The sequence below is a fragment of the Lactuca virosa genome, chromosome 9 (assembly GCF_052849685.1).
Source record: "Lactuca virosa cultivar CGN04683 chromosome 9, Lactuca_virosa_CGN04683_v6, whole genome shotgun sequence".
Taxonomy (NCBI): Eukaryota; Viridiplantae; Streptophyta; class Magnoliopsida; order Asterales; family Asteraceae; genus Lactuca; species Lactuca virosa.
In genome coordinates this window covers 89,963,857-90,035,945 of record NC_136434.1, presented here as the reverse complement: position 1 = coordinate 90,035,945, position 72,089 = coordinate 89,963,857, and the positions used below count along the sequence as shown (strand labels likewise).

General features: G+C 35.3%; 2 protein-coding genes across 4 annotated transcripts; one reads left to right on the top strand and one right to left on the bottom strand.

Moving 5' to 3' along the window:
* The first annotated feature begins 58,830 nt into the window (after window positions 1-58,830).
* On the top strand, window positions 58,831-62,863 carry PHT4;2 (phosphate transporter 4;2). The gene is made up of 8 exons (XM_079072362.1): window positions 58,831-59,414; window positions 60,915-61,141; window positions 61,233-61,584; window positions 61,662-61,706; window positions 61,826-61,972; window positions 62,078-62,215; window positions 62,306-62,339; window positions 62,433-62,863. Exons 1-8 carry the CDS (start codon window positions 58,977-58,979, stop codon window positions 62,600-62,602), a joined length of 1,551 nt encoding a protein of 516 aa, XP_078928488.1. The 5' UTR covers window positions 58,831-58,976; the 3' UTR covers window positions 62,603-62,863.
* A 2,512-nt stretch (window positions 62,864-65,375) lies between these two features.
* Window positions 65,376-70,334, bottom strand: CAC3 (acetyl Co-enzyme a carboxylase carboxyltransferase alpha subunit). 3 transcript variants are annotated; one of them, XM_079070318.1, is made up of 12 exons: window positions 70,082-70,334; window positions 69,174-69,517; window positions 69,013-69,087; window positions 68,802-68,909; window positions 68,530-68,690; window positions 68,310-68,424; window positions 67,931-68,085; window positions 67,425-67,476; window positions 67,265-67,333; window positions 67,105-67,182; window positions 65,953-67,015; window positions 65,376-65,754 (listed from the first exon to the last, which is right to left on the bottom strand). In XM_079070318.1, exons 2-11 carry the CDS (start codon window positions 69,513-69,515, stop codon window positions 65,954-65,956), a joined length of 2,217 nt encoding a protein of 738 aa, XP_078926444.1. In that variant the 5' UTR covers window positions 69,516-69,517; window positions 70,082-70,334; the 3' UTR covers window positions 65,376-65,754; window position 65,953. The 3 variants fall into 3 exon arrangements, with proteins under 3 accessions (XP_078926444.1, XP_078926445.1, XP_078926443.1); XM_079070319.1 differs by having other exon boundaries at window positions 65,376-65,674; window positions 70,082-70,333; XM_079070317.1 differs by having other exon boundaries at window positions 65,376-65,717; window positions 70,082-70,332.
* Window positions 70,335-72,089: the final 1,755 nt, after the last annotated feature.

The window sequence follows — 72,089 nt, the reverse complement described above, 5'->3', positions numbered from 1 at the left end:
TGTGAGACTTCGTTTCCATGGAATTGATCTCCATTGGAATACTCTGTAATGTCTGTTGACAAGTCTTTGTGACTTTGTGCATAGTCATTACAAGAGGATCAATGCATATAAGTTTAGAATCTAACAGATTTCGTTAAATGGTAGGAATTTGGAATTCTTACATTTACGATAAAGATTTGGGATTGTGAAATGAGCATCATTGGAATCATGTTCAATTGATCTATTTCACAAAGTAAAGATCATAGATAAACATAGTGTGCATACTTAGTGTATGACATGACTAGTGTTTAGAAAACATAGTTTACATGCTTGGAGCATGGGACAACTATTGTTTTAATTCAAGTATAAAGTTGATTATTTGAAACATTATACAATGAATAATGAGTAATCAATATGGTGTTTAAATAAAAGGTGTTTTATTTACTCTCAAAGGTGCTTGGGACCATAGAGTGATTAGTATTATTCTTGTGTTTCACTTTGCATGTTTTGACTTCCAGAATAGCTAGGTTATTCTTCCCGAATGACTAAGTTATTCAAACCATCCACAATCGATAATACGTTGGAAGTAGGTATTAAGGCAAGACTGTCATGAATCGGGTTTGTAGATGTCCAAGGTAGTGGACATAGAAAAAGTTGCTGCAACATTCATGAGTGCTCCTGGAATGAGATTCGAGTATTGGATTAAACCCATGCTCATTTGACTCACTTCATGGATTTTATCACGAGTGATCATGAGACGATAATATCTTATATTCTTCAAACCTAGAGATATGACTTGTTGCCTATGAGTTGGTTATACATTGATTGCACGTAAACGCATTTGCTAACTCGATGTTATAAAACGTGCCTTTGTGTATGATTCAACAACTAGTAGAACAAGCATATGAGTCGAAGTTTATCCATTCCTTTTACCCTTGGAGGGATAAAAGCGATATCTGTGGGCCCCTCGATGATTTGGTGATGACAAACGTAAGTGCTCGGCCGGGCCTGGACTGATTTGATTTGTTCAATTAGTCAGTCGTCATAAATCGGAAATCGGGAAACAACAAATGGACAGAGAGAATGATTATAATCCATATCTCACCGAGAGGGTCTTGTTTTACCCAAAATATGCCTCATCGGAGCAGGTGCAGATGTCTCGATACATGAGTATGATCAAGACTGGTATCAGGGAGTTCGTATCGAACAATCGATACAAGAACTTAGCAGAGATGCAAGAGCATGTCAGGAGAATATAAATTGATTTGTAAACTTAGCGAAAGGAAAATAAGTAGACTCCCACTTTATCTCAGCCAACAGCCAAGAGATTCACACACGAAGAATCAAGGTATGGGGGACAGAGGGTTCCTCGGTGCTACAAGTGTGGGAAGTACCATGAGCGAGCTTTTTGTGATTTTATATGCTACAAGTGCGGCAAGAAGGGACATTATAGCAGGGACTATAATCAGCGAGAAAAGGGAATTTGTATATGTTTTCACTGCAACCAGATGGGCCACATCTAGGCCGAATGGCCACTTCTGAACTCAACAGTCACAACACATGCTCCAGCACCTATGAATCTGAGGATAACAGATGGAAAACAAGGAAAAGATGAAGCTCCAAGGGCCAAGGGGCAAGACTTTCAACTCATGGCAGAGGAAGCCAAGGAGACGCCAGATACCGTAGTTATTTGTTCTTCTTATCAAGGAAAATCTCCGACATGAATGTGCTCGCATCAAAGGAAATTAATAGTGCTTTCGGACTATCACTAAAGTCCTCTATTATATGTAATAATATGAAGATGCTATTTTAATAAAGATAGGATGTTAAATTAATGTTTTTAGTAGCAAGATATTAAATTCCTCTAATAATATTTAGTTATACATGTGCATAGTTTGTTCCTACACAACATTGTGCTTGTCACAATCTATCATGTTTTGGTCGTGCTATGTGAAAATCACTTCCGTTGAGTACAAGTAGTAGTACTACGTTAGGAGTATTAAAGGCCATTGGATATGAAAAACATGAGTATCTTCAAAGTCAAAAGAAGCTAAAAATTGCATAGACATAGCCAGCTTGGGCTTTGATCAGTGCCAAGTAGCAACATATAATGGGTCGAAGCCAATTTGGGGAGAACTGATTCATAATACGAAAGTTCAAAGAGAAGTTCGACTATCGGTCTGTACGTTGAGATCCGGAAGGGTGCAACATAGGTAGATAGAAGTTGTTCGTTTCAGTGTATTTATTCGGGGTAAAAGAAGAAGGAAGTCTTCTGCAAGAATAACCATAGGTTATAAGTTTCTCGATATGAATCTCACAGAATAGTTAGATCTTCATCCCAAGTGTTAGGTAGAATCCAGGAAGTTGACCAAATCCCAAGCGTTAGGTAGAATCCTACATAGTGTTTAATTAAGGTGTCTAAGCATTAGGTAGAATCCAGGAAGCCAACATAATTTATTATATTATTATATGATTAATAAGCTAATTGGAAATTATGGGAAAATGATTTGTTAAGAAATTATGTGATTAATATATTAACTGGAAATAAACAGCTGATTTGTTAATTTATATGATTAATAAATTAATATGAAATCAATTCGAATTAATTATTTATTAATCAAAATTAATCTGAAATTAATTCGGCATTAATTGAAATTAATTAAAGGTGCAAGGGGTGAATTGTAATTGTTCAATAGTTGAACACAATATGCAATTCAAGAAGCATCCATGTCATGGACGGTTTTGTAGAGTTCCTTAGGGTTTCTAGAAGCCTCCTGGTTACATAAAGGAAAGGATTTAAATTAGGATTAAATCTATTATTTAATTAATTCAAATCTTGCTTTACTTGCAATTTACCTCAACTATAAATAGCACCCCTTGGCTTGTAATTTTCGTTCTCCACATTACCTAAAGGCATATGAACGAAATCCCCTTCATATATTCTCTCCCCTCCTCATTCTAGGGTTTCTGGTTTTGGGTGTGAGCCATTAGAGGCATCATCCTTTTGGTGCTTGCTTTCAAGGGAACTTCAAGATGATTTAATTTGATTATTTGCTATAATAATAAAAAGGTATGTGTTAGGAAGTAAATCGGATAACCAGCAAAACCAAAAGCACACAAGACACAATATTTACATGGTTCGGTCAAGGTGACCTACGTCCACGGGCAGGAGGGGAGTATTCTTTATTTCAGAGCTCTCAACACAGAGGTTACAACTACAATTACACAGAGATTCGCCTATCACTCTAGAATTCAAGATACAAAATGACCTAGCATGCATCCCTATTTATACTTGAGGGATCAGACCTAAAACCCTAATGGGCCAAGCCCATTGGCCCATAGGCCCATGAAGGGTGTCAACCAATCATAATCCGCCATGCAGCATCTTCTGGAAAATTCATGAGCATTGTCATCTTCTAGGCATACTTGGATCAACATGGCATAGCAAATGAATCAATATGGCACATCATGTACCAATATGGTCCGTGATGGCACAATAGTTTCTTCATGGCGCAACAGCAACCCTAGTTGGCGCAACAAGGATCTAAATGGAACAAGAGTATCAAGTATGGCGCACAACATCAATCTTGGAGCAACAGCATCACCATGAGCAACAGGCACATGCATGGCTCAACAAGGCCATGCATAGCTCAACAGGAAAACAAGATGGCGCAAGAGGAGAACAAGATGGCGCAAGAGCATCCCTCTTGACCCATCTCCTCATCATGTGGCGTAACAAGGACCCCTTGTTGCTCCATATCCCTTCCAAGTGCTCCAAACTCCTTCCAGGTGCTCCAAACCCCCTTGTACACGATCCGTTCCTTTAGCACTTGATGAGTTCCTTTGTCTGATGATCTATTCCTCTCTCAGAAGATCCGTTCCTTTGACACATTCTCCATGAATCCCAAGTGCTCCATTGAGGTCCAAGTGCTCCAAATGCTTCATGAACATAATCCAAATGCTACAAATGCTCGAGTCACATTTAACAATATCCACATTGACTTGAGCATCCTCTTAACTCCACCTCGAACAAGAACTTCCTCTCCCTTCCTGCCATTCGTCCCCGAAGGGACCTACCTCCTGCGAACATCAACCAAGTCCAAGAAAAGCTTGAACTTCTCCGTGGGCAACGACTTCGTCAACATATCTTCTGGGTTGACCTTGGTATCAATCTTCAGTATTGAAAACTTGTCTCCTTCCAGAATATCCCGAATAAAATTCAGCCTGACATCAATGTGCTTCGTCTTCTCATGATACACAAGATTATTTGCAAGACTTAAAGCACTTTGACTGTCACAATACAAAACATGTTTCTCCACCTTCAGAGCAAGACTCTAAATAAGCCCTTGCAACCATATCTCCTCCTTTATTCCTTCCATCACGGACATGTACTCGGATTCAGTTGTAGACAAAGCAACGGTATCTTGTAAAGTTGACTTCCAACTGATGGCACATCTGAATAAAGTGAATATGTAGCACGTCCGCGACCTACGCTTCAACAAGTCACCACCATAATCAGATTCAGCATATCCCACCAAGTCACTCTTCGTATTTTCTCCGTACATCAGGAAAACATACGTCGTTCCCTTCAAGTATCGCAAGATCCACTTTATAGCTTGCCAATGAGTCTTCCCTAGATTACTCATAAACTTGCTAACCACACTAACTGCATGAGACAAATCAGGTCTGGTACAAACCATAGCATACATGAGACTTCCAACAACACTAGAGTATGGAACCGTACTCATGGACGTCCTTTCTTCATTAGTAATGGGTATAGTGCTTGGACCAAGTTTAAAATGAGCCGCCAAAGGAGTTCCAACTGGCTTGGACTAATCACAATTGAAGGATTGCAGAACTTTCTCAATGTACTTCTGTTGAGAAATACACAACCTCCCTGCTTTTCTATCCCTTTGTATCTCCATCCCTAGTATCTTCTTTGTTTCTTCCAAATCCTTCATATCAAATTCATTCTTCAGGGTTGCCTTCAAGTCATTTATTCCAGCCATTTCTTTGGCTGCGATGAGCATATCATCAACATAATCAACAGATATATGTAGGAATCTGGTGACAATTCCTTTGAGTAAACACAATTGTCAAACTGGTTCCAAGTGTATCCATTCGAGATCATGAATGAATCAAATCTCTTGTACCATTTTCATGGAGACTGCTTCAAACCATATAGGGATTTCTTCAGCAAACATACATGGTCCTTCTTAGCATCAAGGAACCCTTCTGGCTGGGACATATAAATCTTCTCTTCTAAATTTCCATGAAAAAATGCAGTTTTCACATCAAGCTGTTCAAGCTCCAGATCAAATGCACTCACCATGGCCAAAAGAACTCGAATTGTCTTGTGCTTCACGACCAGTGAGAACACCTCGTGATAATCAATTCCTTCTTTCTGAGAGAACCCTTTTGTCACCAACCTTGCCTTGAACCTAGCAGGTTCAACTCTTGGTATCCCTTCCTTCTTCTTAAAGATCCACTTGCATCCCACTGGATTTGCTCCATTTGGTAAAGGAACAAGATCCCATGTTTCATTATTTTCTAAAGATTGCATTTCTTCATTCATGGCCATCAACCAGTCATTTGCTTCTTCACTCGACACATCCTCTTTATACGATTGAGGCTCCTCGGTGTCAATGTCTTCTCCAGTTGCAAATGCAAAAGCAATGGAGTCAAGTTCAACTGAATTCACACATCCCACATATCTGTCAGGTTGTCGAATAACCCTCTTCGATCTTCTCTTTGCTATAGATTCAGACCCATCATCTTTCCCGACATCAGCACCACTGGACGAAGATCCCATTTGTTGCTCTTGGGTTTCATCTTGTCCAGGCTGTTCACTGTCGCCTTGCTCTTTGTCACTTATCACAACTCTGTCTGGAGTTTGAGATGCAAACTCCACCTTCTGGCTAGCACCCTGATCTTTGTTACCTGCTTGACTTGTTTCACCTCCTCCCTGGTTACCCATGGCAGATTCATCAAAGGTCACATCTCTTCTCATGATAAATTTAGGAGTTCTTCCTTCTTCTGTACACCACAGTCGATAACCTTTTACTCCTATCACATATCCTAGAAATATGCACTTCATTACCCTTGGCTCAAGTTTACCATCATTCACATGAGCATATGCGGTGCATTAAAATATACGTAAACCAGAATAGTCAGAGGGTTTCCCGGACCATACCTCTTGAGGAGTCTTTAAGTCGATTGCAGTTGATGGTGATCTGTTCACCAGCTAGCATGCAGTGTTAACTGCTTCCACCCAGAATTTCTTTGATAAGTTAGCAAATATCCGCATTCACCTTGCACACTACATGAGCGTTTGGTTCATACGTTCTGCCACTCCATTTTGTTGTGGTGTGTGCCGTACAGTGCGGTGACTTACTATACCTTCTCCCTTGCATAAATTATCAAATGGAGCATTGCAGAACTCCAACCCATTGTCAGTCCTCAGAGTCTTGACCTGTTTTCCAGTCCTTTTCTCAACCATGGTCTTCCACTCCTTGAACTTCCCAAACACCTCATCCTCCGTCTTCATAAAGTAAAACCAAACCTTCCTTGAATAGTCATCAATGAACGTCACGAAGTATGAGCATCCTCCTTGAGACTTCACTGGTGTAGGACCCCACAGATATGAGTGAACATACTCCAGGATTTCCTTGCTTGTGTGTTGACCGGTACCGAACTTCACTTTGCGATGCTTTCCCTTCACGCAAGCTTCACAAAACTTTATCTTTCCAGTAGCCTCTCCACCAAGCAGTCCTTGTTTACTTAGAACTAACATGCCCTTCTCACTCATGTGCCCCAACCTACGATGCCATAACTCTGTCTTGTCATCACCTTCATTCAAGGATTGGGAGATAGTCACCGCTCCCATTACCATACTGCCTTCTAGGATATAGATCCCTCCACGATTCATCTTCCGTTTCATTATAACCAGAGAGCCTTTGGTCACTTTGACCCAGTCGCCTTCACCAGCGTACGTCATCCCATTCTTAGCCAATGTGCCAAGAGAAATTAGATTCTTCCGAAGTTCTGGAACGTACCAGCAATCTAACTTCCTGACCATGCCATCATGCATCTTGATATACACTGTGCCACTACCTTTGATATTGCTCACCCAATCATCACCCATCTTGACTGTGCCATCCCACTCTTTGAAGGAGTCGAACCAGTCACGATTATACGTCATGTGATAGGATGCTCCAGAATCCAAGACCCAAGCATCAACAGAACTTGATGTACACACAGTCATGTTGGATAAGGTGTCTAAGTCCATAACTATTTCTGGTATGTACTTGACCCGACCCGGCATGGTCCATTTGGGTTGCATGGCATCATGCATTTGGATAGACTAAATGAGAGAAATAACACTTGTGGTTTATTAATATATTATAAGTTCTAATATATTAATAGTATTATTTAATTAGTATTGATCAAGAATTAATCTAGGATTAATTAAGTGATCAAAAGATGACTAATTAAATATATAAGTTGATCATGTAAATCATCCATAACTTGTATAGTGGGCTAAAAGACTCCATGGATAATCAAGTTGGGTTAAACCCATTGAATGCTCCATGGAGGCTCCATGGGAGTTACAAACCCATGGGTCATGGAAATGAAGAGTCATGCCACATTAGGGTTTACATGGTGTAACCCTAGATGTGACACACTATATAAGCAACATGTTCTCCACCAAAATCGGTAACACATAAGAAACAAGAGGGCTAGGCTGATTTTAGAAGTGTGTATTCTCTCTAAAGTCATTCCAAAAGCATTTGGTGTTGTGTGAAGCATTTGAGGCATCACACTTGGGGTGCTAAGCTCACAAGGTTTCAAGGATCATAAGCAACAACAAGGTAAGTTATTATATCTTTCATGCAAGTTAAAATTTGTTCCCCATGTATGCTAGATAGGAATATAACCTTGGAATTCAACTTTGCATGATAATTAGACAAATATAGATCCAAGGTTATTAGGGTTGCATGTACACTTAGGAAGTGTTAGAATGCTCAAAACCCATCAGTGGTATCAGAGCCTAGGTTTGTTTGTTGTTTTTTTTTGTGCAAACAGCTTGAAAAAAAATCGTTTTTCTGTTTTCTGCTCGTATGAAAGTTTGCACATTTGTTGCTGGAAATGGACTAGAAACATTACCCTAAACTGTTTTGATGTTTTAAAGCTTATTTTAGATGGTGTAATGTTTATGCTAATCCATTTACAATGGCAATTATTAAAATTACAAGTTTTTTTTAAGTGTAATTTTTGATTCTTGAAAGTGTTCATATTCATGTTCTTGAACTTATGAAGATTAGATGATCATAGGAATTGTTTGTAACCTTCATGGTAGTTTAATTCATGATCATAATGTGTTTTAATGGAGTCCATAACTTGTCCTCAAGTTATGGAAAACCAAAAGTCTCACTTTTATTAAAGCCATTAAAAGAACACAAGAGTTATAAAAATGAAGAGTCTTCATTTTTATTACTCAATTAATTCATAAGTTATAAGAAATGAAAAGTTTTGGAAGTTTACAAAACTTGCCCGCAAGTTTTGGAACATGTAAAGTCTTGATTAAAACTTTAGTTCCAACCCTTAGAATTTTAAAAGTTAAAATTCAACCCTTATACTTTATAATATTATAAGTTACTAATATATATATGTATAACGTCAAGTCGTCTTACCGCTAGTACGCCTCATTCACGAAGCCGGTCTATAAGGGGGGTATAAGGTTGTTGCCTATAAAATGGCAACTTAATGGGTGTCCACTCTCACCCACCGCTTCCTTGATCGGTGGAGGGTCGTTAGCCGAACGGGTAAGACAAGGACTTATAAATTCTCATTAAAAGTATGATGAATATTATAAAGTAACTAAATGCTTTTATTAAATTCCCAATCTTAGTTACTTTAGGAAAATATGAATATGGTGCTAATCCATGAAATTACACTTTACACTTTGTTTAAGTCGTTGGTGGAGCGTGTGTGGTTAACCGGCACACTAACTTGGACTTAACAAGGTAGGTAAAGGGTGACTTAAGGTTTACCATAGCATCGGTGGCGCGTGTGTCGTTTACCGGCACATCGATTGAGTGATAAACCTTGAGGGTACCAAGTGATTTGCATGGTTACTTCACACCTCGTTTTGTGATCCTCGGTATCACAGTCACAAAACTTGGAGGGCACACTCGAGATTGAAACATGCCTTTGAAAAGTTCATTGAATCTCAAAAGAATCTAGGAATTTCTAAGAACCAATTAAAAACCTAATATTTATATTTCGTTTTTCATGGTAGAAATTGGTGAATCGTCATTCACCTACCTTTCAAATATGTTATAGCTTGGATTACGGCATACCTCTTCTAAGTTATAATATATTGTGATTGGATCGTAGCCTTAATATTACATTTGGGTGTTTTATTAAGGACTCTCTTAATATCTAAACTAATCTTGTCCTCTTCTTTCAGATGTCTTCAAACAATGCTGCTTCTGGCTCTAATCCTAATGGCTCCTTTACCCTTATGAACTTGTGTGGGAAAGTCACTTTTGATGGATCCAACTTCAATGAATGGATCAGAAACATCAGGATGATTACCCGCTACGAGGACAAAGAATATGTCCTTGACAAGGAGCTTAAGGAGATTGATGAGACCACTGCAACTCCCCAGGAGATCGCTGACTTCCGGGCACATGAAAGGGATGCTACAAAAGTGGCATGCATCATGTTGGCCACCATGACAGCGGAACTCCAAAAGTCCTATGAGGACTTCTACCCTTTTGAAATGCACCAAGATCTGATGGAAAGATACCATCAAAGTGCACGAAAAGAGAGGTATGAAATCATATGCTCTATCATAACAACCATGATGAAGGACGGGGAATCCGTCACGAGCCACATGCAGAAAATGCAAAGGTATGTGGATCGGTTGCTGAAGCTTAATGTGAACTTCCCTGAGGAGCTTGCAATAGATATCATTTTGCACTCCTTACCATCGTGCTATGATCAATTCCGCATGACATATCACATGAATAAGGAAGAGGTCACACTCAGCAAACTTCGGGGACTCCTCAAGACCGCAGAAACAGGTCTTAAGGGTAAGTCGGTTGTTAACACTCCTACACCAAACTCCGCCCCGGTTTTGGCAATCGGGAAAGGTAGAGGGAAGAAGAGGAAGAGCTCTTTGAAGGGTACCAAGGCTAGGACCCTTGATGGCTCTTCTTCAAGTGGAACCAAGAAAGGTTTTGTCACTCCTTCTTTTGACCCTAAAGAGGCTGAATGCTTCTATTGCCATGAAAAGTCACATTGGAAGCGGAACTACCCAAAGTACCAGCAAGATGTGAAGGATGGGAAAGTTAAACCCAACCATGCAGGTATTTACACTATCTTATCTAATAACTCACCCCATTCTAACTCTTGGGTCCTTGATACCGATTGTGGTATTCATATCTGTTTTGATTTGCAGGGACTAAGAAGAAGTGAGAATGTGGAGCATGGAAGAATAAACTTAATCATGGGGAATAGGAAAGCTTTACCTGTCACCAAGATTAGAGTTTATACTTTATCGCTAAGTAGTGGGTTTAGTTTAGATTTGAATAAATGTTGTTATTCGCCAGAAATGGCAAGAAATATTATTTCCTTTCATGCATTGTATAAACAAGGTTTCACCTTTTCAATTGATAATGAAGTTGGTTCGATTAATGCTTTCTTTAATAATGTTCTTTATTTTAAAGCATTACCTTGTGATGGTGTGTATGAAACTGTATCTGTGGTTGATAACTTAGGAAATAATGTATTGTGTATTGATTCTGTTAATGATAATAACTTGGATAAAGCATCATTATGGCATTGTCGTCTTGGACGTATAAGCAAGAAACGCATAGGCCAACTCCAAAAGGATGGAGTATTGGAGTCATTTGACCTAAAGTCAGATGATAGTTGCGAATCATGCTTACTTGGAAAAATGACAAAGTCACCCTTCACAGGTTCTTGTAAGAGGGGTAAAGGTTTGTTGGATCTTATACACACGGATGTGTGTGGGCCCTTCAAACATGCCACAAGGGATGCTAATCGTTATTATTTGACTTTTACTGATGATTACAGTAGATATGGATATGTCTACTTAATCAAGCATAAGTCAGAGACTTTTGAGAGGTTTAAAGAGTTTAAACAGGAAGTCGAGAATCAATTGGGAAGGAACATTAAGATGCTTCGATCCGATCGAGGTGGTGAGTATCTTAGTTCAGAGTTCCTCGACTATCTTAGGGAATGTGGGATTGTCTCACAATTGACACCTCCCAGGACACCGCAGTTGAATGGTGTAGCTGAGAGGCGTAATCGAACCTTGTTGGATATGGTTCGTTCCATGATGAGTCGAGCTTCGCTACCAATCTCATTTTGGGGGTATGCCTTAGAGACTGCCGCCCATATCCTTAATCTAGTTCCCACAAAGAAAGTTGCCAAAACTCCTCATGAGATGTGGACTGGTAAAGTACCCAAACTAGACCACATTAAGATTTGGGGTTGCGAGGCTTTCGTGAGACGCGAGACTCATGATAAGCTCGAACCTCGAAGTGAGAGGTGTATTTTCATTGGCTACCCACATAAATCCTTTGGTTACCTCTTCTACAGACCTAGTGAGAATGTGGTCTTTGTAGCTAGGAGGGCTTTCTTTCGAGAGAGAGAGTTCATAAGCCAAGGAGACAGTGGGAGGCAAGTTGACCTTGAAGAAATTAAAGAGTCAAGTGGTGAAGGAACTTCAAACCCTAGCACTTAACTTGAGGAGGAAACTCCTGTTGAGCCAATTGACAAGTTTGTACCTCTGAGGCGTTCCACAAGGGTTAGGAATGCACCTGAGCATTACTATGGATTCCATATTACTGCGGAAGGTGATACACTTATCAGTGATGAGACACTGATAGGTCTGGATGAACCTAACAGTTACGCGGAAGCCATAGCAGGCCCTGAGTCAGCCAAGTGGAAAGAGGCAATGGACAGCGAGATACAGTCCATGTATGACAATCAAGTTTGGAACTTGGTTGAGAATGTACCAGGTCGTAAGACTATAGGGTGCAAATGGATCTTCAAGAAGAAGACCGACATGGATGGTAATGTACACACTTATAAGGCAGGACTGGTTGCAAAGGGTTTCTCACAAACTCCGGGAGTTGATTATGATGAGACCTTTTCTCCAGTGGCCAAGATTAAGTCTATTAGGGTTCTGTTAGCCATAGCCGCATTTCATGACTATGAAATATGGCAAATGGATGTCAAAACCGCTTTCCTTAATGGAAAGTTGGCTGAGGATGTTTACATGAGTCAGCCAGAGGGTTTTGTCAACATAGAGTACCCTAATAGAGTATGTAAGCTTGAGAAATCCATTTATGGGTTAAAGCAAGCACCTCGCAGATGGAATCTTTGCTTTGATGAGAAAGTCAAGGAATTTGGCTTTTCTAGGAGTGAAGATGAATCGTGTGTATATGTCAAGGCTAGTGGGAGTATAGTTAGCTTTTTGGTATTGTATATGGATGACATACTACTCATCCCAACTCTGCAGGAAGTTAAGTCCTGGCTTGGGAAGTGTTTCTCTATGAAGGACTTAGGAGAAGCTGCCTATATTCTAGGGATAAGGATCTTGAGAGACCGGAGTAAAAGACTAATTGGACTTAGTCAGAGTACCTACTTGGATAAGGTGCTGAAGAGATTCGGCATGCAGGACTCCAAGAAAGGAGAGTTACCCATCCAGAGTAACACCAGATTGAGTAAGACACAAAGCCCTAGTACTGAGGCTGAGATAGCAGAAATGAGTCGAATACCTTATGCTTCGGCTGTAGGATCGATCATGTATGCTATGACGTGTACTCGACCTGATGTAGCCTTTTCTTTGAGCATGGTTAGCAGGTATCAGGGGAACCCTGGCAAGGCACACTGGACTGCGGTAAAGAATATCCTCAAGTACCTACGGAGGACTAAGGACTGGGTCCTTACCCTCAGTGGGAGTGAAGACTTGAGAGTTGTAGGGTATAGTGATGCTAGCTTTCAGACTGATAGGGATAATTTCCGCTCTCAGTCAGGCTGGGTCTTTACCTTAAATGGAGGAGCAATTTCTTGGAAGAGTTCCAAGCAAGAGACAATGGCTGATTCAACTTGCGAATCAGAGTATATAGCAGCTAGCGAGGCAGCAAAGGAGGCGATATGGCTGAAGAACTTCATTGGAGACCTTGGAGTTGTACCAGCTATTAAAGAGCCAATGGAAATTTTCTGTGATAGTGAAAGTGAAGTTGCCTTAGCCAAGGAACCAAGGGATCACGGGAGATCCAGACACATCGACAGAAAATACCATTTCATCAGACATCGAATAGAAGAAGGACTCCTCGTGGCAAAGAGGGTATCATCGGATGAGAATCCAGCAGATCCCCTCACGAAGGGACTGACTCGGGTTAAGCATCTCCAGCATGCTCGGAGCATAGGGCTGAAGGATGATATTAGATTTAGTAGTTAGATAACCTTGAAATTTGTAAAGTGTAATTGACATTAGATGATGAATAAAAGGTGTTTTATTTATGAGTAAAGTGTTGCTATCTCTTGTCGATCGTTTACTATATTTCTTTTGCATGTTTTGACTTCCAGAATAATTATGTTTGGTATATCATATTAATCGAACCTCCACAGTCGGTCATATGTCGGAAGTAGGTATGAATCAAGACTGTCATGATTGGTTGCAGAGGTCTAAGTTGTTGGACATGGCTACAACACTCATGAGTGCTCATAAGTTCTGAGCATTGGACTCAACCCATGCTCACTGGAATCACTTCATGGAATTTATCTCGAGTGATCGTGAGACGGTAATATCATATAAGTCTTCAAACCTAGATATATGATTTGTTACTTATGAGTTGGTTATGCATTGATTGTACGAAAACGCATTGGTAACTCAATGTTATAAAACGTGCTCTTGTGTATAATTCAATGAGTAGTAGAACAAACATATGAGTCGAAGTTTATCTGTTCCTTCTTGGATTAGAAGCTGATATCTGGGCCCCTCGATGATTTTGTTTTGACCTATGTACCGGGCCCGGTCAGAACTAAGTTGATGTGTTCAATTGAGTTCTATGTCAAACAAATCGGAAATCGGGAAACAAACTGCTGGACACAAAGTAAGACATTGTTCCATGTATTTGTCCGGCTGATATCTAGAACAGAGGATTATATGATCACTTATCTGAAATGGCGTATCATCATCTTCTCAGTTCCGAGAAACCTTGAAAAGAGCTACGATTGCTGATCGGTTCCTGAAGTCATACTTGCAGTTATGGTTATTAGACTTATCCAAGTGGGAGACTGTTGGATAAGGTGTCTAAGTCCATAACTATTTCTGGTATGTACTTGACCCGACCCGGCATGGTCCATTTGGGTTGCATGGCATCATGCATTTGGATAGACTAAATGAGAGAAATAACACTTGTGGTTTATTAATATATTATAAGTTCTAATATATTAATAGTATTATTTAATTAGTATTGATCAAGAATTAATCTAGGATTAATTAAGTGATCAAAAGATGACTAATTAAATATATGGGTTGATCATGTAAATCATCCATAACTTGTATAGTGGGCTAAAAGGCTCCATGGATAATCAAGTTGGGTTAAACCCATTGAATGCTCCATGGAGGCTCCATGGGAGTTACAAACCCATGGGTCATGGAAATGAAGAGTCATGCCACATTAGGGTTTACATGGTGTAACCCTAGATGTGACACACTATATAAGCAACATGTTCTCCACCAAAATCGGTAACACATAAGAAACAAGAGGGCTAGGCCGATTTTAGAAGTGTGTATTCTCTCTAAAGTCATTCCAAAAGCATTTGGTGTTGTGTGAAGCATTTGAGGCATCACACTTGGGGTACTAGGCTCACAGGGTTTCAAGGATCATAAGCAACAACAAGGTAAGTTATTCTATCTTTCATGCAAGTTAAAATTTGTTCCCCATGTATGCTAGATAGGAATATAACCTTGGAATTCAACTTTGCATGATAATTAGACAAACATAGATCCAAGGTTATTAGGGTTGCATGTACACTTAGGAAGTGTTAGAATGCTCAAAACCCATCAAGTCAGTACATCACCATCGTCCCCTTCATCAGAACTTTCCTGAACCACAACAGCAATGTTATTTCTACTTGATTCACTTTTGGACTTCCCATTCCTCAGTTGTGGACAATTTCGCTTGAAGTGCCCCTTCTCCTTAAAGTTATAACATTTCATGTTTGATGAACCTTTAGACTTTGATTTTGAACGTGATCTCCCTTTGTTTCCCCCTTTCCTCTCTTTTGTCCTCCCTCTCCCTACAAACAAACTGGAATTAGACACCTCTTCTCCACCTAAAACTTTTCTTTTCAGTTACTTGGATATCAGAGAGTCCTTCACATCATTCACAGTGATTGTTGTCCTACCATAAAGCATGGTATCAACGAAATTCTCATATGAGTTAGGGAGCGAACATAAGAGAATGAGTGCCTAATCTTCATCTTCAATCTTCACATCAACACCCTGTAGATCCAAGATGATATGATTGAAGTTATCCAGATGATCTTTCACTTGGGTACTTTCAGACATTCTGAGAGTGTACAACATTTGCTTCTGATACAACCTGTTCGTGAGTGAGTTGTTCTGGTACTTGTCACAAAGTTTAGAAATAAAAAGATTAGAAATAATTGAATGAAAGTTATTAAAAAATTGTATTAAAATGTAAAAAAAAAAGGTTAAAAACTTGTAAGAAAAAACCTAAAACCTTTAGGAAATATTTGGTTTAAAAGCAATTGTATTAAAATTATATGAAAGTATAAAAAAAGTTAAAACAAAATTAAGCAAAGTTTAAAATATTGTATTAGAAAGACCTATAGAAAAAAAATATCATAAAAATGTTGTAAGAAATTTTAAAAAGTCTTAAGAAATTTGTAAAAAAAATTATTTACATTTAGACAATTTTCTTTTTTGTACAAATTTGATAATTTAACTTGTTAAATGTGTTCATATATTATCATTGTCACATGCAATAACAGCTGACAATGGTAATATGTGAACAAATTTAACAAGTTAAATTGTCAAATATATACAAAAAAAAAAGTTGCCTAAACGCATGGTTATAGAACTCGTTACGGTACCTGTTCGACCGACTACCGAGTAGCGAGTACTCGGGAGTACTCGAATTCGATAATTCATGTAGAAATATTTTCAGGGAAGTTATATATATCAAAATCATAAGTTAAAAACCATAAGTTGATTGAAATATATAACAAAGTTAGATACATGTGAATACAAAAAAATTGAAAACGCACAATGGTCTCATTTCGTGAATAATTTATGAAAATTTGAGATATATATATATATATATATATATATATATATATATATATATATATATATATATATGTAGTAATAATCAAATGTGTGTGTGTTAAATAATAATTCATTAAGTATATTATACATATTAATCACCGAGTTGGTCGAGTTTTACAACATTGCTCCCTTTAATAAGGGCCGATCGGGGAGTACTCGGATTCTGTAACTCGCCTCGGTAAAGGACCGAGTAGGGAGTACTTGGCCGAGTAATCGGCCAACACGATGAGTTTTACAACACTGTCTAAACGTGAACAATACGAAAAGGTAATTACCCAGTCAAGTAATTTTCCCTTAAATTAAATACATGGGCAGTGGTGGGTTTAGTTGGGAGAGAACTAAAATGGAGAAGATGATCGGTCGGATAAAAAAAGAAGATTATATGACTCGTTCAATGGAAAAAAGAGGAAAATGGTCTTAGAGTGCTTTGGGGTACGTTGGACGATTAATATAAATTAAAAATAAATAATAAAAGAGATTAATAAAATATTTTATAAGGGTAAAATCATAAAATAATAATTTAGACTAAGGGTTCGTTTGATGTAGGGTCTAATTGAGTCCAAATGCATGTTTGATAATGATTAAAAAATAAAGGACTCGGTCCAAGTTTTTAATCAGTTTCGGTCCTTTCTTTGCAATCGACGGACTGGGAACAAAAACGATGACTTCCCATTTTATCCTGTATTTTTTTGCACGCCTCCACTGAATAAATAGAGAAATCGAAGACAACTCTGAAGTCGTTCACTTCCACCGTTCACTTCCAGTCAATTTCTTCCCCCGACGAAGCAACCAGAGCAGCCTACTTCCGATGACGAGGTACCTGTTTCTTCCCATTTTGTTCCTGAGTTTTTTGGTATCGATTTTTTTTCAGTATAACACCATATTGGTATTTATTTTTTCTGATGTTTTGCAGATATATTTATGAGTGTTTGCTGAGATTTTCGATTGGCTAGTTATTGTTGTGATTTTATTCCTGTTTTGCTGAGATTTTCAATTGAGTTTTTGTTCCTGTTTTGTTTAATTTTTTGGCTGTTGTTGTGCTTTTTTTGTAGATGCTATGTGCTTTTATGTAATTTTGTTATAGAAGTAATGAAAATGGTGTAGACTCGAATTGTTGTTAAAATTACATTAAAGCTTTTTCTATGATTCTGTTTTGTTGTTAAATGGTTAAATGATAGATGTCTTTTTATGTGTATATGTGTATATATGTGCATATTTGTGTGTAGGGCTGTAAACGAACCAAACGAACACGAACAAGAGCTTGTTCATGTTCGTTCGTTAAAGTTAGCCGAACAACAAACGAACACGAACGGATAAACGAACGAGATTTTCTTGTTCATGTTCGTTCGTTTAACAAATTAGCTTGTTCATGTTCGTTCGTTTATGTTTATGAACATGCTAAATGAACAAACATAAACGAACAAAGATTAAAAAAAAAACACAATTGAACATATATGAACATAAACGAACATATAATATAAAATATAATAAATTTTTTTGAATATAAATGAATATAAATAAACTTAAACGAACGAACATAAACGAACGTAAACGAACATCATAAATGAATGTTCACAAACATAAATGAATGAACGAGACCATTGTTCATGTTCGTTCATTTAACTAAACGAACGATAATTTTTGTTCATCTTCGTTCATTTATTAAAGAGTAAATTACACGAATGGTCCCTATGGTTTAGGGTAATTTGCGCGTTTGGTCCCTAACTTATTTTTTTAACTCGGAAGGTCGCTACTGTTTGTTTTTGTTACGCGTTTGGTCCCTATCTTACCTAAAAAGACTATTTTGCCCTTCATTTTTTAATTTATTTAAATAAACATACCCCCAACCCCACCCTCCTCACCTTACCTTATCTATCCCACCATTTTTCTCTATTTAAATAATAGTCTTTTTAGGTAAGATAGGGACCAAATGCGTAACAAAAACAAACCGTAGGGACCAAGCGCGTAACAAAAACAAACAGTAGGGACCTTCCGAGTTAAAAAAATAAGTTAGGGACCAAACGCGCAAATTACCCCAAACCATAGGGATCATTCGTGTAATTTACTCTTTAACTTCCCGCCGAACAGTTCACGAATGGTTCGCCGAACATTCAGTTCGTTTACAGCCCTATTTGTGTGTATATTGATGTGATTTTACTCTACAATGTAACATGTTTATTATTCATTTTATCCAGCATAAGGGTAACATGAATATTTTTCATCATTCACCATACTCAGAAAAAAAATCAAACATCATAAACTCAGTCAGATGTAGAATCATTCAGAAACTGATTAAAAACTATCAAATGACCCCTAAATGTAAAACAAATTAAATCATATGGAGCAATGATGTAACAAACTATAACAGCCAAAAATGCCCATATGGACCATTTTTGTAATTTAGTGGGGGGGGGATACATCAACTTCATGGTCATACCTAGGGATTTACAGAAACATCATCATATTATTTCACACTTAACCCTTTGGTCTTATGGTTAGACTTTAATCACTTTATTGATATTACCATCTTCTGTTAAGATTCATATTAAATATTAATTTCTTCTGAATAAACTTTAATTTATTCTAATTATATATAACTATAAACTTTTACTTTTTTTTAATTTAATTGATTATATATTAAAACACCATAATCTTTTGTTTGGGCTCATGTGCATCTTAAATCTTAAAATGTACCTCTAAACTTGCATGTACTTTAGTCTCATATAAATTATTGTATTTTTTTTTCATATGTACTAACTTATTGTACGTATATAATATAATAACGTTTTGCTCAGATATTCGTTAAGTTGTTCATTAACCGGTAAGCTTTGTTTAAATGATGTTTATGGGGTATACATTTGAAATATATTAGGCTAGAAGATATATGAACATGTTAAAAGACTCTGGTCCACATCTGCGCCAAGAAGAGGGCGCACAGACATTTTTAGGTCTGCAGTCTTCAAAAAAACAAACAGTCTGCGAAGGCTAATGTCTGCGCGTGGTCTGCGCCACGCAGACAGAAGAGGACAGAAAGATCTGCGGATAAAAAACTAACACCACCTTAATATCATAGAATAGAATTATATTTAGTAAATTAGATTAACTGTTTTTTTACGCATGATAAATCTTTTCACATCAAAAACTTTTTTTTTTTTGGAACGGGCTGAAAAATATAAAGACTCACCTCAAAAACATTTATTAACTAGACCAGAATCAGTTGCATAAAAACCCAGGTCACAATTCAAAAATGGGGTTGGGTCTAACGAATTTTGGAGCAAGTATTGGGCCCAACGAATATTTGAGGCTTTGGACAAATTTTGTTAGTTATGTCACTTATGTGCTTACTTATTATCATGTTATGTATTTATTATTAGTATTAATACCAGAAAATATTTTAGGGTTTTTTTTGGATTAAATTTTAATTTGATTTTTTAAAAACCATCTTGCATTTTTTTTTTCATTTATTCTGATTTGACTCTTTTAGAAGGTTTACCGGTGATCTTCCATTTTCAGACAAATTTTTCTGTAAAAACCTGAACTTTTTTGTTCCGAAAAATCCTTAGATTTCTTTATATTTTTCTGAAAAAAACCCTAAAATTTTTTCCGTGAAAATTTGTCAAATATGAAGGTTCTTTCTGAAAAAAAAAAAGATAAATATATAAGGTGTTTTATACTATTAACCCTTGTTAATTATTATTATTATTATGGACAAATTTACCTCATTTAGGGACCATATATTGACAAATCTGTAGATTAAGATAACAAGATATAAAATTGCTGTTCAAGTAGTGTAATGACCATTGTCTTGGTATTATACTATTATTACCAGTATTTGATTATTTCATAAATTTTCGAGCCACAACCGTTCATTCCCTTTATGCTACAAGCCTAGCAATTTTTTAGTATGACAACATTTTAAATACCGCTAAACCTCGACAATGACCAATATACTTACAGAATTATTTTAATGTATAAAGGAATGGTACTCGTCTAACATGTTTCACACTCTAAATTTATCGTTAAACGTGGATGGTGTTTAGAATACACTTCAAGTCATCTCCAATGTCTTTGGTACATATGTAGATGATTCTGATTTTGCTAATATAATCAAATAACATTTTAACAATGTTATGGAAGCATTATATAACAATAATAAATATATATATATATAATACCCAAATCCCATATATATATATATATATATATATATATATATATATATATATATATATATATATATATATATATATATATATATATATATATATATAATACCCAAATCCCATAGCAAATTGGGTATAATTGAGGTTAGATAGATACAATCTTACAATCTTACTTTCGTCCAAAGTTGAAAGACTTCTTCCATAAAAGGCTTCTAGCAAGAGTAAATACCATGGCGCGAGGCGTGGTGTAGCCGTTACGAAAACGTCAATGGCGGATTTATTAAACGTAGCGCCCAAATAACGTGTCAAGGCGCGCTTTATCGCGATATGGCGTGAGTTTTTTTTCAAGGAGCGAATTTTTTTTGTATATATATATATATTTTTTGATTTCTTTATCGGACCTAAAATAATTGAGTTTTTGTTAACTTTTTATATTAAATACTAATATAAAACTTCTAAAAACTTGATATACTTGATAAAAGTCAATAATTATATGATTTATCTCTTTTAATATATATAAAATAGTCACGCCTTGAAAAACGTCATGGCTCGCAAAGGATTGTTATGGCTTAACTTTTACCTTGCCGCCAAGCCACGCCTCACGTTATTTAGAACCTTGGTAAATACGCGTCAAACATCAAACATGGTAGGAAACAAAATAGAGGGGATTAAAGAGTTGATATTGCGACATCCCCATTTTCACGGCCAGAAAAGACCGATTTTGTTTATGCTTTATAAAAATCAGAGTACCTCTTTTAATAAAAATGTTGTGGAATTTGTTCCTAGAAAAACATGATAAATACGTTATCAAAACATTTCCGAAGAAATGTATTTTTCTCCATTTTAAAACATTTGGGATGTCATCGTCAATACAGAAACATAAGCATAAACAGAACTTACATTTATTTACACTAGTGATCTACATCTCTATTAAATCTCTCAGTGTAAAGTAACTTCATATTGACACCTGTGATACAAATAAGCTTGAGTGGGTCAAGTTGGAAAACCTGGTGAGTACATAGGGTTTTCAACCCACAATAATATAATTATTATGTTAAACATCAAACAATCAACCCAATTACCCATCCCCATTATCTTCTTTACTCTTAAGAATCTACCCTAAGATTCAGCTATTCCTCGTTCATTCATTCCTCATTCCTAAGGAGTATCCTAAGGAATCGGCACTAAGTCTGCATAGTCGCCAGGGTTTATCTCGTTTATTGACAGTATCATTTTCATATCTGTCAATGGGTTTTTAGAGTACACCAGGTGAACACATCGTTCACAACACCTACAGGTTGCGAGCCTGCTAGTGTTCCACTAGACTATCTAGAATAGTCCATGGTTATCATCCATACTCTGCTAGATGACGGGGCCATCGCTTGGGTCATCGTTTGGCTCATCGTTTTGGCTCATCGTTTTGGCTCATCGCTTTGGCCCATCGTTTTGGCTCATCGCTTCGCACCATATTTTATCACTCATATATCATCGCTCATCATTCATCTCATCTTTCATCACTCATCATTTATCTCATCTTTCATCGTTCATCATTTATCTCACCTCTAATCTACCCATGTTTTACCCAACACATTTTGTAGATATAAAATACATATACAGTTTAGATCATTTAAAACATGTATAAAACGTTTCATCCAGCATAGACAACAAGTATTCAGACAGTACACACACATAGCACGTAATTTATATAAAATAATTCATATCTATGTGTAAGATGAAAGTAACTATGCACTCACCTGATAAGGTGGTGACTCGGTACTCGAACAGCGCTTCGTTACTCTTAAAACAATTTTCCTTTGACAAAACCTAGTATCATTACCACTAGAGTTTAGTCTAATATTTACCGAGACTAATTAATAGTCTAGCTATTATTACTATTATATAAGCGTTAAACAATACTCTTCACCACTATGTACAGACAGGGGCCAGACATGGAACACCGGAGGGCAGGATCATTTTGGCATATAGCACATCTGAATCCAGCAACCCAAGCGGCCCTCCAAACCAGATTCCCCGTACCGCGAGTGGTTAAAAAGATATTATAACGACACTTATATAGCCCATAATAATAGCCCAAATAATTATTATAAGGTCCTAATAACATTATTTTAAATAAAAGCTATATTAAATATAGTATAGGTGTAGCTCACTTACAGCGGGTTTTTATTAAAAATCGGTCTTCGCTGGAGCAGCGTTTCCGAGCCGAAAGCTTTTCTTCTCGGAGCCGTCGGGCGCTCCGGGGCTTCCTTCTCGTGCTAGGGAGGTTCCCTAGACTTGGGAGGGGTTTAGGGAGGCTAGAGAGAAGTTAGAGAGAGAAAGAAAGGCTTATGGTGTGAAGAAAATATGAAAAGTTCACCTTTTATTTATAGGGATTTTATAGTAAAGTAGCCCCTAAGTTTCGTCCGTATCTTCAGCGTACGAGCTCCGTTTTCTACGTTCTTTATATCCACACGTTGGTATTTACGAGTACTACAACTTTCATTTAGACCCCGTCGGCTAATTCTCCTTCTATCTCAGATTTACAAAAACTGTATCGTATTTATCGCGCACGAAGAGTAGCGACTAAGCTTCGTCCATATCTTTCGCATACGAGCTCCGTTTCTGATGGTATTTACATCCACGCGTTGGTATTTAAGATTACTACAACTTTCATTTAGACCCCGTTGGCTAATTCTCATTCTATCTCGGATTTACAAAACTGTATCGAATTCGCCGCGCTCGAAAAGTAGAGACTAAGCTTCGTCCATAACTTTCGAATACGAGCTTCGTTTTTGACGTTATTTATATCCACGCATAGGTAAAAATAAAATCTACAACTTTCCTTTTTACTCCGTCGGCTAATTCTCGACCGATCTTAAATTTAACAGTAGGAGGTGATTACACTGTTAAATGTCCGCGTAAAATTCATAACTTTTACATACGGACTCCGTTTTTGTCTGTCTTTTTGTCGTTGAGTTCCTATTAATGAGATCTCCAATTCTGATTTAGGTCGCGTTGGCCAAAAACCGCTCGATCTAAAATTCGAATTTCAGGTCGTGCACTGCTATGCCAAATCTTAGAAAAATCATAACTTCCTCATACGAAGTCAGATTTGGGCGTTCTTTTTATGTACACTCTCGGTTTAACGTATACTACGAATTTTGTCTAGATTTCTAAGGCTAAAAAGTCTTCTATCGTAAATTCACTATTTACGTCGCGTTGTGTCGTTCCGGTTTTGCCGAAAAACTTCGACGGGCCATAACTTCTTCGTTATAACTCAGATTGCGGCGTTCTTTATATGTACGGAACCCTTGTAACATATACTATAAAATGGTTAACATTAATCCTTCTAAATAATCTTCCATCAAAACTCATTTTTTTATGCTCATTGTCTCTAAATTGACTAGCCCGGATCTACGGGCGTTACAATTATCTCCCCCTTAGGATGATTACGTCCCGGAATCATCAACGAAACAGGGCTGTATAATGACTCCGTACGTTATCTCTTTATCCTAGGTAATAATCGTAACTTCTATGTTCCTTCGAATGAGTATCTAATTCTTGGACTTCTCGACTGCAGGCGGTGCTCGATCTTGCACTTGCTCCTTATCTCACGTTAGACTCCATATTATGACCTTCAAGTCACAATCTCGATCCTCACTGGATACGAACATAAGATAAGTTTTTTTTTAATTACTACAATGGAACGATGTGTCATATTCTAATGACCTATCATCGTATGTTGCAACGCTTAGACTCAAGTCTCTTAGAGTCTTCCAGAACAGACTATACTTCCGTTCATGTTCTAATCTCATCTCAAAATGTAGCATTTCTAGCTACAAGCAACTTTTCGCGATACCTCTACTGATCGTTTTTTATTTCAATCTTCTGTCTTAAGTCAGATGCTACATCGAACTTGATTCTCTGAACCACATAACATACTCAGCGTAGTCGGACTCAATTTGATATGACCACTACGGTCGGAATAACAATCATCTTCTTAGTCATTACTGAAACGATGGTAACGACATACTTAAATAAAACGAAATCAATTACTAGCTCTTTGGTAACCTTGTGACTTTCCCTGATCCAAGCGTGAGTCCTCTGCTTCCGGTAGTATAGGCATCTACTACCATTCACACCTATTCATACTCGTCTCAAGTATTGTCTCGCAGTTTTCCAAGTTACTATCACAAAAACAATTTTAACACATACAAATGCTTCCAAATAATCATAAAATTTTCCCTAGACTCTACTAGGACTTCTTCCATGCGTATCTTCAATCATCAATTATGTTTCAACTCGGTTGGTGGTGGAAACGCCACACGATGGGACAACTTCATAAATTACACCAATCGTTCCATCATCCCACTAATCGAAGGTGTACTTTAGACGTACCGTACTCATCTAAACGTATTGTTATTTTATCAGACACATTCTAAATGCAAGATACCACTCTTACGATACCTCCTGATAGGTGTCATTCACTATCATAAGCCATTTAATTTCCTCCATTTACTCAATTCTCTACGACCCTTCACCATGACGCTTTGTTCACGGAAGCATGCGTTTAGTGCATCGAGACGAGAATATAGATAGAGAAGGTTTAGACGCGTAATCCTCCTTATTACTCCGAAAAGTTACATGTCAGTTCTAATACCGTATTTAAACGTTTAGAAATCTGAACACATAAAATTTCCAGATCCGGTCGGCAAAAGACCATAGATCCAATCATACATTTAGCATCATAAAGCATCATAAATCATTTAGCACATAAAAGCATGTTAGGCATTTTCCCTAAATTAGCTAGTGCTTGTGTCTATTTAGGTGTATTACCTAAATTTTATTAGACACACTCCTCACGATCATCGCTTAGCATTCTAAGTTTAAGTCTAGAAATAAATCCATATTCCTAGTTCGCTTAAACTAATGCTCTGATACCAACTGTGACATCCCCATTTTCACGGCCAGAAAAGACCGATTTTGTTTATGCTTTATAAAAATCAGAGTACCTCTTTTAATAAAAATGTTGCGGAATTTGTTCCCAGAAAAACATGATAAATACGTTATTCATTTCCGAAGAAATGTATTTTTCTCCATTTTAAAACATTTGGGATGTCGTCGTCAATACACAAACATAAGCATAAACAGAACTTACATTCATTTACATTAGTGATCTACATCTCTTTTAAATCCCCCAGTGAAAAGTAACTTCATATCGACACCTGTGATACAAATAACCTTGAGTGGGTCAGGTTGGGAAACCTGGTGAGTACATAGGGTTTTCAACCCACAATAATATAATTATTATGTTAAACATCAAATAATCAACCCAATTACCCATCCCCATTATCTTCTTTACTCTTAAGGATCTACCCTAAGATTCAGCTATTCCTCGTTCATTCATTCCTAAGGAGTATCCTAAGGAATCGGCACTAAGTCTGCATAGTCGCCAGGGTTTATCTCGTTTATTGACAGTATCATTTTCGAGAGTCCACTCGTAATACCTGTCAATGGGTTTTTAGAGTACACCAAGTGAAAACATCGTTCACAACACCTACAGGTTGCGAGCCTGCTAGTGTTCCACTAGACTATCTACAATAGTCTGTGGTTGTCATCCATACTCTGCTAGATGATGGTGCCATCACTTGGGTCATCGTTTGGCTCATCGTTTTGGCTCATTGCTTTGGCTCATCGCTTAGGTCATCGATTCACACCATATTTTATCACTCATATATCATCGCTCGTCATTCATCTCATCTTTCATCGCTCATCATTTATCTCATCTTTCATCGTTCATCATTTATCTCACCTCTAATCTACCCATATTTTACTCAACACATTTTGTAGATATAAAATACATATACAGTTTAGATCATTTAAAACATGTATAAAACGTTTCATCCAGCATAGACAACAAGTATTCAGACAGTATACACACATAGCACGTAATTTATATAAAATACTTCATATCTATGTGTAAGATGAAAGTAACTATGCACTCACCTGATAAGGTGGTGACTCGGTACTCGGACAGCGCTTCGTTACTCTTAAAACAATTTTCCTTTGACAAAACCTAATATCATTACCACTAGAGTTTAGTCTAATATTTACCGAGACTAATTAATAGTCTAGCTATTATTACTATTATATAAGCGTTAAACAATACTCTTCACCCACTATGTACAGACAAGGGCCAGACATGGAACACCGGAGGGCATGATCATTTTGGTATATAACACTTCTGAATCCAGCAACCCAAGCGGCCCTACAAACCAGATTCCCCGTACCTCGAGTGGTTAAAAAGATATTATAACGACACTTATATAGACCATAATAATAGCCCAAATAATTATTATAAGGTCCTAATAACATTATTTTAAATAAAAGCTATATTAAATATAGTATAGGCGTAGCTCACTTACAGCGAGTTTTTATTAAAAACCGGGCTTCGCTGGAGCAGCGTTTCCGAGCCGAAAACTTTTCTACTCGGAGCCGTCGGGCGCTCCGGGGCTTCCTTCTCGTGGTAGGGAGGTTCCCTAGACTTGGGAGGGGTTTAGGGAGGCTAGAGAGAAGTTAGAGAGAGAAAGAAAGGCTTATGGTGTGAAGAAAATATGAAATGTTCACCTTTTATTTATAGGGATTTTATAGTAAAGTAGCCCATAAGTTTCGTCCGTATCTTCCGCGTACGAGCTCCGTTTTCTACGTTCTTTATATCCACACGTTGGTATTTACGAGTACTACAACATATTTGTAGATAAAAATACATATACAGTTTACAAAACTGTATCGAATTCGTCGCGCTCGAAAAGTAGAGACTAAGCTTCGTCCATAACTTTCGCATACGAGATTCGTTTTTGACGTTATTTATATCCACGCGTAGGTAAAAATAAAATCTACAACTTTCCTTTTTACTCTGACGGCTAATTCTCGACCGATCTTAAATTTAAGAGTAGGAGGTGATTACACTGTTAAATGTCCGCGTAAAATTCATAACTTTTACATACGGACTCCGTTTTTGTCTTTTTTTTGTCGTTGAGTTCCTATTAATGAGATCTTCAATTCTAATTTAGGTCGCGTTGGCCAAAAACCGCTCGATCTAAAATTCGAATCTCGGGCCGTGCACTGCTATGCCAATTCTTAGAAAAATCATAACTTCCTCATACGAAGTCAGATTTGGGCGTTATTTTTATGTACACTCTTGGTTTAACGTATACTACGACTTTTGTTTAGATTTCTAAGGCTAAAAAGTCTTCTATTGTAAATTCACTATTTACATCGCGTAGTGTCGTGCCGGTATTGCCGAAAAACTTCGACGCGCCATAACTTCTTCGTTATAACTCAGATTTCGGCGTTCTTTATATGTATGGAACCCTTGTAACATATACTATAAAATGGTTAACATTAATCCTTCTAAATAATCTTCCATCAAAACTCATTTTTTTATGTTCATTGTCTCTAAATTGACTAGCCCGGATCTACGGACGTTACAGATAGTAGCAATAGTATTGTACTATTGTAAATATAAATATAATAAATAAGAAGATAATCATTGTGTTTGAGAAGAAAATATAGATAAACATGTACCTAAGAAATATACTATTTTACTATCCTTCTTTTAAGCTCATATTTCCTTCTATGTTAGGTCATGTCCTCCAAAAGTTTCAATATCTTCAAAGTTGAAAGTCTAGTTTACATGCTTAGTGGGCCTTAGTTGTCCTTTTACATGTATATTGGGTCAGGATATATATTCTCATTTCTTTTGAGCCTGGAAATAATTTACATGCTTAGTGGGCCTTAGTTGTCCACTTACATGTTTATTGGGTCTGGAATATACCTTATATGTTTTTCTTTTTCGCGTAAATTCGATTAAGGATCTAATGAGACGTGTCGGTTGACATCTATTGAGTGTACAATCATAGCCTGTAGTTATAACCAAAGTCTCCTGGAGGGAGAGTGGGAGTTGTGTATAGATCTATACGGGGGTGACACCCCACACCTGAGCTGTTCGCTACAGTTAGACTAGGCCAGTCTAGGGTGACAAAAACCTTACCTTATTCCGTCGGCGTTCGAAAAATGCCAAGACAGGCGAAATTGTCATTATCTAGTATGGTTATAACGACTCACTTAGAGGATTTACGTTATAAAATTTACTGGAAACCATCTTTTCTTTTCTTTTTGGGATAACACGGTAACAAACTCGCGCTTGTACTCAAACTCGGGTGTTGAGATTCCAACATTCTCATAAGCAGACAACATCGGGTTGTCTGGGGTTCATTCTCCTTATATATTCTCACAAATAATAACACTCATGCATTAATACAAGATCGGACACAAACATTTCAAATATTTCAAACTGTTTTTCTGAAAATATCGGATTTTTTGGTGTTTACAAATCAATACAAAACATTTTCTCAAACATGCTTATGAACTCACCAACATTTTTATGTTGACCTTTTTAAATTAACTTGTATTCTCAGGAAATCGTTGAGTAGGTTGGGCAGAAAGAATTCATGGATATTTTGTTATGTTTTGTTTCATCATACTTTGAATATTTTGGCATGTAATATTGAAATACAATATTTGATGTAAACCAATGACATTTGTAATATTACATGTGTGATGATGATGATGTTATGTTTCAATTATATACTCTGTGATGATACTACAAGAAAGAATTCACCCGAGCCCTCGGATGTTTCCGCCGTCTGGTTCGGGGGTGTGACAGATTGGTATCAGAGCATTGTTTATAGTGAACTGGCATATCTAATCATACAAGATATGCAACTATAAATATAATGGGACTAAAACACTCTGAATAAAATACATACCTAGGTGTGCATTAATACTATAACACTAAAAGTCTCTGGAGGAAATTGAACATCATGGTTAAACCCGAACAGTTATGTAGTCGTATTGAGGGTAAAAATAGTCTGATCAACTATATTTATTCAAAATATGACCAACATGTGTTTGGGAGTGATCATGTTGGGAAATGAATCTAGAAACTTACCTCGTATCCAAAAAGCTCTAAGGAACTTAAACCTAAACAATTAAAATACTATAGGAGTATTTGGAATGCTATCTACATACACTCTCCTTACACGTTTCTCACCCCTCAGTTTCTTGCACAATCGTCATGGTAGAATTCCAGCAAGGTATCCTTTACTATCAGACCCTAGTGGCCAATGGGTTGATTGAAGGAGAACATGTTGTGGGTCAGGAGGTGGATCCAAACTTAGGACCTGAGGAGTGCAAGGTAAAGTTTGCAGCTTGCACATTCGTCGATCAAGCTCTTTCTTGGTGGAATGGTCACGTGGAGGCCATGACATTCCCAATGGAAAATGTTATGCCATGGGAGGAGCTTAAGGAAATGTTAATGGTAGAGTACTGTCCAAGAGGAGAAATCCAGAAGATGGAGCAGGAACTGTGGAATCTCACAGTCCAAAACTCCGACATTGATGCTTACTTCTCGAGGTTTAGTGAGTTGTCACACTTGTGTCCAGGCATGATCACGTCTGAAGGGAAGAAGATTGAAAGATTCATTTGGAGATTAACCTCTCCAATTCAAGGAAATGTAATAGCAGCTAACCCGGAGACGTATGACATCGCTAAAAGATTAGCCAAGAAGCTCTACGACCATGGCAACAAGAAAGGAGCCAAAGCAGGAGAAACTGAAGACAGGAAAGAGAGAAAAGATAACAAGAAAAACAAAGACAACAAACTAAAGGGGCGACAAAGCCAAGAGTCATCTAAAGGCAGCAAATTGTAGCAGTCCACGCTGCTACTGCTCAGGTTTCCCCAACACCACATGCTCCAACCTCAACAACGCAAACTGCTACCAGGCAATACTCGGGAACCCAACCCAAGTGTAACAAATGCGGCTTCCACTACTATGGGGAATGCAGAGATATGTAGTGTACAAGTTGCAACCGTAAGGGCCATACCGCACAATACTGCAGATCTCAGCCCCAACAGAAACAACAGCCGAACAACATTAACAACAACAACAACAAAAACAACAACAACAACAACAACAACAACAACAACAACAACCGCAACAACAATAACAACAACAATAATGCTGGGGCTAGTCACACTTGTTATGGGTGTGGAGGAACTGGCCATTTCAGACGCAATGTCCCAAGGCCAACAACCAAGGAGCAAGAGGATCAGGAAGGGTCCTGACGTTGGGTCAAGGTGAAGCAATTCAAGACCCGACGGTTGTTACTGGTACGTTCCCACTTGACAACACTTACGCATGTATTTTATTCGATAGTGGAGCCGAGCGGAGCTTCGTTAGTAACAAATTCAAACACTTACGAAAGCAACAACCCTAGAAGCTAAACGAAGCCTTTACGGTGGAGATGGCTAATGGGAAAACCGAAACAACCAAAGATGTTTACGTAGGGTGCACATTAACACTAAACAACCATTCATTTCAAATAGATTTGATGCCAGTAAATATTAGGAGCTTTGATGTGATAATCGGCATGGATTGGTTAAGCCCCCACTGTGCTGATATTATGTGTCATGAGAAGGTCGTTCGACTTCACCTCCCAAATCACGAAACCCTAATAATCTATGGTGATAAACTCGGTGCCAATATTCGTCTTATCTCGTGCATCAAGGCAAAGAAGTGCTTGCACAAGAAAAACTATGCTTTCCTCGCTCATGTTGTGGATAAGGCCAAAGAAGAAGTAAAGATTAAAGACATCCCAGTGGCATGCAACTTCCCGAATGTATTTCCTGAAGACCTACCAGGAATACCCCCAGAGAGACAGGTTGAATTCCGAATCGACCTAATACCAGGAGCCACATCAATTGCCAAATCACCCTACAGGTTAGCTCCCACCGAAATGCAGGAGTTATCCAATGTGACATCCCCTAATTTCTCGGCCAGAAAAGACCGATTTAATTTATGCTTTTTAAAATAAAGTCAGAGAAATCCTTTTAAAAGTTGTTGCGGAATTGGTCCCCAAAACAAAACATGATAAAAGTTTGTCAAAACCTTTCTTTAAGAAATATATAATTTCATTTCATATCAAAACCTCGGGATGTCATGTTCCGATACAGATCAAAAGCATAAACAAGACATTATAAGCCTTTCAACAGTTATTTACAACTACTGGCCTATAATCCAAAAATCTCTCATCATCCTCCGACTATGCTCGGGGTCCACTACCTGTAACATAAAAAGCTGAGTAGGTCAGGCTTGGGAGCCTGGTGAGCATATAGGGTTTTCAACCCACAATAATAATAAACTTATTAAGTTCATCAATCAACAATAACCCTGATTACCCATTCACATTATCCTCACTTTACATCCCTAAACACTTATCACAAGGGACCTATCCTAAAGAATATCATCGGGATGGACACTACTGCTAAGGGGACTCCTCAGCCATACATGTGTTGGGTTATGAGCATTCTAACACTCCTAAGTGTACATGCAACCCTAAACACCTTGGATCTATGTTTTCTCTATTATACATAAAATTATGAACATCCAAGGTATTATCCTAATCTAGCATACAAAATAATAAATATAATAAGATAGAATACATACCTCTTTGATGTAGAATGTCTTCATGAAGCTTGAGTGCCTAGTGCCCCAAGTGTGACACCTCAAATGGTTCACACAACACCAAATACACTTGGAATAACTTGAGAGAAACTTGAACACTCCTTGAAATCGTCTAGCCCTCACACTCACACATTAGTGCACGATTTCTTGAGCCATGGGATTCTTTTATATGGTGGCTATTAGGGTTACACTATGTAACTCATAACTTTACCCATTCCTTATGCTCCATGGATTTTAACCTCCATGGAGTATCCATGGGTCACCCCATGGACTTAGTCCAACATAAGGAATCTTGGATCACAAGCCCACATATATAAGAATGAATGATTTACACAATCAACCCATATATTTAATTAGTCTCCTTTTGATCACTTAATTAATTCCAAATTAATTCTTGATCAATACTAATTAAATAACCTTATTAATATATTAGAACTTATAATATATTAACCAACCTTAAGTGTTATTTCTCTCATTATAGTATATCCAAATGCATGATGCCATGCAACCCAAATGGACCATGCCGAGTCGGGTCAAGTCTTACCAATTATAGTTATGGACTTAGACATTAATCCAACAGTCTCCCACTTGGATAAGTCTAAAACTATTATTGCGTATGACTTCAGGAACCGATCAGCAATCGTAGTTCTCAAAAGCTTCTGTCGAACTCTGACCTTTGTCAATGACTTGTCCATTAGATAAGGGATCATATATTCCTCCATTCTAGATATCATATGGACTGAGACATGAATTATCAATCATTCTCTCTGTCCATTTGTTGTTTCCTGATTTCCGATTCATGATGACTGACTGATTGAACAAATCAAATCAGTCCTGGCTTGGCCAATCACTCACATGTATCATCTTTAAATCATCGAGGGGGCCACAGATAACGCTTTTATCCCGAAGGTAAAAGGAATGGATAAACTTCGACTCATATGGCTTGTTCTACTACTTGTTGAATCATACACAAAGGCACGTTTTATAACATCGAGTTACCAATGCGTTTTCGTGCAATCAGTGTATAACCAACTCATAGTAACAACTCATATCTCTAGGTTTGAAGAATATAAGATATTATCGTCTCATGATCACTCGTGATAAAATCCATGAAGTGATTCAAATGAGCGCGGGTTGAATCCAATACTCAGAACTTATGAGCACTCATGAGTGTTGTAGCACCACTTTGTCCACCAACTTGGACCTCTACAAACCAACCCATGACAATCTTGATTCATATCTACTTCCAACATATGACCGACTGTGGATGGTTTGAATAACTTAATCATTCAAGAAGAGCGACTTAGTTATTCTGGAAGTGAAAACATGCAAAGTGAAACACAAGAATAAATGAATCAAATATGGTATCAAACCCTATGAATATAAATAAACACTTTTATTTATCACCATACTGATTACTCATTATTCATTGTTTCGGTTTTATCAACTTTATACTTGAATTTAAAACAATAGTTGTCCCATGCTCCAAGCATGTACACTATGTTTTCTAAACACTAGTCATGCCATACACCAAGTATGCATACTATGTTTGTCTATGATCTTTACTTTGTAAAATAGATCAATTGAACATCACTCCAATGATCCTCTTTTCACAGTCCCAAATCCTTACTACAAATGCAAGAATTCCAAATTCATGCCATTTACTGAAATCTGTTAGATTCTAAACTTATATGCATTGATCCTCTTAATGATTATGCACAAAGTCAGAAAGACTTGACAACAATCATTACAGAGCATTCCAAAGGACATCACCTCCTTGGAAACATCCTTCTTTCATTAAGTTTCCTAATCTTACACAGATTGAATAATTTCTAACTTTGAAACATTTCCATATTCCATTTTGACTATCACTTCTGAACAAGAGTTGCCTCCTTACAGATTATGTCAATATGGTCCTTCCAGAATTAACATTATACTTCCAACTGTCCTTGAGCAACCAATCTTTGGTAAACCTTAGATTATCCTCGACAATTGCTTAATCATTTTAGTCATATCCAATTCTAGACCTTTTCCCTTCATAATGCCCCAAGCATTTGGAAAATTTTAGAAAGGATGAATATAGCACATGTAATCGATCCTATATCCGAAGCATATGGGACACGATTCATGATGTCTCACATAAAGACTAAACCAGTCTTTTGCTATAATATTTCCATTTCAATTTGCCAAGTTCTCAAAATTCAGATTATGAAAAGGGATGCCGTAATCATAATCGAATTTTAGAACGCAAATAATGGACCCATATATAGAATTTCCTTATGTTGAGCCATTCCAACATGAAATTCATATATATATATCCTTGATTAAATACGATTAAAATCTCAATCTAAGCTTTTAGAATTGAAATGAAGTATAATTTCCTCTCCCTTAATTATAGCAAAACAACTTTTTCAACCCCTGCAACCTCACGAATTGAAACTTTTGTTTTCTATAATTAACATTGCTAACTTGCAACCTTTGTCATAATTATCATGCTCCCACTAACATGATGATTATTAGCATAACACTTATGCTCCCACTAGCTTTGACGTGTACTCAGAAATCAGCTGACTTTCTTACCAAAGTTCAGATTTCTGATACTAGATTGTTTTGATAAAACTTTATCAAAATCATACACCTCTCGTAGATAGCTCACATGTGTGTCTAAACAATTTTAGAACTATGAAAAGGGATGCCGTAATCATAGTCTCAATTGTTTAGACCTTTGCCACTTCTCACAAGTCCATGTTAGTGTGCCGGTAAACCACACACGCTCCACTAACGACTTTGAGAATGCAAATATCACAATTGCTATCTAGCTAAAATCTACTTAGTGAAAGTGTTTCCTCACCATCATTTTCATGAATCGAAGAGAAACCTTATGACACTTAGATTTAATAGTGTATGTGTTCTTATCCATGTGAATTTGTCAAAACCATAATCACAAGACAAGGTTAGTGACAAATCCAAACTCATATTGATTAAACTTGTGCAATCTTAAATTCTTGCCATTTGGCAGCTCAGGTGCCTGCCATTGCTTCCAAGTAGTTGTGCAACCAATTGAGAACTCTCAGAACTCCTATGCAAAGCCAACTTGAATAGGCACAAAAATTTCAACACGATAGGTTATAAACCTCAAGTCGTGTGCTAGTGAAGGACTTTAGGTTTTATTCTTGATTAAGTCTTGAAACTTTCAAGAGCTTTAAGACTCCCACTGTCCTCTTGACATATAAGACTCCCTTGTCAAATATTCAAGAGATAGTGCGGATTCTTTATCAAGACTAACACTTTACACAATTGGCCTAAGTTGGTCTATGTTTTATCCAAAACATCACAACTTACCAATTTCAAATGTACAAGAGTAGATAACCTTTTACTCTTACATTTGACTAGTGTTAACAAACCCTCTTTAAGATATGTCACTCAAGTTACAATCTTGGAGTATGACTCTAAGAATTGTTTTGGAACGACGTATGACTCATCTTTTTGATTTAACCATTTCAACAATTCATGACTCTTCTTCTTAGTCATAAGAATGCACTACGATGACTTTAGAGGACCAATTGTGATATGGTATCTTAATCATTAAGATGATCATAAACATGATACTAAAGTACTCTCCCATCTTTTCAGATTTGAGAAACTTTTATCTTTCTGCCATACTTTGTTTCTTCTTATTCGTTCTGTCTCACATTGAAACTTCTCCAATGCTACAGACTTATACTTAAACTTATAAGTATAATCATATTTACTGAACTTAAGTAAATCATGACGAATAGTCTTCTTGATCTTTTGTGGTGGACTTGACCAGTGCACAAGAATGTGTACTCGATCCTTAGTCCTTTCCTTATTCACATAAGGAATTAGTCTTAATTTTCCAAGCTGAAAGTTCTCATTCATCATACTATACAACTTGCATGATTCCAAGTTTCGGTCCAATTGAACCTTGGGTGATGAGAATCTTTCCTTATTTGGTAATATTAGACACTACCACAACCGAAAGAATCAAATCCATTTTTCCAATATTGCTATCAATGGAATCTTATAAGCAACAACTTTTCACAAATGCCATTGTAAGGATACTTAAAATAAATAAAATCAAAACCTTTTCCTTTTATTTTAAAACTTTGCGGAAAAACTTATCCTTACAATCCATATGAAAACCTTGTTGTTATATATTCCTAAGCAATATAAATATCATAACTCTTAAGTAATAACCTAAAATTCTGATCACCGAACCATGCGATTGAAATCCATCTTCGCGATCAGAATCAGCATGTACTTAATAGAGTTAGACAATGGACTTTACCTGAAGTTGAGCCAAACTTATTGACTTTAACATCCTTAGGTAAATTTGGCAGCTTCGTAACCAATGCCCCTTCCTTTGGCAATAGTTACCTATGGACCCTTGATAATGGGACTATCTCAGACTTCGCATCTCTCTTTACCATTGGGTCAACCGAGTTGACTATGGCCGATCCCTTTCCATTGGGAAGAGAGAGCTTTACTGGATATCCAATGTCATCATTGTCAATGTCCATAGCGTTTTAGGAAGCTGATCTTAGCAAATAGATAAGATCATTAAGGGTCTTGTCTTAGTCTGTTTCATAGGATTCCCAAAAGAACTCACTATGTGACTTAGAAAGTAGTTGAGCCACCAACTTTCTCAAGACTTTGACACCCAACTCTCCCGGCTTGTCAATATGTGACTACATCTCCAAGATGTGATCACACCTAAACCTTGCCTTGCCAATAGGGCTTGAGTGACCTTAAACTTTTTAGGAACTTGTGGGTTAGGGAGAATAATTGGAGGATGTCACACCCCGATCCTTGTCGGAATCGATCGAGGCGTGATATATTGTTCAAAGTCTCATGACAACTATGTTATAATATGATTAGATTCAATTAAGTACTAAGTATGCAAACAAGATCCACAACATACAAATACAAATCCAAATATGAACAACATTTATTACATCAAATTTAAATAGTCTTGTGGATTTCTAAGGCACAACCTATTTTTCATCAACTTCATTCTTCAAATCTGCATCATGGGTAAAAACAGGTCAACTACGAGAGTTGGTGAGTAATCTAATTTTAGTAGAGAAAATTGTGAAGTTGAAACCTTTATAATTGGAAATTTGTTTTCTTTTGAAGTCGGCAAACAATTGTATTTGAGATAACGGTTTATAAATCAAAAATTGATTAACAAATGATAACAACAACAATAAGTCCTCACCCTATATATACATATGTATATATATATATATATATATATATATATATATATATATATATATAGGATGGAGCATCTAATCATCATACACACTCAACCACGTGTGATCAATCACCTTAGCGTCCCAAGGCGGGGTGGTCAACCCAATAGCGCTATTATTGTCCATAACGTACCTCAAGAATACGGGCATAGTCATGGAGATTAGACTAAAAATGGTAATGCACTACAAGTACATGTAGCGTAAACAAACAATAGTTATACAATTAATGACTCACGTATAAATGTCCCAACAATGTCTTAATTGTGATAAAACAATAAAATGAAGTTGGAATATATTAGAACCACATGATACACCCAAAAAGTATTGAAAATTATAAAGTATGGGGTAGATTACTCACATTAGTCCCAAAACGAAATGCGTGTGTCGTACGATAGACGATTCGGGTCAAAATTGCGTAGAACCTAATATAATTAATAGTTTTGGTTTAGGAACTGCTAAACGAGAATGAAGTATTAATACAAATAATTAGACACATATTCTTATATTAGATGAATTAACAATAATTCATTTTGATTATAATATTAAGGTATTTATTTGTTAAATGAATTTTAAATTGAATTACTTACTTTGCATAATTAATTTATATTTTCAATTTAGGCCAGATTTTAATAATTTCTTATTAAAATAATAACTTGCCCAATTATAATTATTTACAGATTTTAACAATTATTTATATGAAATAATCATTAAAATGCATTTTTACATGCTTAAATACTTAAGAAAATAGTTTTAAATAGTAAATAGTATTGAAAAATTATGAAATTATTAGGAAATCATTATTTCATACAATATGAATTACTGTAAAATTTGTATATTTTTCTGAACTGTTTTAGTATTTATTTAATATTTTAATGATTAAACAACACAAAATTCGGGAAAAATAGTAAATGATTCTCAAAAAATCTGTAAAATTAACCATAGTTTTATAACATGATGTAGAGCTCAGTGTATAAGTTTCAGATATTTGTGACTATGGGAAGTATTTTTTATATATTTCATTATTAATTAATCAATAAAATCATAAATAATAGTAAAAAGTAATATAAATGCATGAAACTTCATATATCATGTTTAATCAGTATACAGGTCATCCCAGAATTTTCTCAGAATTTATTGAATGCAAAAAGTATTTTATATGAATTATTGCCCTACTTTATTGCAATAATTATAGTAATTCAATAAAAATAAATTATTTTCTGAAAATTTCCAGAACTTCTTATTTTATTGATGGGATTCTGAGAAAAATCAGGTTTATGCATAAAATGAGTTTTAGATATTTTGGTGGATTTAATTTGTTTCTTGTATGAATATGAAACTTTTAACAACATACCTTGATGAATGCTTCAAGAGGGATGAAGATTTGAGTATAATAGATTGTTCTTGGATGAAATATGAGTATTCTTGGAGGAAATTTCGAGATTGAGAGTGAGAGAAAGAATAGACAATGTTTAAGTGGTGAAGAGAATAATGTGTTGGGAGAAAAATGAAAGGAAAGTGGATGGGAGGTGTGAGTGGGAGACCATGGGAATAATCTTTTTGCTTTTGGTGGTCTTCATAATTTCCCACTAACACAAGCATCTTTTACATAATTAATATAAGAGTTTTATAAAATTTAATGTAAAGTTTATAAAAATAGAGTTTTATAAAATTTAATGTAAAGTTTATAAAAATGAAGTTTTATAAAAGATGAGTTATTATTTGATTATAACAATCTACTTTGATTTGAAGTTTAATTATAGCATTCAAGTTTGATTCTTTTAAATTTAATTAGAGCATTATACTTTGATTTGATTTTAATATGGTATCATAATTTAATTTGATTATAGTTATAACGTTGTACTATACTATGTTGCTATTAACGTCAATTTATATCGTAGTGTATGAGTTTTGATCCTATTAGCGTCAAGTAATCTTGAGTAGGGTTTGAATGAGATTGCGAGAGGTTTCGTTTTTGATCTTTTTGAGTGTCCGGCTTCGCAACGCAAGGTCCATAGACCCCGTTAAGCCATGATTTAGTGTCCTACACAATCCCGATGATTGTGCAATAGTGTTTTATCGCTTTGGTTCATTGTTTAGCACTGTTAAGGCTAAGGAAAATCAAACACATGAACTTTCCAAATGATGTTTTCTCATTAAAATAGCGAATTGTACAGTGATTACATAACGTAAACCCTATCATACAAGGGTTAATGGAGTTGACCGGTTTGACTACTTGACTTTGTTTGACTTTGACTTGACCGAAATTTGATGGTTGTCACTTCATCCCCCCGTTAGAGGGAATTTCGTCCCGAAATTTGCATTTTGATTGGGACTTCAAGAGTTTGGAAAAAGATGTGAAAAACTTTTCGTAGTACAAGAAATTGATTATGGTGAGGAACAACCCTCCTGATGTCACATGATGACCTTGGAAATTTCTTATTGTAACTTGAACTGAGTCAATTTAAAAGGAGTTTATTGTTTTGGGTTGATAGAGTATTCTATGTGTGCTTTTATACTCCCTGTTTTATCCTTGGTATTACCACTATGAATATTTTATAACGTAGTTAGCGAGTTCCATCATTACGAATGTTTCAACAAATTTTGACGAAATTTGCATTATAAGTCCTACAAGTTCTTTTATAGTCGATTGACGTAAACTAGTCGTATATCATTAAGATTGCAAGGGCATTTTGGATGGGTGACCCAGCCTTAAGCCCACAACTAAACAAGGAACAGGGAATGAGGCGGAATCACACATTCTAAGTCCATAGAATCTTAATGATATATGACCATAATGTTTACACTAGCCCTCATAGATTCCAGGGGAGTAGTATTATTGGGCTAGAAGTAGGAATTGTAGTTCAAAATAAAATAGTTATAAGCCTGCTATCTTCAAACTTGGGCTTTGGCCCCTCCCGATTCCTAATCAGAATGGTCCAATACTCCCAATTCTCCAAGCGACCAAGCGGTATCAAGAAATCAAAATCGATTCGTCCCCATTTTCCCAATTCGCTGCCTATCTCGCCTGCTTTTCGTTTGTCGCTGTCTCGCCAAGTCAGTCGCTTGGTCTCACTCTCGCCAATCGCCATCGCCAAGGGCCCAAGTCCCCATTCACACTTCACAGAAATCAGGTATGTAATCCCGAGACCCAAATCCTGTTCAGATGTTCTTTCTTTTCTGATTGTAAGATTGTTGATTGTTGGTGTTGGCGTATTGCACTGCTGCTGCTGTTTTCTGTCAATTTGTTGCCTATTTATGCGTTACTACTGTCTTACTGAGTTTCCTTTTAATTTGGCTGTCATTTGCGATTTGGCTATTTGCCAATTTGATTTATAAGTTATGAACTTATAGATTTGGTTATTGATTTGGTTATGCTTAACAGCTTGTCAGCTTCAAACAAAACTGAAAAGTGACAACAAAGATTGATTTGGTTATTGTTCTAATTTTGAATTTGATTTTGTTTTGATTGAATCAATTGTTCCTTCATTTTGATTTTTCTAGATATAATCATGGGAAAGATGAAAACATTGAAAGAGAAATTGTTGTCTACTTACTAATATATCATTCATAATCTGTTTTTTAAAGACATTAAAGGCTGTCGAGCTGAGTTGTAATTCTTTTTTCTAGGTGTTTTTGGTGTTTATTTGTAGAAAACAATCTGGTTTTTTTTTTTTATTTCAGTTTATAATATTTTCTCCCCCCCCCAAGTTAATTGTTCATGCTCCGCCACTGATAGATTTACTAGTAAAAACCCTGAGTTTTTTTTTTTTACATAGATGATAAGACTTATTTGGGTTTTGCCGTGTTCTCAAGATTCATGGTTTATATACTTGAATCGATGCTAGTTTTAGTAATAAAAAGAAATTTAGAATTTAAACGTCGGGGTTAGAAGCTTGTACTGATATTTAAGGGGTTAAAAAATAAAGTTTTATTAGTTACCTATAGTGACACACAAGTCATAATTTGCATGTGTGAAGACTTGGAGTACTTTCTAACTGGTTCATGTGTGAAGATTTGGAGTACTTTCTAATGAAAAGTGTGCTACTGGGGAAATTTGAAACTGGTACGTAGCTTCAAAGTCAAGAATATGCGGTAGGCATGTGATGTATTAAATGCATGAGGCACATAAGTCATAATTTGCGGCAACATATACGTATATGTGTGTGAATTGAAGAAGAAGGTTACAGTTCAAAGACCATATATATTCATTTCCTCTTTATTTGTTATTAATTACTTCTCCCACTTCACTTATATAAATCATCACATTCTTACCGCAACTTTTAACTTCTCCCTCACAAATGGATCCACCTGCAGATCATCAAAACCCCATAGATGACCTCGATTGGTTTCAGTACTTTGATCATCAAGATCTTTTCAGGTATATATAAACGTCACTCATTACCCCATCTTTCGCACAGAAAAGTGATTTTGTCTATATTGATCAAAACATGGTTTGGATTTGTAGTGATCAAAAAGAGTCTTTCATCATGTTGGATTTGATTATCTTGAGTTTTTTTTTTTTTGGATTTTTGCAGTGGTGACATGCTCGACCATCATGATTACGAGTTGTCGGAAAAATTGCATGAAGTGCTCGATCAGAACGTTTCCACAGTACTTAACAAAGATCAAAACATCATTTCTAGAAATGAGTTTCACGATTTGGATCCCCTTAAAGACATAAGCTTATGGGATTGTTGGGAGGATGGTAATTTACCATTGGTTAGTTTCAGTGAAGACTGTAAATCCGGTGGTGAGGCTACAGGTAGTTCTAGTGCTGCCACCACTGATCACGGTGACCGGAAGGTGGCAAATAGATTGAGACCATTGGAGTTTGAAGAGATAGCGAAGTACTTTGAGATGCCGATAATCATGGCAGCAAAGGAACTAGGGATAGGGTCAACATTTTTGAAGAAAAGATGCAGAGAGCTAAACATAAACAGATGGCCTCATAGAAAACTTAAGAGCCTTCAATCCCTCATTCAAAATGCCAAGGTAAACTACGATAATAACCTTCTATACATTACTCATGCATGTATGCATGCACTTGGTAACCAAAGTAGTTTTGGTATTTTCTAAAATTTTAATTATTAGTTTCTTTATAACATAAACATAGGCCCTAGGCATATGCCACATCGAATCAATTGTTTTACTACGATTTCTGATTTATATTTACATAAACTTAACTCATTGTAAATTTTATGAACTCACACGAAAAATATATTGCATCTACCTAAAAAAACTAGGAGTTGGGATTAAAGGAGGAGGTAGAGACGTTAGCAGGGCACAAGAAGATGATGGAGAAATTGCCAGGTATGGAATTGACAGAAAGAACAAAGAAGCTTAGGCAAGCTTGCTTCAAAGCTATTTATAAGAAGAGAGGCCTTAACAATCCTTAGTCCTTACCTTTTCTTTTAGCCATTTTGTTATAATTAGTGGATTTTAATCTACATTGTATGTGTTTTTCTCTTGATAGATTGATACCCTTTTTAGTTTCATTGTGTTTGTCTATTGATTTTTTTATGCAGAAAATTTTGTATAATTTGGGTATTATAGTTTGTATTATGTATTTAGCTATATTCTAGATTGCCGACACGACTACGCTGACGACTCTATACCAGAGGTCTATATAAATAGACTTATGAATTTAGTAGGAATAACTTGATTATAATCTTGTGATTTGTTCCATGTCTGATCCACTCCTAAGATTCACTCGACATGCCCCCAGTTATGTGTAATTAAAATTTTATTAGACTGTTGATCCTAATGAGTCTACCCTAAGTCCACAACCAAACAAGGAACATGTCAACTATGAGAAACACGCATATGGACTTGTGAGTTATTTGTAAATTGATTAGGGAAATAAAGTTTTTTTTTTAGACATTGTTGGGTAAAATAATTGTAAAACACTTGTTGGGCCATGGTTAAGAGTGTTGGGCACCTTTTGGGCTTTCCATGGTTACTAAATGTGAAACATGTAGCACTTGCGTGGGCCCCCACAAAACTAAGTTTTCACATTTCTTTCCCACTTCTAGGCCCATTAGGGAACTTAATAGTCCAATGAGTTGGCCATTTTGGAGTGTATCCTTTCAGATACGTTTGATAAGGTCGGGTATTTTGATGGCTCAAAAGTAATGTGAATGACGCGCTTTGGCCTATAGGTTTGGGAACTCTCGCCTTTGGTCCCCAGATAAGCAAACTGGTCCCTCGGTTGATTGGGATGTATACGAATGCTTACCTAGTCAGGACTTTCGGGCTACCGGCACCTCCCCCTTCCAGTTACTACGCATCCATTACTATGATCCTACCCAACTAGAGTGGATGACTTTGAATTTCCTATGAGCTCTAAGGAATACATATATGTATATACATTTTGTTAAACAACTTGAGTATGTGTGTGATTTTCAGAGAAAGTGGAGAATATTCACAAGTTTATGCACACATATAAGTGTCAGGAGTAATACGTATGCACATAAGGGAGCAATTAACACACAAAGGTATTCCTAGGATTTTCTAAGTGTGAATTGCATGCAGTTGTGTGTGAATTTTATAAACTAGCATACGAGAGGACCCTAGAGGCTATAGACTAGGTCAAGGCAATTAACCTAATTCCCTATAGTCAAGGGCTCTGATACCAATCTGTCACACCCCGATCCTTGTCGGAATCGATTGAGGCGTGATATATTGTTCAAAGTCTCATGACAACTATGTTATAATATGATTAGATTCAATTAAGTACTAAGTATGCAAACAAGATCCACAACATACAAATACAAATCCAAATATAAACAACATTTATTACATCAAATTTAAATAGTCTTGTGGATTTCTAAGGCACAACCTATTTTTCATCAACTTCATTCTTCAAATCTGCATCATGGGTAAAAACAGGTCAACTACGAGAGTTGGTGAGTAATCTAATTTTAGTAGAGAAAATTGTGAAGTTGAAACCTTTATAATTGGAAATTTGTTTTCTTTTGAAGTCGGCAAACAATTGTATTTGAGATAACGGTTTATAAATCAAAAATTGATTAACAAATGATAACAACAACAATAAGTCCTCACCCTATATATACATATGTATATATATATATATATATATATATATATATATATATATATATATATATATATATAAATATATATATAGGATGGAGCATCTAATCATCATACACACTCAACCACGTGTGATCAATCACCTTAGCGTCCCAAGGCGGGGTGGTCAACCCAATAGCACTATTATTGTCCATAACGTACCTCAAGAATACGGGCATAGTCATGGAGATTAGACTAAAAATGGTAATGCACTACAAGTACATGTAGCGTAAACAAACAATAGTTATACAATTAATGACTCACGTATAAATGTCCCAACAATGTCTCAATTGTGATAAAACAATAAAATGAAGTTGGAATATATTAGAACCACATGATACACCCCAAAAGTATTGAAAATTATAAAGTATGGGGTAGATTACTCACATTAGTCCCAAAACGAAATGCGTGTGTCGTACGATAGACGATTCGGGTCAAAATGGCGTAGAACCTAATATAATTAATAGTTTTGGTTTAGGAACTCCTAAACGAGAATGAATATTAATACAAATAATTAGACACATATTCTTATATTAGATGAATTAACAATAATTCATTTTGATTATAATATTAAGGTATTTATTTGTTAAATGAATTTTAAATTGAATTACTTACTTTGCATAATTAATTTATATTTTCAATTTAGGCCAGATTTTAATAATTTCTTATTAAAATAATAACTTGCCCAATTATAATTATTTACAGATTTTAACAATTATTTATATGAAATAATCATTAAAATACATTTTTACACGCTTAAATACTTAGGAAAATAGTTTTAAATAGTAAACAGTATTGAAACATTATGAAATTATTAGGAAATCATTATTTCATACAATATGAATTACTGTAAAATTTGTATATTTTTCTGAACTGTTTTAGTATTTATTTAATATTTTAATGATTAAACAACACAAAATTCGGGAAAAATAGTAAATGATTCTCAAAAAATCTGTAAAATTAACCATAGCTTTATAACATGATGTAGAGCTCAGTGTATAAGTTTCAGATATTTGTGACTATGGGAAGTATTTTTTATATATTTCATTATTAATTAATCAATAAAATCATAAATAATAGTAAAAAGTAATATAAATGCATGAAACTTCATATATCATGTTTAATCAGTATACAGGTCATCCCAGAATTTTCTCAGAATTTATTGAATGCAAAAAGTATTTTATGTGAATTATTGCCCTACTTTATTGCAATAATTATAGTAATTCAATAAAAATAAATTATTTTCTGAAAATTTCCAGAACTTCTTATTTTATTGATGGGATTCTGAGAAAAATCAGGTTTATGCATAAAATGAGTTTTAGATATTTTGGTGGATTTAATTTGTTTCTTGTATGAATATGAAACTTTTAACAACATACCTTGATGAATGCTTCAAGAGGGATGAAGATTTGAGTATAATAGATTGTTCTTGGATGGAATATGAGTATTCTTGGAGGAAATTTCGAGATTGAGAGTGAGAGAAAGAATAGACAATGTTTAAGTGGTGAAGAGAATAATGTGTTGGGAGAAAAATGAAAGGAAAGTGGATGGGAGGTGTGAGTGGGAGACCATGGGAATAATCTTTTTGCTTTTGGTGGTCTTCATAATTTCCCACTAACACAAACATCTTTTACATAATTAATATAAGAGTTTTATAAAATTTAATGTAAAGTTTATAAAAATAGAGTTTTATAAAATTTAATGTAAAGTTTATAAAAATGAAGTTTTATAAAAGATGAGTTATTATTTGATTATAACAATCTACTTTGATTTGAAGTTTAATTATAGCATTCAAGTTTGATTCTTTTAAATTTAATTAGAGCATTATACTTTGATTTGATTTTAATATGGTATCATAATTTAATTTGATTATAGTTATAACGTTGTACTATACTATGTTGCTATTAACGTCAATTTATATCGTAGTGTATGAGTTTTGATCCTATTAGCGTCAAGTAATCTTGAGTAGGGTTTGAATGAGATTGCGAGAGGTTTCGTTTGTGATCTTTTTGAGTGTCCGGCTTCGCAACGCAAGGTCCATAGACCCCGTTAAGCCATGATTTAGTGTCCTACACAATCCCGATGATTGTGCAATAGTGTTTTATCGCTTTGGTTCATTGTTTAGCACTGTTAAGGCTAAGGAAAATCAAACACATGAACTTTCCAAATGATGTTTTCTCATTAAAATAGCGAATTGTACAGTGATTACATAACGTAAACCCTATCATACAAGGGTTAATGGAGTTGACCGGTTTGACTACTTGACTTTGTTTGACTTTGACTTGACCGAAATTTGATGGTTGTCACAGAGGTGGTGAAAGAAGTATGATATCCATGGGACATCATCTTCATTTAGGAAAGCTTGTTTCAAGAGATTTGGGAAGATCATAAATGTCTAGACCAGACATCTTTTTGGGAGATATTCAAGATAGTTGATTTAAAGTCCTTAATATGACACCCAATATGAAATATTAAGGCTAGGACCCAACAAACTATTTTATAACTTAGAAGAGGGATGCCGTAATCCAAGCTATAAAATATTTGAAGGTAGGTGAATGACGATTCACCAATTTCCACCATGAAAAACGAAATAATTTATTAGGTTTTAATTGGATTTGAAAGTCCTAGATCTTTGAGATTCATTGAACTGTTCAAAGGCATGTTTCAATCTCGAGTGTGGCCTTCAGGTTTTGTGACTGGGATGCCGAGGATCACAAAACAAGGTGTGAATAACCATGCAAATATACTTGGTACCCTTAATATTTACCCCTTAATCAGTGTGCCGGTTAACCACACATGCTCCACCGATACTATGATAAATATTAAGTTACCCTTTGCCTACCTTGTTAAGTCCAGGTTAGTGTGCCGGTTAACCACACATGCTCCACTAACGACTTAAGCAAAGTGCAAAGTGTAATTTCATGGGTTAGCACCAAATTCACATTTTCCTAAGTAACTAAGATTGGGTATTAATAAGAGTTCAGTTACTTAGTATTTATCATTAATACTTTTAATGAAAGGAGAATTATAGTCCTTGTCCTACCCGTTCGGCTAACGACCCTCCACCAGTCAAGGAAGCGGTGGGTGAGAGTGGACACCCATTAAACTGCCATTTTATAGGCAGTAACCTTATACCCCCTTATAGACCGGCTTTGTGAATGAGGCCTACTAACGGTAAGACTGACTTTACTCTTATACATATATATAAATATTATTAACTTATAATATTATAAAGTATAAGGGTTGAATTTTAACTTTTAAAATTCTAAGGGCTAACTTGGAATTAAAGTATTCATAAGTGAAAACTTTTCAAATTCCAAAACTTGAGGGCAAGTTTTGAAACTATTCAAAAATAATTAATTCCATAACTTATGAGTTTAAAGTAGTTTTAATTAAAAAAAAAATTCTTCAAGTTCCATAACTTGAGGACAAGTTATGGAAGACTTTAAACTAATTAATAAAAAAAATTATTTTTTTTATTGTAACTTATGGAACTAATTAAGGTTACACTTTTTTTTTAATTTAATGAAGAGACTCTTGAACCTCCATAACTTGAGGACAAGTTATGGAGTCATAAAACCATTTAATTAGAACTAGACTCTTCATTTTGTAACCTTTGCCAACTTTTATGAGTTTTATGATTCTTAAATGTGACTTTTCATATAACTTGAGGACAAGTTACAAAAACACACTTTGGAATCAACTCTTAGATTAAAATGGATTGAAAACAACTATTTCACACAACTTTTCTATTAATCTAAGAACCTCATAAGAACAAGATAATTCAAATCATCAATCTTCAAGAAATTAGCATGAACATACAAACTAATACAAATCTTGAAATTATGACAATTATCTTAGAAATTGGATTAGCATGAACATTACCACATCAAAAACAAGTTTATAAGTCCAAAAACATCTTAGGGTAATGTTCCTAGTCCAATTCCAGCCAAAACAATCGAATATATGCATCCAACTCGATTTTTTCAGCTACTTTTGCAAGTATAACAAGAAAAGAAACCAGGCTCTGATACCACTGTTGGGTTATGAGCATTCTAACACTCCTAAGTGTACATGCAACCCTAAACACCTTGGATCTATGTTTTCTCTATTATACATACAATTATGAACATCCAAGGTATTATCCTAATCTAGCATACAAAATAATAAATATAACAAGATAGAATACATACCTCTTTGATGTAGAATGTCTTCATGAAGCTTGAGTGCCTAGTGCCCCAAGTGTGACACCTCAAATGGTTCACACAACACCAAATACACTTGGAATAACTTGAGAGAAACTTGAACACTCCTTGAAATCGTCTAGCCCTCACACTCACACATTAGTGCACGATTTCTTGAGCCATGAGATTCTTTTATATTGTGGCTATTAGGGTTACACCATGTAACTCATAACTTTACCCATTCCTTATGCTCCATGGATTTTAACCTCCATGGAGTATCCATGGGTCACCCCATGGACTTAGTCCAACATAAGGAATCTTGGATCACAAGCCCACATATATAAGAATGAATGATTTACACAATCAACCCATATATTTAATTAGTCTCCTTTTGATCACTTAACTAATTCCAAATTAATTCTTGATCAATACTAATTAAATAACCTTATTAATATATTAGAACTTATAATATATTAACCAACCTTAAGTGTTATTTCTCTCATTATAGTCTATCCAAATGCATGATGCCATACAACCCAAATGGACCATGCCGGGTCGGGTCAAGTCTTACCAATTATAGTTATGGACCTAGACAATAATCCAACAACATGTCCTAAGGCAACCATGAGGGGGATGGAGTACAGCAAATGAACACCCAAGTTACTAACACCTACAAGTTGCGGGTCTGCCAGCGTTCACTGGACTGTCCAGAAAAGTCTGTGGTCGTCATCCATACTTCGCTAGATGACTGGATCACAATCACATCAAGTCCTCTCATAATTTTATTTCATCACACATCAACTATCTACCCATGTTTTACCCAACATCTTTGTAGATAAAAATACATATACAGTTTAAAACTTGTATAAAACATCTATTCAACAGTCACCTCAATTAAACAATTAATATAATTACACATAGCACGTATTTTATAGAAAATACTTCATATTTAGGTGTAAGATGAAGGTGACTATACACTCATATGATTTACTGATAATCGGGCAACACTTCGTTTCCTAAAACGATCGTTTCTAATAAAACCGGGAGTTTTATTGAGAAACCAGGCTCTGTGAAGGTTGGGCTTCAAAACTGAAAAGATAAATTTCTCGGGCCGGGATATAAATTTCTCGGGCCGGGATATATATTCTGCTTCGGGGGTGTGACAATTTCTGGTTAAGTATTAATTATATATTATGATTTCTAATTAATTATATATTATGATTTCTAATTAATATATTATTTTTATAATACATTAATAAATCATTTATATTAATTTATTATTCTTATAATAAATTAATTTCTCTATTTTCATAATTTCTCTGTCCAATTACTAGGTTTGAGGACAACCCAAAAGGACTGTGCTGCTATCAATTTAAGTACATACTAATTATAGTTATGAGCTTAGACACCTAATCCAAAAGGTTTTAGTGAACTTTAATTTTGATGGAGGGTGTTTTTGGTAATAAAGTAACATTAGTGATGTTTTCGTAATAATTAAAATAAGACTTCCGCTAACGTATTCTAGTTAAAAAGTGTTAAAAATAAAAAATAAATATTTGGGTGAAAAATAACGATGTTACAAAAGACCAGGTTCACAACATGTCTTCTGCGTGAAGGAGCTTGAGATTGATGCAGCAAGGTTATTCAGGCCCTTGGACCTGGTGCTATCGAGGTTATGACTTGGGAGGATTTCATTACCAGGTTCAGGGCAAAGTATGTACTAACTATCAAGGTGCAGGAGATGGCTCGAGAGTTCTTAGCTCTTGAGCAGAACATAGAGACGGTAACAAAGATCACCACCAAGTTCAGGAAGAAGCCGTTGTTTTGTCCCCTGTATGCAACAAATAAGGAGATGAAGATGACAAGATATTCTGATATGTTGATGATCAAGATTCAAGAGATTATTAGTATTTCTAGGTGTCAGACTCTTCAGCAGATGGTTCAGGTGACACAAAAACAGGAGATTGAGTTGGAGCTCCAGAAGAAGAGGAAGCAACCCCATGTTGTAACACCCAGTTTCGGGGTGTTTCTAATTTCGGGATACCGGACAATAATTCGATCGAGTAAAGGTCTTGGTCTTCAAGAGAATAAAGTTTAGACATTATTGGATGTTGATAATGTTGATCAAGGGATTTAATCCCTCAAATTATGCTTTGGAGCCAAAAAGTGTAAAATGGGAAAAAGTGATATTTTAGACTCTTTGCATGAATTAATGAATTAAGTTCAGTATACATTAAGTCAGAAGTAATTGGATAGAATTGTGTGGCTTGTTAATACCTTTGCGTGCATATAAATATCATTAAAACGGATTTGAAACGAAGATGTTATGATTGTTTAAAGTTGGAAAGGAATAAGCAAAAGTTCGTCACCACGGCGTAGTGAGAAAGCCAACACGGTGTGGTGGCTGTGCAACCCAAGCCCATAAATTTTGGGTTTTATCCTAATTTAAGGGAATGGTTTAGTGCTTTAGGTCATTTTTCCCAGCCTCCATCATATCTAGAGCATCTTGGGAGCATGATCTCTAGGTTCCTTTTTTAAGGAAACCGATCCTTCATTATCCCAGAACAGTTCCATAGGCTCCTGAATGGTTGGAACAAATCCGAGATCTCCGATGAAGTTCTTCAACCAAGCTGCTTCTTTCGATGCTTCACTCGCTGCTATGTACTATGATTCACAAGTAGAATCAGCCACCGTATCTTGCTTGGAACTTTTCCAAGTAACTGCCCCTCCGTTCAGTAGAAATACCCAGCCAGGTTGAGAACGGAAGTTGTCCCTATCCGTTTGAAACCTGGCATCACTGTAACCGTCTACTCTCAAAGTATCACTGCCTCCAAGCACAAGCACCCAGTCCTTTGTCCTTCGTAAATACTTGAGTATATTCTTAACGGCTATCCAATAAGCTCTACCCGGATTTCCCTGATAGCGACTGACCATGCTCAAAGCAAAGGACACCTCAGGGTGAGTACATGTCATAGTGTACATGATCGATCCAATAACGGAAGCATAAGGTACACGACTCATGTCATCTATATCCTCATCTGTACTCGGACATTGAGTCTTACTCAATTTGATATTGCTCTGGATAGGTAGCTCTCCCTTCTTGGAATTTTCCATACTAAATCTCTTTAGTACCTTGTCCAAGTATGTACTCTGACTAAGTCCAATTAGGTGCTGTTTGTTTTTTCTGAGTCAAAATGTCTGTAGTCTGCGGACCATATATGCAAACCCCTACAGTAAAAGAGGTGGACCAAACATCTGCAGTCTGAAGGAAGAAGACTGTTTGTTTTTTTAACATCTGCAGGCTGTTAGAATAAACTAAAATCTAATTAAACTTATTAAAACAAATTTAAAGAGTTTTTCAATAATTTTATGACTTTATTATAGATAATTAACAAATGTTGATCAACTTTTATGTATTATTGTATAAAAGTGAAAATAAAATGGTATGAATTAACATATATATTTGATAAAAACCAACAAACTTTTGTCACAAAGTTATACCTAAACACTATAATTAGGGATAAAATATTTAACACATAAATTGGATGGAAATAAACTTTGATTTTAAATGAAAATTTTCATTTTACTTTTTCAATTAAATCAATTAAAAACTGGGCATAATATTTTTCCTAAAAAATGAATGATACTGCATTAAATAATATTTACAAAATTTGACACAAAAATATATAAGACAATATTAAGATTTTTTTTCATGTCTATATAAACAACTTCAGTGACCTTATTGTAATTAAATATTTATTTATAAATTAGTCATAAAGGTTATTATTGTGTCCCTAAACTTTTTTCTTTTATTATTGTAATTTTTTTTATTAAAAATCATTTATAATAGATAAAGTTGTAATAAATCTAAGTTAAAAAAAAAAACAAAGATATATGTGTTTTATTTTAAACTAGAAGATGTCTGAAGATGTTTGAAGACTCTGGTCCACATCTGCGCCAAGAAGAGGACGCGCAGACCTTTTTAGGTCTGCAGTCTTCAAAAAAACAAACAGTCTGCGAAGCCTAATGTCTGCGCGTGGTCTGCGCCGCGCAGACAGAAGAGGCCTAGAAGATCTGCAAACAAAAAACAAATAACACCTTAGTCTCTTCTTTCTATCTCTCAATATTCTAATCCCAAGAATATAGGCCGCTTCTCCAAGGTCTTTCATGGCAAAACACTTTGCAAGCCAAGACTTAACATCTTTAACGGTTGGAATGTCGTTACCAATGAGTAGTATGTCATCGACATATAACACCAGAAAAGTTACTATACTCCCACTAGTCTTGATATACACGCAGGACTTATCTTCACTCCTAGAGAAACCAAACTCTTTGACTTTCTCATGGAAGCAAAGATTCCAGCTGCAAGATGTTTGTTTCAATCCATAAATGGATTTCTCAAGCTTGCACACTCTATTGGGAAACTTTGCATCTTCAAAACCCTCTGGCTAATTCATGTAAACATTATCAGCCAACTTCTCGTTAAGGAAAGCAGTTTTGACATCCATTTGCCAGATTTCATAGTCATGAAAGGCAGCTATGGCGAACATTATCCTAATAGATTTAATCATAGCTACTGGTGAGAAGGTCTCATCATAATCAACCCCCGGGGTTTGAGTGAAACCTTTTGCAACCAGTCAAGCCTTGAATGTGTGTACATTTCCATCCATGTCGGTCTTCTTTTTGAAGATCCACTTGCACCCAACTGTCTTTCGACCTGGTACATTATCAACCAAATTCCAAACTTGGTTGTCATACATGGACTTTATCTCGCTGTCCATTGCCTCTTTCCACTTGGAAGCCTCTGGGCCTGCCATTGCTTCCCTGTAATTAGCTGGTTCATCCAGATTTACCAGTGCCCTATCACTGATAAATGTGTCACCGTCTGAAGTGATATGGAAACCATATAACTCAGGTGGCACACTAACCCTAGTGGATCTTCGAAGAGATAATGAGTTATCAATTGGTTCAACAGGAACTGTTTCCTCTGGTTGAGTGCTAGTATCATCTAAGGTTCCTTCATTGGTTGACTCTTGAATTTCCTCAAGGTCAATGGTACTCCCACTGTCCTCTTTGAATATGAGCTCTCTTTCTAGAAAGACTCCTCTTCGTGCTACAAAGACCACAGTCTCACTAGGTTTGTAGAACAAATATCTAAAAAACTGTTTTGGGTAACCAACAAAAACACACTTCTCACTTCTTGCTGCTAGCTTGTTGTGAGTCTCTCATTACGAAAGCTTCACAGCCCCAGACTTTAATATGTGCTAATGAAGGAACTTTCCCCGTCCACATCCCGTGAGGTGTTTTGGTAACCTTCTTTGTAGGGACAATATTGAGGATGTGGGCGGCTGTATCTAAGGCATACCCCCAGAAATAAATAGGAAGTGAAGCACGACTCATCATAGAACGAACCATGTATAACAATTTCCGATTACGCCTCTCAGCCACACCGTTTAACTGTGGTGTCCTAGGAGGAGTTAATTGTGAAACTATTCCACATTCCTTTAGATAGTCGTTGAACTCGATACTAAGATACTCTCTGTCTCTATCGGATCTAAGTATCTTTATCTTCCTGCCCAATTGATTTCCGACCTCATGTTTAAACTCTTTAAACTTTTTAAAGGTTTCTGACTTATGCTTGATTAAGTAGATATAGCCATATCTGCTATAATCATCAGTAAAAGTCATATAGAATCGATTAGCATCCCTTATAGTTGATCTGAAGGGTCCACACACATCTGTATGTATAAGGTCCAACAAACCTTCACCTCTTTCACAAGATCCTGTGAAAGGTGATTTTGTCATCTTTCCCAAAAGACAAGTTTCACACGTATCATCTGATTTTAGGTCAAATGATTCCAACACTCTATCCTTTTGGAGTTGGCTATGCGTTTCTTATTAATGTGTCCAAGACGACAATGCCACAAGCATGCCTTGTCTACACTATTAGACGAGTCAATATGAAAAACACTATTACCTAAGCTACCAACACAAGTCAATGTTTCATACACATCATCACAAGGTAAAGCTTCAAACACAAAAATGCCATTCTTATAAATAGAAATTGAACCATTCAAATCATTAAAAGAATACTTAGAACCTTGTTTGAACAATGCATGAAATGAAATAATGTTTCGCGTAATTTCTGACGAATAACAACAATTCAATAAATCTAATCTAACATCATCACTAAGCAAAAGTTGATAAACTACAATCTTGGTTACTGGTGAAGACTTTCTATTTCCCATGATCAAGTGTATCATCCCACGCTCCACCTCCTCACTTTCTTTTAGCCCCTGCAAATCAGAACAAATGTGAAAACCACATCCTGTATCAAGGACCCAGGAACGAGAAGATAATGAGTTATTAGAAGAAATAATGTAAATACCTGCTGAATATGGCTTCACTTTTCCATCCTTGATGTCCTGCAGATACTTTGGGCAGCTTCGTTTCCAATGCCCCTTATCATTGCAATAAAAGCAATCGGCCTCCTTTGGACCAGAAACATGGGGAATACTAGAATTGGGCTTGGCCTTTGGGCCATTGCTAGATGACCCAGCTTGGGCCTTGCCCTTCCAATTTTGCTTAGGAGTACATTTCCTCTTTTTCCCCTTTCCCTGTCCAATAGCCAATATGGGAGAACTAGCAGGACTGGAGGCTATAATTTTACCCTTTATCCCTGCTTCAGCTATCTGCAACAGGTTGTGCAATTGAGCCAACGTTTGCTCAGTGTTGTTCAAATGATAAGTCAAGATGAACTGATCATAACAACTAGATAATGAGTTCAATGCCAAGTCAATGGCCAATTACTCATCAAAGTGCACGTTAAGTGTGACCAAACGCTCTATGTAGCATTGCATTCTTTGCACATGACTACAGACTGAGTCCCTATCCTTTATTTTGCGAGCCATGAGTGACTTGACTACCTCCAACTTTTCTTGACGAGCTCGCTTATGGTACTTTTCCATAAGGTCCTTGTTCATCTCAAAGGGCGAGTAGTCCTTATAATGGTTGCGACCATGATGCAAGCCACTTTGGTTGCATCATTATAATGCTTCTTGTAGGCAACATATTCTTCGGGAGTAGCTTTGGTTTTGTCGATCTTAATGAGCTCCTTCTCAAGGATATATTCTTTATCCTCAAAGCGAAGTGCCATTTTGATGTTGCGCATCCAATCATTATAGTTTGAGCCATCCATAATGACTTTGGAGCAAATGGACGCAGAGAGAAATTGTGGTCGGAGGATGATGAAGCAGAAGTGTTTCCAGGAGTAGACATCTGTAAAAAAAAGATAGTTTTAGTTAGATTTCAAGATACCTCAATATAATAACCCAAAGATATAATATTAAGGTTGGGATCCAATTATGAAGATTCACAACTTAGAAATGGGATGTAGAGATCCAAGTGCAAATTTCATAAAGGAAGGTGAATGACGATTCACCAATTCCACCATAGGACGAAATAAAATGAAGTGAAATTCCTAATTCTTTTGAGATACATTGAAACTATTCAATGGCATATTTTAATCTCATATTATGCTCTTCTATTTTTTACTGGGATATCGATGATCACAAACAAGATGTGAATAACCATGCATATATGCTTGGTAGCCTCATTGTCTTTTATCATATCTATTGATGTGCTGGTAAACCACACACACTCCATCAACAATGATAATTATGAGATACCCATTACGACTCTTTATTAGTCCCTATTAGTGTGTTGGTTAACCACATACGCTCCACTAACGACTTATAAAGTGTAATGTGCAATTTCATGGGTTAGCATACAATTCACATTTTTCCTAAAGTAACTAGAATTGGGATTTTATAAAAATTTTCACATTTTTCCAAAGGGCTTCTAGCCCAGCGGTATCCGGTGTTGCCCTCCCTCCTTGAGGTTGAGGGTTCAAGTTTTGTTGTGGACATAAGTGGATTTAAGGTGTAGTTTAGGAGTAGATTAGATTTGTTGTTTCAAAAAAAAATTATCTATTAATTAACTTTTAATTAATTTATTAAATCTTGTGAGGATTATCTAATTAAATTAAACAATCAATTTAATCCTAATCCTTAACCCTCTAGAATTCGAAAATTAGGGTATAGGATATTTTCCTTGTTTACCAATTATCCAATTAATCCAATTAAGCAACAATCATTTAAAATAGGAACCCTAAATCTCTAAGGCTTTTTCAAAATCAAGGGAGGAAGGCTAGGGTTTTTCCAAAACCCTAACCCTAATTTCAATTAGGGTTTATGGAGGCTAGGGTTTGTGAAATAACCCTTAAGCCAAAACCCTAAAACGAAAATTTGGCCTTTAGGGTTTAATAGTTATAAACCCTAATTTGCAATTCAACTATTATAACAATTCAATTTAAAACAAAATCAATGGCTTTGATACCACTGCTGGGTTTTGGGTAAAACAAATAAACTAGAAAAACAATTCCTAAGTTCACATGAAACCTACTTCGGATCTATGTTTTAACTATTGATTCTATAACTATGAATTGCAAAAACAAGAACCCTAAGGGATGAAGCTATTTTCGAAAATAACTAAAAATGATTTTAAAATTACATACCTTTCAATTGTTAAAGTAAACAATTGACAATCCTTTGATCTTAATCTTCTTGGAAGCCTAGCACCATAATTGTCGTGCCTCTAGTGGAATCACACCCAAGAGCTAGCAAGAAGGAAACTATAGAGAAGAGAGAGAGAGAGAGAGAGAGAGAGAGAGAGAGAGAGAGAGAGAGAGAGAGAGAGAGAGAGAGAGAGAGAGAGAGAGAGAGAGAGGGAGTATGTAATTTTCGGCCAGGGTTTCTTCAAGAGTAGAGGTGGCCGAATTTGGGAGCTAGAAGAATCCTTTTATAGTTAAGGCAGCTTAGCCCCAAAGTTACGGTTAAAGGGATAACCCTAGGATTCCCCTGCTTAAGGCCCAAGCAATTTCAGAAGCCTTATCTAAGGCCTTGGACGAATTCATTAGGGTTTCCCCCTATGAATTTCGTCCACCTCCTCCAAGGAGGTTCTGGAATATTCCTTCTAACTATCTAATAATTACAAACTAGTCCCTACACTTTATAATTAATACAATTAACCCCAAAATTAATTCCAATTAATTTATGATTAACTATTCATTATATATTATGATTTCTAATTAATATATTATTTTCATAATACATTAATAAATCATTTATATTAATTTATTAATCTTATAATAAATTAATTTCTCTCTTTTCATAAATTCCCTGTCTAATTACTAGGTTTGAAGGCAACTCAAAAGGACTGTGCTGCTATCAATTTAAGTACATACAAATTATAGTCATGAACTTAGACACCTAATCCAACAGGTTTTAGTGAACTTTAATTTTGATGGAGGGTGTTTTTGGTAATAAAGTAACATTAATGATGTTTTCGTAATAATTAAAATAAGACTTCCGCTAACTTATTCTAGTTAAAAAGTGTTTAAAATAAAAAATAAATATTTGGGTGAAAAATCATGATGTTACAAAAGACCAGGTTCACAACATGCCTTCTGCGTGAAGGAGCTTGAGATTGATGGAGTAAGGTTATTCAGGCCCTTGGACCTGGTGCTATCGAGGTTATGACTTGGGAGGATTTCATTACCAGGTTCAGGGCAAAGTATGTACTAATGATCAAGGTGCAGGAGATGGCTCGAGAGTTCTTAGCTCTTGAGCAAAACATAGAGACGGTAACAAAGATCCCCGCCAAGTTCAAGAAGAAGCTGTTGTTTTGTCCCCTGTATGTAGCAGATAAGAAGATGAAGATGACAATATATTCTGATATGTTGAGGATGGTTAGGATACCTCTCTTTATTAAACTTAAATGTTTTTATGCCATTTTCCTATATTTAAAAGACTAAGAATATGATGGTTATCGTAAAATTATCGTGTTTCAAAGATGATATATTCATTTGGTAAGTGGGAAATGCCGAATTCCGATTGCACCAACCATGAGGATTACCTGCTATAGCCGGTTGCCGGTGGCGGGGTAGTTGGCCAGAAGGGTTTGGTAATATGATGCGACCCATTGCCACGTCTTGCCACGTTGGAGCGGTGGTCGACACACAAAATAAAATTTAAATTCTCATAATGACCAAAATACCCTCAACTTCCTTCTCCTATTTCATGCCTTCCAATGCCTCCATTCTCACCAACCCCATTCAAATCTATCGATCAATGACGACGCCGTTAATCTCATCGACAACTATAGTAGCTATTATATACGATTGCTGCCATACCCATTAACTAATCAATTTCAGTCTGAATCGAAGTTTCTGCCATGGCCCCCGCAGCCGGAAACGCTGCCGTTACTTCTAAAGCTCTTGCATTTGGTGCAAGATCTTCAAAGCTGTCGGATGCCCATTTGAATTCGATCCGTTTCAGGAAACTCCTTTTTGGATTTCGATATAATATTGAACGGAAATGGGGGAATTTGTCACTGCAAGGTGGCGGCGGGAGGAACATGGAGGCGATTGTAGAGAGAGGAAGAAAAAGAGGGGGGTTGGTGAAGTGTACGGCGGAGGGTATAGAGAGAGGAATACTGACAGGAGGAAGAGGGCAAGAGGGTACTTTTGTTATGCCGGAAAGGTTGAAGGTGGTGGCGTTAATGGCATGCGTGATGTGTTTGTGTAATGCTGATAGAGTTGTTATGTCTGTAGCTATTGTTCCTCTTGCTGCCAAACATGGCTGGAGCAGTTCTTTCTTGGGCATCGTTCAGGTAATATAAATTCTTGCCTCCTTTCTCCTTAGATGATTAGCTTTGACTTTTTGTTACATTGAATTCTTGATCATATTTAGATTATCACCATCCGAAATCAATCGATCATAGTTAATTACCACAACAATAAAGCTCGTGTAAAAAGGTGGAATCTTTAAAATCCAAGTGTCCTATCGGTTTCTGTTTTCTAGTATCAAATATCAATGATATTGACCTATTGATTGTTGATTATGTTGAAATGAATTAGAATCAGCCCACAAAATGCATTTGCAGAAACTATAATTTTTCATGATTGATTCTAATTCTTTGTAGTTGATGAATATGCTTTAGTTCAAAGGGTATTATTGACTTGATTTGTTAGCTTGTATAGTTGTATGCCAACTGGATGAAAATGATGTAATTGATATTGTTATGAAAATCTAAGTACTACTTGAATGACAATATTTTGTTGCTTCTTTTGTTTATGCATTTTCTCCTATAAAAAATATTATCTAAACAAGAAAAAAAGAGAAGATCTTTCTAATTGTTTGTGTAAAGGGTGATACCTCTTTCATTGCCTAATGAGTGTATGCCTTTTTATTTTAGAAATTTTAGTTTTTGGTTGGAATTATTACCTCTTTTTGGTAGTTCAGAATTAAATGAGTAAATTGACACTTAGAAGTTTAATATTGAGGAGGATGTAGTATTGGTATTAGGTTTGTGAATTGATTTTTATTTTTGTGGTTGTTGGACTTAAAAGAGATTGGTTGGCACCCACCTGAAAAGATTACAAGTTGGAAAATATATGGCCAAATAAGATATTAAATAAGTAAATGTTACAATAAATAATATAATATGAAACATTTTAAACAACGAAAATTGTTGTGGTTCATATGATGTGAATTAGTGTGGTGAATGCCATTATAGGGGCGGATCTAGGGTGGGCAACTGCTCTTTTAAAATTTTGTGCTTACTATTAATTTTTTAAATATATAGATAGAATTGATAACTTTTTCTCGTACTTATTTTATGTATTGACAATATAAAACTTAAAACATGTTTATTGTTTTGAGTTTGCTCCCATTTGGATTTCTTTCCTGTTGTACTTAATTTTATAGTGTTTGTCGGAATAAAAAAATAAAATAAAATAATTGATTGGAAAGAAAAGAATTATTGTAATAGTTTATGAAAAATATTGAATCTACCTAACCCTTGCATTGGATTTCAAGCATGAAAAGTCATTAGCAGCCATCTCCTATTGAATATGTTGACTAGACACGTGTCAATATACTTTTCAAAGGACCAAAAACTCCCGCTTACCAACCCTTTCTTTTCTTCTTCTTTTATCTTTACAAAATGCAAGAAATTCCAAGAAGTTATATAATGTAATACCCATTTATGACATTGAGCCTTTGTGACTTTTGTTATTAGCTTGTTTTGTATCTTGCAAGTTTATTTCATATTATTAGGGATATAAACATAGAAAACTAACCAAGATTTATGTAATTATTGCATGAATAGTCTTCTTTTCTATGGGGATACATTTTTTCATCAGTTATTGGAGGAGCATTAGTGGACAAATATGGAGGAAAACGGGTGTTAGCTTGGGGTGTTGCCTTTTGGTCTTTAGCAACACTTTTGACTCCATGGGCTGCAAATCATTCCACAATTGCCCTTTTAGCCATGCGTGCTTTCTTTGGTCTAGCAGAAGGAGTCGCTCTTCCTTCAATGACAATTCTTTTATCAAGGTAAATAAACTATATTCTCTATTGAATGAACAAAAACTGTTACTTTTTAACAAGTAATTAGAAATTACTAATTACAATTACTGTTTCTTAGGTGGTTTCCATGTAATGAAAGAGCGACAGCTGTTGGTTTATCAATGGGTGGATTTCACCTTGGGAATGTTGTGGGATTAGTGTTGACACCTATCGTCATGTCTTCAATTGGGCTTTCTGGCCCTTTTATTCTTTTTTCAAGTCTAGGGCTTTTATGGCTAACAACATGGACACTTCGGGTCACAAACGATCCACAAGAAAGTCCTTCAATAAGCAAGTCGGAATTGAGGTTAATTCAAGCCGGAAAGTCTGATTCCATTCCTCTGAAGAAGGGTGAATTCCCTCCTCTTCGATTATTGTTGTCCAAAATGCCCACTTGGGCTATCATTTTCGCTAATGTAACTAACAATTGGGTAAGTTTTTGCTTTTTGTTTTTTGATTCGTATATGTTTCAAGTGTTTATAATGATGTAATTTTTTTATGTTTGTAGGGATACTTCGTTCTACTCTCATGGATGCCTGTCTACTTTAAAACTGTAAGTGCTTTTAAGTAACGATTTTCACAATACTCATCGATCTTAACGATATCCATCGATTGAGTCAAAGAGCTCGATTGTTGATTTATGAAATCTTTTTGTTTTTTTGTGGTGAAAAGGTATTTAATGTGAACTTAAAGCAAGCAGCTTGGTTTAGTGCTGTGCCATGGGGAACAATGGCATTTTCAGGGTATGTTGCAGGAGCTGCTTCTGATTATTTAATCAAACAAGGATACTCTTTGACTTTTGTCCGAAAAGTCATGCAGGTAAATCTTCTTTTTTCTTTTGTCTTGTCTGTGTAAAAAGACATATATACCCTCATCACAAATTGAAAAAGACGTAAATACCCTCTTCCTCTTGATGTCTTGCAGTCGATTGGTTTCATTGGGCCAGGATTTGCTCTACTGTGTTTGAATTATGCAAAGACACCAGTGATTGCTTCTGTGTTCATCACTGTAGCACTCAGCTTGAGTTCTTTCAGTCAAGCTGGATTCCTGTTAAATATGCAAGTAAGATTAATCTCTTTTCTTTTTAAATGCAAAAAAAATCAACAAACTTTGGTCACTAAATTGTTTCCTCTTTTTCCGATCTTTTTCTAGGATATTGCACCTCAATATGCGGGATTTCTCCATGGTATGTGTTTTCAACATCTTTAAATCGTTCATCATTTTATAATTGGAGATTATTATTATTATTATTTTTTAACATTTGTTTATAAATAATTAGGGATTTCAAATTCAGCTGGGACATTGGCTGCAATAGTTAGCACAATTGGAACAGGTTACTTTGTTGAATGGCTAGGATCATTTCAAGCGTTTTTAACTGTTACAGCTTGTTTATATTTTGTTACAGCCATTTTTTGGAACCTATTTGCTACTGGTGAAAGAGTCTTTTAGGTTTTTATCACAAAAAAAAAAAAGTATTTTATTGGTAGGGAGATCAAGTTTAGTGGGATTCTTTTGTGATAAAATGAAGGGTGGAATGTTTTATGATATATATAAGTTGTAGGTTGAAAGGAAGAAAAGAAAAGAATATTTGTTTAATCTTTGTGCAAATTGTAAAAGTTATAGAGGAAAACAATTGGAAAGATATTTGTTCGGTCTTTGTATTATTTTGTAAAATAATTGACTTTTTTAAAATTGAAAAGTTACTTTCAAGCCTGGTATTTATTATTATTATTATTATTATTATTATTATTATTATTATTATTATTAGTAGTAGTAGTAGTAGTAGTAGTATGTTATACTTCTACACGTTTTGTTATTGTCGTTGTCTTGATTGTAAGCTTTGAAAATTATAGAAACCCAAAACAAACAATGAAACAACAAAACGTCAAATCAAATCAAACCGAACTTGTTGGTTTAGTTTTATTGACAAAGGGATTAGGTTTATAGAAAGGTAATGTTTGGTTTAAGTAATGATCACATTGAATTTGATCAATAATGAACTATTTTAGTTGTCTCAAAAACACCAATTTACACATCAAACATTACTTTAGATAACCAACCATGAAAATCGTCTCAAATCGGCCTATGTGATATATGGCACAAGATACTAATATTTTTTTTCACAATACTTAAAAAATTAAGTTTTTGCGTGTTCTTTTCAACCTTACATCCATCCAAATAAATATGTAAAAAAAGTTAGAAAATGAAAAAAAAAATCTAAAAAAAAACATGCATAAATGAATATGTAAGAAGATATTGGGTTGGAATCAAATTGAAGCCAGAGAGGAGAATGAAATAAATACTAAATGGTTGTGCTCTACAAATTAACTGAAAAATTAGCTTTTGAGTGATAAGCTAAGCAGATAGTGATAAAATAATAGTTTTTGTAAAACTAGTTGATAAATATAAATTGATATAAATTGACATTTAGATGTACGGGGAAATAAACATATAGTGATATATTTGGAAAACTTATAGAAAAAATATGTAACTTATTAATAAGCTATCTCTATTTAATATCAATTAGTTATCACCTTTTTAATAAGCTATAGTTTATAAGATCATTTAGTGGTCTTACAAAATAGCCAAACACTACAAAAAAAAAAACAACCTAACTTATAAATGTCAGATCCTTGAATTGAATTTGATTGTGGTTTAGAATCGGCCCATAAACAGATACTCATGTTTGTTTCAATTAGAAAGAAAAAAAAAACAAAAAAACAAAAGGTAAAATAGTGCCATTTTAGCTTTGGAAGTTGAAAAAAAAAAGGTTTGGTTCCAAAGTCCAAATTCAAAACGGATAAAACTGAACTGATTTCAAAAATATTTCCAAAGTGTGAACCAAAAATATAGGATGCTGAGAAATATACGTAAAAGAAAACATTTCAATTGGGTAGAACAACATAAAACTTACTCAAAAGTGTATACAATTTCTTAAACTGCTTATTTCAAACAAATTAATGAATACTTTAATAACAATTGTTGTACTAACACTATAGATCTAAGTTTTTGTGTTTTAGGAAAATGAAATTTTGTCCGGAACAAGGTTTTGAAAACCGAACCGAACCAGCCGTCTTATCGGTTCGATGGTTCAATTGGTCCAACCGGTTGGACCGGTCTCAAAAACCGGATGATGTCATAATTATATCGTTATTAATTTTAATTATATACAAATTACAAAAAAATGGAAAAAAAATAAACATTTTTTTTTAATTCCTAGTTTTTACCGGTTCAACCAGACCGGTTTTTACCGGTTCGATCGTTTTCACCGGTTCACATAACGAGCAAATTTTTTGGCCTATAAAAACCAATTTCGGGACCGGTTCCCGGTTGAACTGCCGGTCCGATCCGATTTTCAAAACATGGATCCGGAGTAAGTCAATCCGGACTATCTTAATGTCAAATCAAAGTTTTTTTTTATTGGATTTGATTTGATCTCGAACCTCCCTTGTTTTCATCTCCTATTTCCTAGTTAGACATTTTTATCCTTTTATTGTTTTGTGTATAAAAGGTTTTAAGATCTTTGAATAAAATTTGAACGCATTGAATTTATGATGGTATCAGAGAATGATACCTAGTTGCTCTACGAAACCCTAAAACTCCATCGCCATGGCAGGTGACGATAGCAACTCTTCCAAACAATAACACGCCAGATCATGATTCCCCTTAGTATCTTCACCCATCCGATTATCCAAGACAGGACAAAGGTAAAAGTCAACAAGGCTTTATCTGATAAGAACTATGCGGATTGGGTCCAAGAGATGTAGAACTTCTTATTCGCCAAGAACAGATGTGGATTAAATGTTGTGCAAGTTGTTCATGGGAAGAACTTGGGGGGACTGTACACACGAATCGAAGATATTCATTTCCATGATTTTATTTGACTCCGATAATGTATTGTCTTACTAATTTTGTTTATTTATTAAGTCATAAAATTTAAACTCTTTTAATAAAAAATCCATTGTGTTCCACTTCGACATTTGATTTCAAATCTGGAGAATATAACCCGCACTAAAACTTAGATGCTTTAATATGTTTTTGGAATGGTTTACATTATCTTTAAATTGAGCAAAAAACTGAATATTTACAAAATTTTGGATTCTTGGTTGTTGATTTAGGTACTATTTGTATGTTTGTTTGAGACATTGTATAGAAGGATAAATTTGTCCTTTTGATAAAATAGGAAGGATGGTAATTTAGATAAAATTCCGTTAAACATGAATTTCAACAGAAAAAGAGAGCAAATTATTGGCGTTCCCCAAGTGATCAACAAAATTTACATGACATGCTAGTTTTGTCTGTCAATGACATAAAAACACTAAACCATGAAATTAATTTATATAAAAAAAATTCCAAATAAAAAGTCTGACGAAATAAAAACTAAACCAAATATCAAAGCTTTCAAAGCACCCAAGGTAGCTAGGTAGGTCTGTCTTTACCCCCCAAATATAACCTCTCTTTAACCCCACTCCCAAATGCAAATGGTATGCTTCAAATAACCTCCCACATTCATTAATCCACCTTCAAGAATTCATTCATTGCACTTTCAACACATTTTTATCAACTGTGAATATAAACAACATCACTTACTTTTCCAATTCCTGAAAGAGTAGTAGTACATTACATTTCTGGTCCCTGAGTTTATCTGTTTTTTGAAATTTTGGTAACAAAATATTTTATTTTGCAATTTTAGGTCCATATGTGTTCTTATAACTTTTTTGGTCCTTGTTCCAAGTATGAAAAAATCAGTTATAATGAGGGACCAAAAATGTAATTCAGTCCAGAAAGCGAAAACTTACATTAAACATAGCTGGGTTCCTTGATCAAACTTCCATCGGATCCACCAGAAAGTTCCTTAAGCTCAGCCTGCAATCGTTCATATTTCTCTTTAACAGCAGCAGCAGTCATGACATCAGCAACCTCCTCTTTCAGTTGAATTTCCAAATCCTTAATCTTATCCTTCGATTCCTTGCTAGGTTTTTTTTTGTCTTTCATCACCTCGAATTTCAACAGCTCAATTTTCCTTTTCAATTCCGGGGTATTCTCAATAACATCTTGAATTATCTGATTAATTTCCGCATTCAGTTCATCAACTTTCGCCTTCACCATCTCCATAGAAGTTTGACCCATCCGTGAAGCCACATGAACACCCGAAGCTTCTAGAGCATTCAAAAATTCCGTTTCCACTTCTGCCCTTACCTCCATCATCTTCTCCTTCAGATCCTCATCCAGACCTTCGCCTCCCAATTTCTCGATCTCCGCTTTCAGTCCCTCGATTTTGTTTTTCAGAATCGGATTTTCCAAAACTTGTTTGAACTTCTCGTTCACTTTAGTCTTCAACGGAAGGGTTTTTTTGTAATTTTCCGCAAATGTTTTCGCTTCTTTGATTTCGTTCAACAAGTTTAGTTTGTATTTCAGCTTATCGTAATTAGGAGCTGTTGATAACTTCTCGTTGAATTCGTTCTTTAGATTCTCGAGATTCTCGATTTGATCAGAAGTCAAATCTTTTTCTGTATCGAAATTGTCACGCATTTGACTTATTTTGTCCTCGATTCCTAAAGCTTTTGCAGCTTCAGAAAATTCATAATCAATTTCTCTTTCGAGCTTTTTGATGAGGCCATTTTGGTCCATATCGGGAGCTATTGAAGATGATTCTTTTGCTTTCATGATTTGCTCTTTTAGCCTATTGACTTCACTCTGCAAGGCTTGATTGGAAATAAGTCCGGGTTTTGGTTCTTCCTTTTGTTTCATGTTGACTTTCTTTTCTGGGTCAACGGGTAGACCTTCTTGGAATCCACCAATCTTGCGAAATTTGAGCATTCGATGTTTTAATAGCTGTGGAGTATCCATCTTTTGAAGTTCCTATTTATAATAATAAACAAAAACACACATTAATCGTGTACTAATTTCTTAATATAAATCAAAGCATAAATGGGCTTAATGTTACTCACATCCATTGATTCAAGAATGACTTTTTTAATTTGCTGAGAGGTCCACTGTGGATCAGCATGAGCACCACCAAGTGGTTCCTGCAATTAAAATTATAAAATTTACCCTCAATTAAATATAAATTTAAAAATATTATTTTTTATTACAATTAATTATTCTTACAGGGATGATGCCATCAGCAATTTGTAGCTTAGTAAGCTCAGTAGCAGTGATCTTGAGCTTCTCAGCTGCCTATACACAAGAAGAAATTATATAAACTTTCAAGAATTCTATAATATTAGTGTACAATTACAAATAAATAAAAAATAAAACTTTTCACTACCTTTGGAGCAGCTTTGGCAGTCTTCCATAGAATTGCTGCACATGCTTCAGGGCTATAGCATAAGAATTATAAGTTATTTCAGTAATTAGTAAGTGCAATTAAAATTATAAAGTTTCTTATTTCAAAAGAGTGCAATTTGATTCATTTAATTTGAAGGTTAGATATAGTTGTAACTTTTAGAATATTGTTTAAATGACCATTTTACCCTTCTATTTGAAATTAGTGGTGAGTGGTGATAAAAAAAAAAAAAAAAAAAAAAAAAGTTAACATCCATCAACCCATTGCACATTAATTAAAAAAGAAACAACACCTAACAGTTAGTTCATTTATATCACCCTCAATATTTGAGTTGTAGGTTTTTGACATTTTGTGTAAAAAAGTGGGATCAATCAGACTTTTTGGGAATTAAAAGTCTCCAAGAGCCAGCTATTTATAAATTGAAAATGGTGTAATGAATTCATATAACCCTCATTATGTACAAAAAAAAAAAGATAAAATATAGTCACCTGGCAACATAGAAGACAGCATTTTCAAGCATTAGCAGTTTATTAGCACAACCAATGGCCAAAGCACCTCCAGATCCACCTTCACCTATCACAATGGATATGATTGGTACCTCTAAACCAAACATAGTCCTTAAATTATGAGCAATGGCTTCACCCTGCATACACATAAATGATGGTTTTATTAATAGATTAGGCCAAGTTTTTTGACTTACCACATTCAGACATTCATAATGCATTAAGTCAAAAGGAAACACCCCTATATATTGTATCCATTAAGTCCATTAAATCAAAAAGAAGCAACACCTAATACCTATGTCCTCTCATTAAGTCCATTAAGTAAAAAAAACAAAAAAATAAATGCACATATGTTTATACATACCTGACCTAACTCCTCTGATTTAAGGTCAGCAAATGCCCCTGGAGTGTCAATAAAAGTGACAATAGGGAAACCATGGTGATGTGCATAGTACATCATTCGTAGAGCCTTTCGGTATCTGTAAAAAACATAAATTTATATAGCAAAATGATTTTAAAAAGGGTAAATAAAAAGTACCATATATCATAATTGATAAATCCATAACATACAAGAAATTACTTACCCATGTGGTGTAGGCATTCCAAAGTTACGTTGAATATTTTCTTTGGTATTTCTACCCTTTTGATGACCAATAAACATGAATCGCCTTCTTTCTATTGTTCCAATTCCAGTTACTATTGCAGGATCATCATAACCACCTCTATCACCATGAAGCTCAACAAACTGTACATTTTGGAATAAAAAAGGGTATATCCGGTATTTCATAATTCATATCATATTCTTTCAATTTAGAAATGTTCTAATCTAAGAAAGCATAGAGTAACAGTAACACACCTTTTCAGTAATGTTGAAGACATGATCAAGAAAAGTTGGCCTGTTAGGGTGTCGTGCAATATTAACACGCTGTATTGGAGTCAAGTGTGTATAGAGATCTTTAAGAGCCTGTAGATAATAAAATAATAAAATAATAAAAGTCAGCAGACATGACAATTGTGATCTATATTTATACAAAAGGGTTGTTTTTTCCAGTTACAAGTAACTGAACCTGTTGATATTTATTCTCTAAAGAGATGATTTGATCACTGAAGTCCAAACCAGTTTCATTAGCCATCTTTTGCACCTGAAAACAACAAAAATGAAAGTTTAAGACATGTTCCAATTGCACCCTACAGAACAATCATATCACAGAAGTTTAGGAGGATTTACATCAATGATTTTCTTCTGTAGATCCATAAGAGGTTTCTCAAATTCCAAGGTGACAGGTTTTGGCTTTTCCTTTAATGGCTTGAATGGGGATAGATGACTAAGAACTCCACCCTTCACGTTGGGATCAGGATCTTGAGGCCATGGGTAATCGTGTTTCTTCACCTTCCTTACCTTTGCAGTGATACTTAAACCTTTCCTCCCAGTGTTTACATGCCCTTTGCCTAATGTTCGTAGGGGTATGCCATTGATGCCGTTACTTGAGCTTCGAAGAAGATCTGAAGCTGATGTTCCAGAAGACAAGCTTCCAGAAAAGGTAACAGGAGACGGAGGTACAGAAGCCATATCTGTACCCAAAAGTATAGCACTTCAAACTCCAACAAATAGCAAAAGAAATGATATAAAAAGGGGAAAATATAGATCAATCTGAAACCAGGTTCTGATATATAAATATTGGGAAAAGTCAGCATTTTAGTTGAACTCCCACCAAATCCCAATTTCTTTTCCATAAATCCATCAATCGTAGACTTATTCATTAAGAAATTAAAGTAGTTTAATAAACAAGTAACGAAAGCACGATGTTTGTATTTATCTAATCTCGTTGCATGCTATATTGATTTTCTAACAAATCAAGCAACATAAACGTAAGCATTCCAGTGCCAAATCAGTCTAAACGCGACTTGATTCCAAGAAAAGTAGAAAATCAACAACTATAATCACCAAAAACCACTCCATTAACCTACTTCCGGCGATCCTCGAAGATGATTAAAGTAGAAAGACATCCGTTTAAACTAACAATATTATGACAGAATCAATAAAAATTCAATCAAGCATTCATCAATTAAGAGTTTGATAATGCATCAAAAGAAAAGAAGCTGAAGGAATCAAATCAAGTAAATTGAAAATATTACCTGCGATTTTCGATCGCTAAGAGTAAAAAGATCTGAAATTGAGCACTTGGAGAGAAGGGATTTTGAGCTGGAAGCGAAGAGAAACAGAGAAAGAGGAGATTTATTACGAAGTGAGGAGAGAGAGGGGTAGCATCGAGAAGATCGTCAGTGGTTTTTGGGTGTTTATGTGAACTTCAATTCTTCGATACTTCTTATGCATTTGGAGGCGGAGGGATTTGAGCCAGCTATGATCTGTTTGGCTTTGGCAGTTGAAAGTGGGTGAGCCAGTGAGCCATGGGCTAGACCAGGGTTGGACCTGATTTCACACGAGTGAGGAAATGTTACACGTGTGTGGTAGCGATGTCTTCGATGATGGCTCCCATTGGGGTCTACTACATGAGATTTGTAATGAATCTGTATATGCATTGTTTGTTTATACTTCACACTTGTCAAATATGCAATCGGATAAAACAATTTTGATTTCTTTTTCTTTGTTGATTGCTCGGAATATTTTAGTATTTTTTTAAATTAATTTTTTTTATTAATAAAATTAGTTATCATCGTACAACGAATGAAAAGACAAACGGACAACAAGTTGCGCCGCTAAGCCTTTTTGTAAGTCTATTCTTTTGAAGAAAGAAGCTTCATCGCATCCGACGCAAGAAAACCAAACGTATCAAATGCAAATGGTATGAACACGTGTTAATTACAATTAGTGCTTAAGTTATATTCTTTGTAATTAATAAAAACAAAAATTATAAAAAAATAATAATATAATGGATCAAAAATATAGTAAGAGATTAAAATTATAACTTATTAAATATCAATAATTTAACTTATAATTTTTAAAATTATAAGGGATGAAAACTATTAAATCAAATTTTTTTTAGAAGAAAGGTTTAATATGAAAATTTGTTATTACCAAAAGTTAAATTTTATTTCCATAAAAAAATTATAATGTGACGTGGATTTAGTTATTTTTAGACTAATAATAATAAAAATAAATCAATAGTGATTTCCTCACAGATCATTTTTCATAATTATATAATTTTAAATGCTTTTAGATTATCATAAATAAAGATCATTCGTTTTTTAAAGATCTATATATTCTAAAAATCAATAATCCATTAAATGCTAAATAGATTATTATTATTTTTTAGATTAAATTATATATTGGTCCTTGTGGTTACATCCATCTCTAGTTTTAGTCCAATTTTTCAATTTTTGACATGGATTGGTTTTCAAAAATTGTACATGTGGTTCATGAGGTTGTTAACATCTAAGATGCTTCGTTCATGACTATTATCCACTTAATTTTGTTTTTATGTTATTTTAGAACTTGTTTTAAGCCCAGGTGCCATTTTTATAAAAATAAAAATAAAAATATAATAAAAGCGGTAGAAAAACAACCATGATCACACCTTTAACGGTTCATCATCAATACCATACAGTGGCGGCCCTGGGATGTGCGGACGCTCTCAGGGCCTTCGATTTTTGGGACAAATCTATATTTATGGTGTTGATATTTTTTCAAAAAATATTTGTGTGTTATCATTAAAGAAATTAGTTATATATGTCGGTTTCTTATATACATAATGTAATATTTGTAGCAATCTTGAAGTCACTGTAATTACGAAAAAAGATCAAAAAAGTCCAAAAAATCAAAATCTAATAATAAATTTTAAAATTTATCACTAATTTAAGAAAAGTGTCTATATCCAAAGAAAAAATCAAATTTGTTTCTAATATAAATTCTAGAAAATGATTTCATATTTTATAAAATACATTTTACCCAAAAATAATTAATATAAAAATTCAAAATCTAATCATAAATTCTAAAATACACTTTGCCCAAACAAAGTCTCATTTTAAAATCTTTGTCAACTACAATGTGGAAAAGTATGATTGAAATTGTGAAATCAATAGCGACTCAAACTCTTGAAATAATATAAGCTTTGTACAAACTTGTTCATGAAAGAGACTTATATAAAGTCAAAAGTGAAGCTACTTGCCTAGTAGAGTATGAACT

Excerpts from the sequence above, each read along its gene's own strand:
- CAC3 (XM_079070318.1), bottom strand. The coding sequence starts at position 69,515 with ATGGCTTCTGTACCTCCGTCTCCTGTTACCTTTTCTGGAAGCTTGTCT. Across the intron at positions 67,477-67,930 it reads GCTGTCTTCTATGTTGCCAG|CCCTGAAGCATGTGCAGCAA; the intron begins GTGACTATATTT and ends CTTATGCTATAG. Across the intron at positions 67,183-67,264 it reads TTGCTGATGGCATCATCCCT|GAACCACTTGGTGGTGCTCA; the intron begins GTAAGAATAATT and ends TTTTAATTGCAG.